Here is a 72,089-nt window from a genome sequence, read left to right as displayed (position 1 = left end):
TGAATTTTGCTTTTTAATCACCGCTATGTTTATGTGTTTTGTGGTTTTCAACAGTGTCACATAAGCTTAGCATTCTCATGTCTCTATATCACTCATTGACCGAGTTTATTGTAACTGATGATGCAGCCTTTATCATTTATCTTTATTTACCATGAATGCATGAACATTATCTACGTATGTCTTACTTTCCTAAAACTATGTTTCTATTTTTGTTATCTTTAAAATGTTTTATGATACAAAATAATGTTTTTTTTTTCTTAATCTTTCTCCTACTGAAACTCTTCCTCAATCACAACTAAGCACAGAAGGTCCCAGAATTATTCGAATGGTGCACCTCATGATTTCTAGGCTTAAGGACAACATAAAACTACTGGCAGACATTATCAAATAGAGCTTCAAATATTGAACTAGAATGCCGCAGACACAGATCAGCAGTTAAAGTCCTTGCCGTATAAACAAGGGGACTTGAGTTTCAAAGCTCTGAAACCCACAAAAGAGCTGAACATGGTTGTGTTGCACATAAATAATAATTTCTATTCAAACAAAAGTAATCTTTAACGCACAGTTATGCAGAAACATAATTGGCATAAAGAAAAAACAAAAATAGTCTTTTGGCCAAATTTGACTCCAATCTGAGGCATCCTTTTCCTCTGTACATCAGGGCTCGCTGCCCTATCTTGTGGTCATAGGACACAAAGATTCATCCCATGTGCAGTTTGGTGCCTGAGGCTGTCCCTCCTTTCTTAAATCTGGGGTTAGAGTCTGAATCAGTGGACTCCATCTCCCATACAGGAGTGGGAGAGCCTGGTGCCTCCCACTTCTTGATAACTTCTATAAACTCAAAGAGCATCTCCTGTTAATAATTAACAGTAATAACTGGTTTTTTACAGCCACAAGCCTCTGTAACATCACCGCACAGAAGCAGAGACACCATGCCAGGAGCTCACTAGCCAGAGGCTTATCAGGAAATGTTCTCTATGTTCAGTGAAGGAACTTTGTCTCTAAAATTAAGGCAGAAGGCACCTAACTGATTAAGACATCGCCTTACATTGACCGTTGGCCTACATGCATGGATACAAGCTTATAGTCTTGAAATATATGCATACCCAGGAACAATTATACACATATACCTAGCACACACATAAGTAACATGCCCACCAACACAGATAAACATTTCCTCAGTGGGAAGTTTGGTTCCAGCTGCAAACAGCAGCTTTGCACGAATCCCTGCCTTAATGTGGTGAACAGTGTTTACTCTGCATGTAAAAATGCTGTTAGAAACAGACAGTCTCTTGTTGCACTGTGATCATTACACTGCCTCACACTGCATATCAAAAATTAGTGATCAGCCTCTAATATCCATTTCTGCTCAGTGTAACTTTTACAGTTTGGTAAATTTGATAACTTTAAGTTAAATATTCTAAGTCTGGATTCTTCTAGATTATGTTGGTAAGCAGCAATGTTTAGAAGTTTTAATAAATTGAATGTATTTTTACATTAAGTCCACATTTGAATCAAAGTCATCTACATCTTTGCATATTCTAGGGGAAAGGTTGCAAGAAATGCTGACGATATGATAATGCATAGATGTTTTAGTCCATTTTATAAAATAGCACAGTGTTTGTCCACAACATATCCTCCTGAATAATTCAAATCCACTTCAGCAAAATTATACTTCATGTCATGATAACTCCTTATAATAGGTGTAGTATAGTTACATTTACAGAATAGTAACAAATGCCTGAGTGTGTTTATTACACATGAAGTTTATATACTTTTGAACTGTTTTAGTTAAATCTAAAAAGCACATATTTTGAGCCATAAAATAGATCATATTTAATTGTGAAGCCTATTTTCAAACAATCTTACTGCTGTAAAGTTTACTGGTGGCACATTTACAGAAGAGTTTGTGGCACAAGATAACCAGAAAGTGTGAGTGTATATATATGGGTGTGTGTGTGTGTTGTAATATTTTTGTCCACATATAGTGAAATATTAGTTTATTTTGGAAATGTAATAATTTCATATACTGACTCTAAAATTTTTTAACTTACAACATTCAATATTCAGAAACACTGAACACTAAACACTAAATCTTACCTCCTCGTTCACTGTTCTAAATTAACTTGATACTTTAATATTCACTTTTTAAAGTGGATTTTTTGATCTCAGACATTCTGAAGAGTGTAAGATGGAACCTCATAGTTTTTCTGATTTGTATTCCACTGATGACTAAGGACTTTGGACATTTCTTTAAGTGCTTCTCCACCATTGGAGATTCCTCTGTTGAGAATTCTCTGTTTAGCTCTGTATCCTATTTTTCAATTGGTTATTTGGTTTGTTACTGTTTAATTGCTTGAGTTCTTTATATCTTTTAGATATCATCCCTCTGATGGATGTAGGGTTGGTGAAGAACTTTTCCTAGACTATAGGCTGCTATTTTGTTCTTTTGAGTGTCCATTGCTTTACAGAAGCCTTTCAATTTCAAGAGATCCCATTTATTAATTATTGATCTTGGTATCTGAGCTGTTTCTGCTCTGTTCACGAAGTTGTCTCCAATACCAATTAATTCAAGGCTCTTTCCCACTTTTTCTTCATTAGATTTAGTGTATCCTGTTTTATGTGAGGTCTTTGGTCCACTTAGATTTCAGTTTCGTGCAGGACAATGAATATGAATCTATTTGCATTCTTCTACATTCTGACATCCTGTTTAGACCAGCACCATTTGTTGAATATGCTTTCTTTTTGATGTTGTTGTTGTTGTTGTTGTTGTTGTTGTTGTTATTATTATTATTATTATTATTATTATTATTATTATTATTATTATATGATTTTGGCTTCTTTTAAAAAATCAAGTGTTGTTAGGTATGTGGGTTTATTTCTGGGTCTTCGATTCGATTCAACTGATCTATCAGTATGTTTGAAGCCAGTACCATGCAGTTTTTATTACTATTGCTCTATCATACAGCTTGAAATCAGGGATTGTGATATGTCCAGAGGTTCTTTTATTGTACCTTATTGTTTTGATTAATCTCTGTGTTTTTATTTTTCTATATGAAGTTCTCTAGGCCCCCATATACATATATAGAAGATTGAAAGCCTAGTCTTCATGTGGGTCCCCTAGAAAGGGGTGCAGGGCCTATGTCTCACATTGACTTTGTTGCCTGCTTTCTGATCAGACACCCTGGTAGAGCTGCCTTGCCTGGCCACAGTGGAAGAGGATGGTGTCAGTCCTGATGAGAACTGATATGTTGGGGTGGGTTAGTGGGTGCGGGACTCCAATTTTCTGAGTATTAAAGGATGGGGGAATAGGGAAAAGAAGGAAGAAGGGTAGGACCTTGATGAGGGAAGTGGATATGATTGGGACATAAAGTGAATAAACAAAATAAATAAAAAATTAAATTTAAAAAGGAGCTTTGGAATTGATCTTTCAATGTCTATGAAGAATTGTGTTGGAATTTTGAGGGGGACCAGCATTGAATCTCTATATTGCTTCTGGTAAAGTTGGCATTTTTACTGTTAATCCTACCATTCTATGAGCATAGGAGATCGTTCTATGGTCTGATATTTTCTTCAACTTCTGAGGATGTGGAGCAGAGGGAACACTCCGCCATTGCTGGTGGGAGCAAAAACTTGTACAACCACTTTGGAAATCAATGAGGCAGTAACTCAGAAAAATGGGAGTAGTTCTACCTCAAGACCAAGCCATACCACTCCTGGGCATATACCCAAAAGATACTCCGTTATACTACAAAGATACTTACTCAACTATTTTGATAGCAGCTCTATTTCTAATAGCAAGAAACTAGAAACAACCTAGATGTCCCTCAAACAAAGAAGGGATAAAGAAATTATGGTACATTTACACAGTGGACTATTACTTAGCTATTAAAAACAAATATATCATGCAGTTTTCAGGAAAATGCATGGAATTAGAAAAGAGCATCTTGAGTGTGGTAATAAAGACCCATAAAAATACACTTGGTATGCAGTCACTTATAAGTTGTTTTTGGCCATAAAGTACAGGATAACCATGCTCCAATGTACACACCCAAAGTAATTAAGTAACAGAAGGGCCAAAGGGAAGGTGCTTGAATCTCATTAAGAAGAAAAAAATAAAACTGATACCTGAAGCAGATGGAGGAAGTGAACTAAACAGGGGAAGGGTTGCAAATGGGAGTAGGGGTGGTAATCAGGTGTGTGTGGTATACTGGGAGGGAGAATGGAAATCAGTTTTGGGGCATCTCTGGGATAGGGAGGTTCTTGGAAGTCTCTATTTGAGACTACTAGCAGTGTGGGAAATGGAGCCTGAAGTTGTCGCCTCATCTAGGCAGGTGACACTTCCTGGGGAGGGAGGATGATACAAATTCACCCACAAAACAAACGTTTGTCCTGAAAGTTGTCAGGGTTACAAGAAATATAGGGATAAAATGGAGCAAAAGTTCAAGGAATGGCAAACCAATGACTGGTCCAACTTGAGATTCACCTCATAGCAAAAAGCCAACTCCTGATATTTGTAATGGTCCTCTGTTAGGCTTTGCAGACAGGAGCCTAGCATAATTGTCTTCTGAGAAGCTTCATTCAGCTACTGATAGAAACAGATGCAGATACCAACAGCCAACCAATAGGCCTAGCTTCCATAGGTTCTTGTGTGTGTGTGTGTGTGTGTGTGTGTGTGTGTGTGTGTGTGTTGTTGTTGTTGTTGTTGTTGTTGTTGTTGTTGTTTTTGTTTTGTTTTCTAGACAAGGGGTTTCTTTGTGCAGCATTGGCTATCCTAGACTCACTTTTGAAGACCAGGCTGGCCTCGAACTAATAAAGATCTGCCTGCCTCTGCCTCCTGAGGGCAGGGATTAAAGGCTTTAGCTACCACACACAGCTAGTTCGGGTAGTTTTGTGGAAGAGTGGGAGGAAGGATTGAGGGAGCTCGAGAGGTGAAGGATACCACAAAAAGACATATAGAGTCAAGTAACCTGGGCCCTTGAGGGCTAAGACACCGAACTACCAAGCAAAGAGCATGGATGGCTGGACCTAGGCCCCTTACATATGTAACAGGTATATAGTTTGGTCATGATGTGACCTCTAAAAATGGGAGAAGGGCATGTTCCTAACTCTGTTGCCTTGGATCTCTTTCCTCTGGTTGGGCTGCCTTATCCGGACTCAGTGGGGAGGATTCATTTAGTCCTGTATGACTTGAGGTGCCAAGATAGGTTGGTACCCATGTGGGGCCTCTTCTTCTCCAAGGAGAAGGGATCTAGGGAATGGAAGGAGGGAAATGTAAGGGTTGGGCTGGTAGAGGAGGAAAGAGGGGGCTGCCATCAGGCTATAAAGTGATTTAATAAATTAATAACGAGGAAAAATAAAGGGTGTATTGTGAGTGCCTAAAAAGTGGTGACAACTTTTCAATTTTACTTGCAGATTTTTTAACAAAATTCTAAAAGTGATAGACAAGTAAACAGCTCTGATATTTTTGTGTATTTGTTTAGGCATAACAAATATAAACAAATACAGAAAAATTTACTTTTTATGTGGAAATATTATAGTGATAGTGTCAATGAAATAACCTTTTTTATTAATAATTTTGAATTTTGCCTGGTATCTTTCTATATTGCTTACTTTTTTATTTTCTTTTTTTGAGACAGAGTCATATTATGTCTGCCATTGTGACTAGAAACTTTCTTTAGACCCAGAGGGCTTTGGAATGACAGAGATCCTCCTGCTTCTACCTCGCTTTTGCTAAGATTAGTGGAATAACTGACCACACCAAACATTTACTTAAGTACAAATTTCAAGGGTTGCATAATTATACAGCATAAGGTTTTATTTCCAAATACTTAAAAAGCTATTCAGTAAGATAAACATATTTTGCTACTACGTGTTTCCTTTTTAAATATTCTGTTAGTATATACTATTCAATAACCAATTAATTCATAAAAATTGGATTTTTAAAACATCATAGCTACCTTTTCAATGAGTCTTTCCTCATTGAAAAGTTTATGAACATAATAATAAATTTGTATGAGAATAATGTAATATGAGGCCCACTGTCAGTTGTCTCACCTGTGGATATTATTACATCATATATTTCATCATGAAAGTTGAGACTGTAATGAAATTAGAAAAACATAGGTACAATCAGATATCCCCTCTGAAGTTTCTTTCTTTTAAGAACAGGTATATTTTGTGTATTACACAAATAAGAACAGGGAATTATTTTCAAATTTTGTGAAATACGTTTAATATATACAATAAGTGTATACACATATACATTTGTGGTATGTATTTACATGTTCTTTCTGCAAAACTATGCCTGAAGAATATTAACAATGTCGACCCTCCTAAATAATTCATCCATCTCAAGTCCAGAGTATGTGAAACGTCATTGTATCCTTGCTGATTAGTGCTTAGATCAAATTGTAGATATGTATTACATGGATGAACAGATGTGAATATATGTACTTATGAACAAAAATTGGAATATGCAGATGCTAAAATTGTTGATAGTTACAAAGGTTACAATAGACTGAAAGCTATTTCTCTAGACATTTGTGTCTGTAATGATTATTGAGAACATGAGGTCATTGTATTACTGTAGAGTTACATTTGGAAAAACCGCTGGTTAGGTGCAGTTAGACAAAGCTGGATGCCTTCCCACACTCTTCTTCCAGTTATTATAAATGTAGCAAAATTTCCACAATCTCATACTAGGATGTTACTAATTTGGCCCACATCAGAGCTATTCATAATGAAGTGGGAAACAAAAGGATTAAAGGCCACACTCACAGGCACCAGTTCTTCAACACAATTATTCTCAACTTCAAACTGAAAACACATCACTTGAGATTTCAAAACAGTATTTATTTATTTATTTCTCCCCAAGAATCACCGCTGCTTTGCCAATTAATGGGGCAAATAGGCTCTTATGTGATAGTGCATGGGCTCAGAATCAAGGCAGTTATTGACCACCGTGCCCTGAGAATGAAAATGACTTCTGGGTATTAGAGAACATTAGAGGTGGGATGCATCCTGTAACACTCGCTCCTGAACTTTTGACTCGGGAAGCTGGAAGGCCTCAACCCTGCTTAATGGGTTTGAAGTTTTAGTCCAGCAGAGAAGAGGCAGCATCCCGTGGTCAGTTGAATGCACTCACGCTGTTTACTTTGTGTTAGAAGTCTTTTCATTTCTCTTGTGTATTCTCTCTCCACATGAAGGGAAACAATCAAAACTGAAGAAATCAGTTTCCACTTGAGAACATTAGCACATAAAATGGACATTTATACAGTTTTGCTCATTTTTATGTAACTCGAAAGATAGGGGAAAAGGATGTGGTTTAAATAAAATTTTTGTCAGAACTCAAGGCTTTTTAGCTACACAAATGAGTGGCATTCTTATTCTATAAAGATATTATATGATATAAAAATATTTTGTAATGTCATCAGTTGAAAGTTTATGTAAGATAACCAGACATCCATGTTTATTTTATGGATCTTTTGAATTCTGACATATCACCTGTTTGTGAGAAACTAGAATACAATAGAGAATAGAAGTCCTCTATGCTTTTGTTGCTTCTTTTGTCTAATTATCTTATTTATACTTTGCTTTAGCAAACAGAAAATTATGTACACTGTTTTTATACTCTCTCCATCTAACTGGGGCTTGGCTAATAAAATAAATATGACAGTTGATTAGTTGCACATTCTAATCCTGTTTCTAGACTTTAATTTATTAGGGCCAGTTTAAAAACAAGAAGTAAGCTCTTTAAAAGAAATATGTGAGGAATCCCTTCTCCTGCGTGGGATACTCCTTGTCAGGTAGTTTTCTAGATATGTGAGTTTAGCCTCACCACATCTCAAATGCCCCCAAGTCTCCGAAAGTACAGATATTGATTTCTTAATGTGTGTTCATTGACTACGTGCCTAGTTGTCAGAAGACACTTTAGTTTCTATTAGTGGCTCAGGTATCAAGTCTAATATCACATTAGTTCATGCTTATTTTACCAAGTAATTATTATTAACTTAGTATTTAATATATTCAAAAGACAGTATTTTGAGCTATTAAACCATATATGATATAATTAATGCTGTTTTGGACCATGGAATTTATTTAAATTGCTATATTAGGAAAAACAAGGATAAGTGGATGAATAAGTCAAAGCAATAGGTAAGATAATAAACAAAAACAAACAAACAAATAGTGATGGTAGTAACAAGAAATTCCATTATAACAGCTAACTACCTATTCTCTTTTCCTTTTCAGACACATCCTTGATGTGTCAAACCTCCATTTCAGTTGTCTTAGCCAACTCAGACATAGGAAGGGCACATAATGCTGCATGGTTGGTCAAAGTATCAATGAGTTGACTTAGTATATTTTAAAACAAGTTATATACCATTTGAGTCTTTCTGCTTCTGGGTTAACTCACTCATTATGATCATTTCTAGCTCAATCCATTTATCCACAAATTTCGGGAATACCTTGTTTTTAATAGCCGAATAGTATATGTGTATATGTGTATATGTACCACAGTTTCTTTATCCATTCTTCTATTGAGGGACACTAAGGCTGTTTCCATGTCCTGGCTATTATGAATAAGGCTGCTATGAACATGGTTGAGCATATTTTCTTGTTGTGTGCTGGAGCATCTTCTGGGTATATTCCAAGGAGTGGAATAGCTGGGTCTTGAGGAAGCCCTATTTCCATTTTTCTGAGATAGCACCAGATAGATTTCCCAAGTGGTTGTACTAGTTTGCATTCCCACCAGAAGCAGAAAGACTCAAATGGTATATACTCACTTATATCTGCATATTAGCCCAAGGGGCATGTCCCACAAAAGCCTTCACTTACCAGGAAACTGAGACAGAGGGGAGGACATTCTAGTGGGACTCTAGATGAGAGAATCATGGGAGAATGGCAAAGTAGAAGGATCCAGAGGGTCCTAGAAGCCTACAAGTAGAACATTATGATAGGCAGATTTGGGCACAGGGGTCCCGCTCAAACTAAGGCACCAGCCAAGGACAATACAGGCGGTAAACCTTAAACCCCTACCCAGATCTAGCCAATGGACAGAGCACTCTCCACAGTAGAGTGGAGAGTGGGATATTACTTTCTCACATACTCTGGTGCCTCACCTTTGACCATGTCCCCTGGAGGGGGAGAGCTGGTGGCACTCAGAGGAAGGACAGCAGGTTACCAAGAAGAGACTTGATGCCCTATGAGCATATACAGGGGGAGGAAGTCCCCCTCAGGAACAGTCATAGGGGAGGGGAATAAGGGGAAAATGGGAGGGAGGGAAGAATGGGAGGATACAAGGGATGGGATAACCATTGAGATGTAACAAGAATAAATTAATAAAGGAGAAAAAAAGAAAAATAAATAAATAAAACAAGTTATGTTTTTCCTCACTCATATTATATTTAGTCTCCTCTAAGTTTCTTAGAGGTCTCATCTATTATGCTGTTTTTCTTATGTTTTAACTTCAGGATCTATAACTTCAAACTATAAACCAGAGACACACATGGCTACTTAATGATACATTGGTTACTCCTTTTTTGGTCTCTTTATCTTAATAGGAAGCCTTGTATAGATGTTGCTTGGCGATCTAAACATCCAAGAATGGACTGGGTACAAATTACCCATTGTAAACATTTCTATTTTATTTTAATTTCACTTAATTTTATTATTTTATTTTTGGTTTTCTGAGACAGGGTTTCTCTGTATAGCCTTGACACTCCTGGACTTGCTTTGTAGACTAGGCTGGCCTCAAACTCACAGACTTGTCTGCCTCTGCCTCCCTGAGTGTGCAGCACTGTGCCTGGCTAACATTTCTATTTTTAAAATAGAAGATTCTGGAACTCAGATCTTCACTATCCTCCACTGGCACTGGTAAGTATGACTGCATACTATACATATACTAAATAAAATAATAAAAATACAATTTTAAAAGACCAAGAATAAAGAATACATGTGTAGGAAGTATATGTTTAGATCTAACTACTCAGAGTAACTGCATGATTTGTTGAAAACAAATAAAAATTAAACTTTATTTTTATATAAAATCATTATTAAAGAAAAATTATAGTCTAATTGATCTGAATATTACATTTATATTACAGTTAAAACAAGACATTTCCAACAAGCTGTAACAAGTCTACTGTACACCTATAAATGAGTATATCACTACTTACACACTGTGCCTTACTGCAACCTTCCTGTGTTCCTCCAACTAAGCTCCTATATGCAGTATGATACCTAATTCATCAATTAAAATATGTGGTAAAATAAATATTTGACCACTTCCCCTGGATGGGGAGGCCTGGTGGCACTTAGAGGAAGGATAGCAGGCTACCAAGAAGAGACTTGATGCCCTATGAGCATATACAGGAGGAGGAGGTCCCCCTCAGTCACAGTCATAGGGGAGGGGAGTAAGGGAAAATGGGAGGGAGGGAGGGAAGAATGGGAGGATAAAAGGGATGGGATAAAAATTGAGATGTAATATGAATAAATCAGTAAAATATATTTTTAAAAAACTAAAAAAAAATTTGAAACAATATTTTGTCTCAGTTTATCTTAAAATGTAAATGGAATTATATCATTTTGAATTCTTCTAGAAACTAGTACCTAGAGTGAATTAGAAATGTTATGTCTTATTAGGGATACCCTTTAATTATAAAACGAACAAAACTCAAAACAGGGAGAATTTGTGCACCAGATTCATGTCTGAATGCCAAGGAAGAAGAGGACAGCCTCAAATTGCTGAAGATGTTTGGTCTGTCCAATGAGGAACTCCAAATGCACATCACCCATTGGCAGAGTACTGCACTGGAGAGTAAGGTGTCTGTTCTGTATCCAAGGCACTGCCAGTCACTTGTCTGGATCAACCCAGGAACCACATAACTTCAGCATCAGCATGGATCTCATGAAGACTCTTGAACTGTAGCGGCTGAGGCTGGCAGCTACTTCTGCTCTGCAAACACTGTTCTCTGCAGTAGAGGACTGAGTAGTGTTGCCTTAGGTTCCTGTCACAGTACATTTCAAGAAACTCTTCAAAAATTATGGACTGACGATGTAATATTAACTATTCAATACATTTTTACAATGTTCTTTTACCTCTTGTAGGACAGAATTGAAGCTTTAGAACGTAGCCAATACGCTTAACATGCTCATTGAGGTGAATATACTAAATTAGCTTTACAGCAACTCTCCTGTAACAGTTTAAACATAATTACAACTCCTAACAAATTAATTGAAGTTTCTCTCCTTTCTTAATAAGAACCAGACTTTGTATTTATTTAATCTCTCTCTCTCTCTCTCTCTCTCTCTCTCTCTTGTGATTGTGTGTGTGTGTGTGTGTGTGTGTGTGCATGTGTGTGTGTGTGTGTGTGTGTGTGTGTGTGTGTGTGTGTGCTTACATGGCACAGAGTACATCTGGAACACAAAGGACAACTTGCAGCAGTTGGTTCTATTCATGGTGTGAATTCTAGAAACATAACTCATCAGACCTAACAGGAAGTGCATTTATCGGCGGAGATATTTTTGGTGAGCCCAGGGTCGCATTTTTATATGTAGAATTTAACCATGAAAGTGTTTGGAAGTCAAGAAAATATTTTCTAGTGTCTCTCTATAGGAGATAAAGAAAACACCCAGGCTGGAGGTGTATTTAGAACAACTACATACAAATTGTTAAATAATATTAAAGACATTTAAATGGTGTCTGATTAAGGTGGAAAATTCTTTTGCATTTGCTTATTTACATGGAAAAGTTTATTCTCTTTTTAATTGTGTATGTGTATATAGTGTGTGTATGTGTGTAAAACCTGGTGGAAATTTAAGAAACTCAGCTGCAGGCAGGGGCAGGAAGCTATACAAACCTTCTATTTTGGGAGGAGGATTATTCATGTATTTATCTCTCTATATACTTATTTTGCATGGCTGAAATTTAATTTTTGAGATTATATTTTTGTCCCCACTGTCTTTTAAAAATTTTTCCTCATAGATCTACATATCATTGGCATCATTACAAATAAATATAAAACTTATATTCATATTATCAAAATTATTGCTTCTCATTCAATTAACATAATGCTGCAGTTTTTTACATATCCATGATAGATACTTGATATAAAGAATGTTCAAAATATATACATGAGTATAGCTATGCAACATTAATAAATTAAAAGAAATTGAAAATACTGATGGACATTGCACTTAAAACATTGTTTATAATCCCATGAAGAAAAATATAATAGAAGAGAAAAGTAAAGAAGAAATTAATAATTATAATTAATCATTTTGTAATTCACTAAGAAAACTAATGAAAAATAATTCAATTTTGCAGACCATTAAAAATAAAACTTATATTTTTGATAACATTAAAATTACATATACTATAAACATGGTTTTTAAAAGTTAAAATTAAGTACCACAGAGGCTATCATGACTCTCTAATCAGAATTCCTAAGAGCTGGCACTCTCATCTTGCAGCTTCAGGGGACATAGCATACAGTGGCTGTTTGATGTGCATTTTCAAAGACTGAGATTTTCCTCAATGTCAATTGGGTCAGTTCAGAAGTGACAGGTTAACTCTAAGTCTCTATTTTTTTTTTCTTCTGAATCTTAGCTTCTCTTAAGTCATGACCACAACACAGAGACTAGTACGGCAAGATTAGCATAACAACCTCCCTACCATCTGTCTGGAAACTCCCTGAGTCTTTGTCTTTCCCGTTGCCCAAACATGGGATGACAGCCATCTCCAAGTTCTACTTCACAAAGTTGGATTTCTTTAACTGGAAGTCTTTTTACAAGTGTCACCAATGAGGCAACGCACTCACCAGTCTCCTTGCAGGAGGCCATCAGGTAAGAAATGGAGGCAATGAAATATCACAGTGTGGCAACTCTCACAAGCAGAGAAGGCTTGGGATGGCGCTACGCATTGTCAGAACAAAAGGAATATTTGTACTCTCTGGGATTTCTGACCAGTCTTTTGGTTTTATGTCATGGCATCATCATCTTTAAAGTTCATGTCCAGCAAGTATATAACCTAGTTTCAAAAGACCATCAAAATAATCTCATATATTTTTAAACAGGTTCTCATTGTATACCTCTAGCTCGGCTCAAAACCTTTATATAGACCAGGCTAGTCTTGAACTCCCAATATTTCAAATAACTATAGTTTTCATTAGGGTCACATGCATGGCTATTTTGATGTGCATTAGGATGGCCAATGATTGATGAATATGCCTTAAAATTAGATTTTAAAAGATCATATCTATTATATAAAAATGCAAATTTAGGGGCTTGAGAAATGAGAGGCATTTTATGTAGGGCAGCTCACAACAGCATTTCGCTCCAGCCCTAGGAAACTTGACACTTTCTGCATACATAGAAACCCATTGATAAAAGTAAAATAAATTGTTCAAAAGGAAAGCCAAAGAGATGCAATAATAACTGTGCCAATAGCAGATGAGCATTCTTCTACTCTAGAAAAAGTTCATTGCTGTGTACCGAAGTCTGCTCCAGGACAGTCATGATAGAATCCTTCAGCAGCTATGGAAAGGAGGAAAACAGAATATATGATGGACAACATTGGTACATTTTAGCTGCAGGCTTTAGGTCATATGCAGCACTTGGCTATAGTTTATGTCCTAAACTGTTATGACCTTCCCAGAGACAAGGTCAAGAGGATGCTATTCACATATGGAATCTGGAAGATGAATGTGTGTGGAGAAGAGTTAAGGCACAGTGACGGGCATGGAGTTCTACCCAGTTCCCCTCTGCTGGTTTGATGTGGGCAGCCATCAGTTGTGAGGTATAAGCTCAAATGACCAAGTAATCCATAGCTGAGTTCTTCCTAAAATGTGTTCTGGTTAGCTAATTGTTGCAGTCAAAGTCTAACTCCTTTAGGTATATTGTGTTACAAAACTGTACAATGATATTTAAGCCATTTCTGGATTCAGAATTTTATGTACAAAGGAATTAGAAACACAAACTAAATATTGAGCCTATGAAAACATTTCAAAACCACCACCACCACTATTACCCACCCCCTCACACACACACTCACACACACACACACACACACACACACACACACACACACACACACACACCAAACAGTGCTAAGAAATGATTTTTTTCAGGAATTGAATATTTTATATACTAAATTAAATAGACACACCTGCAATTCAGCATGAAAACACCACCAAATACCAAGACAAACATCAATGTGGTAAATGGAAAAATACTATTTACTAAATCTAAATAGGCATTCCTAGAGTGTAAACTCTACTGGATTTATTTTTTGTTATTTTCTTTAAAAAACGTGTGAATTAATGATTATCCCTGTTTTAAACTTTGCCTCAAATTCAATTTGTTTCATAAACTTTTAAGTTAACTTATCAATGAATGTATGGGACAAGCAAATGAAATTCTACAGTTCCTTCATCCACTCCTTATTCTTTAGCCTACGCTGTCAGGGCTCTAAATCCCTGCTGAGCTACAGAGAAGAAACTCCACAGCTGTCAGCAAGGGCATAATTCAGACACCTGAGCTGTTCCTGTCTCATGTGTAAGCATATATTTCCGCATAAGTAACGCCTGCAGAAAAGCATATGTAATAATGACTTGCTCCCGTAGAAGAAGATGGATTTATTGCACCATGAAATGATCACGTCAGATAATTATTCATAGTGCTTTTACTTGCAAATGAAAACATTATTGAGACTACATTTGGCTCTGTGTCACCTAAATGCTTTCCACTGACAACCCCTGTGGATAGCCTTTTCCTTCTTGTGTTCAGAGGTCATGCTGGATAAAAGACCAAATGTAAATTTGGCACGGGACCTCCATTCCACAGCCACACAGGCATTGCTTAAAGCTGCATTCCCTTGGTCCCATGTATGAACCAAGTACCTCCCTCACTTGTTCTCCTTGCACTAAATTACCTCAGGTACTTAGAAATTAGATCCTTTCTTAAATGGAATCCCTAGGTGCTATAAGTTTTGAGCTATTAAGAATTGAATACTAAAGAGAAACAAATAAGAAAAGCTAAAGATAACAGGAGCAATTTGTTAAGTAGCTAGCTAGATTCTGTATCTTTTTAGAAAGAATGTATGTGTACTATCAAACAATGCTTAACGAAAAATAATAATTGGTATAATAAAATTTAATCATTTATAAATGGTATAAATGCACTTTACTATCTTAAATAACAGAATTGATAGTACTTATTTGAAATGAAAAAGCCAAACAAATTATGGTCATCTTTCTCCATATCTTAGAGCAATCTATGTAATATGTGGTTTTAGTAAACTTTTAATTTATCTTGAACATATTTTCTTCTCTTTTAAATCAAGAGAATACTACTTAAAGTGGTTTAGAAATATAAATAAATTTAAGAAAAGCTTAATTTATTGTCCCCTGGAGGGGGAGACCTGGTGGCACTCAGAGGAAGGACAGCAGGTTACCAAGAAGAGACTTGATACCCTATGAGCATATACAGGGGGAGGAAATCCCCCTCAGGAACAGTTATAGGGGAGGGGAATAAGGGGAAAATAGGAGGGAGGGAGGAATGGGAGGATACAAGGGATGGGATAACCATTGAGATGTAATAAGAATAAATTAATAAAGGAAAAAATAATATAAAAAATAAAAAATAAAAATAAATAAAAAAAGAATGTAAGCATAAGATTATGTCATGTAACATAATAGCAACATTAATGCTATTTACTTTATACATTTTTGTTGGAATTCATAGCCCACTGTTCTAAGGTGCATTATCTAAACATTGTAGTTCTCCCTAATTATTTGTTCAGAATTCCTTCCTTTAACTTGTGATATATAAGTTTTAGGTTAAAATGAGTATTAATAGATAGTATATACTCTCCTTAGGGAAATCTTTAAAAATTGCCAGTAGTATTGAAGCTCATTTCTGGTACAAATTTGAAGTGGCCTTATCTTCTTTTTTCTAGCATCTATAGGATGTGACAAAGTGTGATTTGAATTCCCAACAGTTCCTCAAGACCCAGCTATTCCACTCCTTGGAATATACTCAGAAGATGCTCCAGCACACAACAAGAAAATTTGCTCAACCGTGTTCATAGCAGCCTTATTCATAATAGCCAGAACATGGAAACAGCCTAAGTGTCCCTCAATAGAAGAATGAATAAAGAAACTGTGGTACATATACACTATGGAATACTATTCAGCTATTAAAAACAAGGAATTCCCGAAATGTGTGGATAAATGGATTGAGCTAGAAATGATCATAATGAGTGAGTTAAGCCAGAAGCAGAAAGACTCAAATGGTATATACTCACTTATATCTGCATATTAGCCCAAGGGGCATGTCCCACGAAAGCCTTCACTTACCAGGAAACTGAGACAGAGGGGAGGACATTCTAGTGGGACTCTAGATGAGAGATGCATGGGAGAATGGCAAAGTAGAAGGATCCAGAGGGTCCTAGAAACCTACAAGTAGAACATTATGATAGGCAGATTTGGGCCCAGGGGTCCCACTCAAACTTAGGCACCAGCCAAGGACAATACAGATGGTAAACCTTAAACCCCTACCCAGATCTAGCCAATGGACAGAACACTTTCCACAGTAGAGTGGAGAGTGGGATATTACTTTCTCACATACTCTGGTGCCTCACCTTTGACCATGTCCCCTGGAGGGGGAGACCTGGTGGCACTCAGAGGAAGGACAGCAGGTTACCAAGAAGAGACTTGATACTCTATGAACATATACAGGGGGAGGTAATCCCCCTCAGGAACAGTCATAGGGGAGGGGAATAAGGGGAAAATGGGAGGGAGGGAAGAATGGGAGGATACAAGGGATGGGATAACCATTGAGATGTAACAAGAATAAATTAATAAAGGAGAAAAAAAATAAAGTTTAGTTTTTCACTATTGACCTATAGACCTTTGGTTTCCATTACGTGTAGTTTCATGAGGTTGTATAAAAGGGTTAGCATAATTTGATATTACTAATACAGCAAGAAAATAGTTGGGAATGCCTTTTTTTGTTGGTAAGTATCAACTACAAACAATATAGAGATTATTTTAGTATTAGACACTTATCTTTATAGATCAAATTTAAAAATAAACAAAACAACAACAACAAAACATATTCTGTGGTCAAGCATAAAGGTGACCTAGATGCCCTTATAAACTGCAGGATAGAATTGTAACTGATAACACTATACCCATTTCCAGGATTAAGACCTATATGACTCTGACTCATCATAAAAAAACATTTTAGAAAGAACAGACCATGATCAGCCAAGAAGTAGCCGACCACAATTTTCCTGGGTATTTACTTCAGTCAGGGAAGAAAACTGGACTAAGATGATCAGTTCTCTGCTTCTTCTGTGATTTAAACCATCTGACCTTCCTAAGGCTGGAGAATTGGATTCTCTCATTGATTTCTCACTTATCTGGCAAGAGAGGAAAATATACACTCAAGATTTTTTCCTCCTAAATCATTACATGTGAGAGTTCAATTTTTTTAAAGGAGTGTTAAGTAATATGGTAGAAGTAAGCTCTTCTCTAAATCCTATGACCTTTCATTCCTGGGTTTTTGTCTGGGACTACAGTAGCAGGCATGCATTTTCCTGATTGAGACAAGCTGATGTGCAGTTAGACAGCTGTCAGTTCCTTCAAGGGTCAAAGTCCACTGTTGCACCATTGAGAATACCTTGCTGGTAATTGTGGTGCTCAGGATTTACAGCTGGAGAGTATTGATAATGTTTCTCTCTTGGTTGAATGTATAGTATCTTCTGCTACATTGAGTAGTAGTTCTTCATGGAACAGGTTTCCAGGCAACTACCAGCTTCATTTCCCCAAAAATCTGTGGCCAAATTGAGTCCTGCCTTCAAGTTCAGCAGGGAAGTGAAAACACTCTATATTATTGAGGGGTCTCTCAGAACCCCCTTGACCAATAACTCAAAGGAATAAAATCACACAGTATTATTCCTCTAAGAGACGACTTTTTGAAGTAACAATATAACTTTTCAACCTTTATTTTGTGTGTCTTTGTGTTTGTGATGTGTCTGTATGAATGGTATGTGTGTGTGTGTGTGTGTGTGTGTGTGTGTATGCGCAACTCATGTGTTGCTCTTGACTGTCTTCCTTCTGTAACACTTGCTATCTCTTTCAGGGTTTCATCAGCCCATATCCAAGGATAAAAGACCTATAAGCTTCCTGGCTTTCTCCTGTCTCCATATTCCATTTCAGCATAGGACCATAAGGATTACAAACGAGCATCATCAATCCTAGATTAGGTTGGTCCTGTGAGTCAGAATTTAGGCCTTCATCCCAGCTACATGTCTGCTCATATTGCTATCTCCTCAGACCCACTTTGATCCTTTTCACTTTGAACATTTGGCTGCTGAAATAACGTACCCGAAAGAGGCCTCTGCTAAGAATTAGTTGTACTTTCTTCACCTTTTTAGATATTTAAATTTATTTATTCTTGAAAAATAGCAAGACAAATCATAAACACCCTGAATGGTATTGTATATAACGTAAAGTATTTTAAAAAATACTTGTAGGTTTTTTTCTTACAAATGATAGAAAAACTTAAAGTCATTACTGTACATTCCTCATTAGTTCAAGTTGTTGAAAAACAAATATACAAGTGTTATCCCTATTGTTTTCACATTGCCTATATTTTACACTTTTTTTTAAGATTTTATTTTGTTTTGTGAAATGTACGTTTATATTATTACACATAAGCACATAAGTAGAAAAACTACATACAGCAAGAAAAATCATGAAACAATCAGGGATCATATGAGTGTTACATTCAAGGTCTTTTGGCTAATTGCATTTGGCATCCTTGTAGAAAACATCTTTACTATCTTGGTGCTTCTAAATTCTGAATGAGAATCAATATCTATCATATTTCATCTTTGCCAACTCAAAAGCTCTATCTAGACTTAAGACATCTTAACCCATAAACAGTTAAGGTTAATCATAAAACTAAACTATCTGGTCTTCAACCTCATCAAAGACTTGAGAAGGACTGAAATATAATTACTTGAGTGAACGGGAAGTGCAGGTTAGTAGCTTCCAAAATGAAAAAGAAAGGGGGGGGGAGGGATGACAGAGACAGTTCACTGCCTGAACAGTCACCCAAAATTCTCTAAACCGTTGGAGCATCATCCTCAGTCTTCTGGCCTAATATAGCAGACAGACATATGAGTGAGGCAGGAAGTATTGAGGACTCGGTTATCATGTCTTGGCAGAGTTTGGATGTCAACTCTGCCTGTATCCAAGCTTGCCCATTTTTAGGCAAAATTCTGTCTGTGGCAGAAACAAACATGTTTTGCACAATGGTTGGTTTGCCACTTTTGAATCCATCTCCATAAGGAAGATTTTTGATGTTTATCATCTTCTTGAGGTAGACTAGGTGTTGGCAGGAGTTAATCTGTCTTGGTGACAAAGAATCTTTAAGATATTAAAAGCTTCTTGAATGCCATACTTATAGAATCATATTTATCAGTTAAATCGAGGATGTATGTTCTTGTGATTAAAAGTAGGCTGGTATTTGACATTACCATAATTTGATCAATTTACAACTGGCTTGTATTACTTAATTATCCTAATCAGCCTGCAATTCCACTTTCCAGGTATTAGATGTAAGCTTTTAATTATAACTGAGTTCTTTGGTAAGTGCCTCATATTAGGGAGAGAGAGAGTGTGTGTGTTTGTGTGTGTGTATGTGTGTGTGTATGTGTGTGTTTGTATATATATATATATATATATATATATATATATATATATATAATGTATGTGGAGAATAGACTTAAATTTGAATTCCATATCAATGTATCAAAGTTAATCTTATTTTGAATGAATATTCAAAATTCTATACCAATTAATTAAAAATAACTTTTTTGATAGTAATAAAGAAGGTTAAGCAGTAGATTTAATAATCTACCTTTTATCTTATCATCCCTATATATTTCTATACCTCCTTCTTTCTTTTCAACCCCTATTTCCATATCTATGAAAGAAAAATAGAGAAAGAAAGACATCCTTGAGTATAACTTAGTTTTCTCTCTGAATAAGACCAATGATAACTTATTAGCAAGTCCCAATGAAAACAAGCATTTGTACCCCAAGAAAGCAAATATAAACCTACCCAATACCTCCTTAGCATAAACGGGGCATCGTTCTCTTAAGGTTTCCTCTGGATCAATTGGGGCAAATAGTACCTTCGTAGGGGCCAGAATAAATTTGGGGAACATGGTTAATCAAGCCAGGAATAGCATCTGTGGTCCAGTTTCCAAATGTTGAGAAATTCCAGGCTTAATAGAAGTCATGTGTGAGACAGTCTAAAATACTTGACTAATTTAGATGGAAGCTTTCTTTGAAGCTGTCCTGGGAGCTGTCATGTTCTGACAAATAACAGCAACTGAAGCACTTGGGGCTGGAACATGAAGGATGCAGGATGTCAGTGTCCTGCTTGCTGAGAGGAATGAATCCTGTCATGTCTGATCCAGCTTCAGTGTCTGGTTCTTTTGTTCTGAAAACATATAAATTCTTGCAAGCATTATACAGTTCTAAAATTATACATATATGATGTGTACAAGATGCACAGAGCAATTAAGGCTTGTTCTCTGCTCTTAGCATGAGCAGAAGACATCTACCAATAGTTATTAATGCCATAGGAAGAATTGCATCTAATAATAAGTCACAGGGATTCAATAAGGAACTCTGTCTAGGCATGTACATTCATGTCTCAGCCAGTCTCAGAATCCTTCCCATGTAGTGGGTTTATCACTACAAGTTACCTGCTTGTTTTGCAGTTTGTATTTTTTACATCCTAATTGAAGTCCTCTCCTTCATCACCTCCCTATCCCACCCTCCCTCCCCCATCCTCTCTCCCTCTCTGCCTTAGTCCTCAGATAAGGGAGCCCTATTCCCCTAACATCTTACCTCTGCCTATAAGGTCCCATCTGTAATACCTGTGTCTTCTTCCTCTGTGGCCTGGCAGAGGCACCCTGCCAGAAGGAAAGTGATCAACATTGGAAGGCCAGAGTCTATATCAGAAATCCTCTTTTCTCCCCTTACTGTGTGATCCACAACGTGACTGTGCTGTCTGTCCACTACATCTGAGCAGGGGATCTAGGTCCACATCATACATGGTTTTGGTTGATGCATTCGCCTCTGTATTGTAACACGGTTATCCTGTAGTATCCTATATTCAGTGGCTAATATCTGCTTATATAAGCCATACACCATGCATGTCTTTCTGAGCCTGAGTTACCTCACTTAGGACAATTGTCTCTAGTTCTATCCATTTCCCTGAAAGTTTCAAGATTTCCTTGCTTTTGGTAGCTGAATAGTATTCCAATGTGGAAATGTACCAGAGTTTCTTTATCTATTCTATGCCCCAAATACAGGAGCACCCACATTCATGAAAGAAACATTACTAAAGCATAAATCACACATCGAATCCCACACATTAATAGTGGGAGACTTCAACACCCCACTCTCTCCAGGAGATAGATGGCCATGGCAGAAATTAAATGGGGAGACAATGAAATTAATAGATGTCATGAATCAAATGAGCCTAACTGATATATATCTATAGAACTTTTCACCCAATCAGGAAAGAATTTACCTTCTTCTTAGCACCTCACGGAAAATTGTCCATAATAGACCATATACTTTGTCCCAAAGCAAACCTCAACAGATATAAAAGACCCAAATAATCCCTTTTTGGAAGCACTACACACATTTCATAGCATGGTGGCCTGGGCACCACCCAGCTGGAAGGGCATGCTTCTCCTGCGTGGAAGTTGAGCACCATCAGCTTCCGGGCAGAAAAGGGTGAGGTGTAGGGTCAGAGGTGCCACCTCTCTCTGGAGTACCTGGTGTTTGGAGAGGATGGAACATGCAACCGAGATTCATGCCAGAAGATCTCCAGTTCCGCTAGAAAAGGCCACGGGGCAGCAGGAAACTCAGGGCTCCAAAACTTGAGCCAGGCAGCAACAAGGGCCCAGCCTGCCTTCTGACTCCAGTGAATTGGTGGCAGCTTCAGGAACAGCAAGCTACTTCCCTACTGCAGATGGGCACAGGGGTGGGCAGAGCAGCACTAGAAGGATGGTGGCAGCTATCTTCATTGACACGCTGCTGCACAGCCAAAGTTCTTGGTGGCTCTATAAGCAACAAAAGTGGTTCTGGTTGGCAGTCAAGCCTGGAGGTCCAGCAGCGAATGATTAGGGAGTAGGGGAGCCCTTCCTTAAATGTGGAGTCTCAGATAATCTTTGTTGAATTAGATAGTGCTCTCTTGTTTATTTCATGTGAAACAGAGTTTTAAACCTTGGGCAGTGGGAGGAGTTTTAAGGTTGAATGTGAGTCATTGGCTGGCACTAGGGTGTCAGTGATGCTGTATTTGCATGAGAAAAAGATAACAGTAACCAAACTCATGTGACTGACCACCTATTACCATGGTTGTGTCACTTGTCCCTGAGGCTGGCAGAGAAAACAAGGAGAGAGCTATGTTCCATGCCTTCATTTTTAAGGATGAGATTTAAATCTCAAGTTTGAGATTTCCAAGGTTTGAACATGCTTCAGTCTTGCTAGTGCCTTTCCAATACCCCTGCAGGCACAGTCCACAAACCCCGCAGCATGGCCAGACATATGTTCGTATGGTACTATATTCCAAGGAAAAAGAGAGCGTACAGGTACTGTTAAATAAGTCCCCATTTCAGTGTGCTGATCACTAGACAGGTAGAAGCCTATGATAATAACAAAACTGTAGCAAAGATCATTAGCCAGACCAAACTCCTGGTCCCTTGAGTTTGGAATGCTGAAGCCCGTTATATGAAAACCTTTCTCAGCCAGGCATTTTGGCACAAACATCTCATCCCAGCACCTGAGGGGAGGAAGCAGGAGGGTGTTCTCTGAGTTGGAAGCCCGTCTAACCTATGGAATGAATGCAAGGAAAGCCAGAACTACCAGGAACCTGGTAAGACCCTGTCACAGAATCAAAACAAAACAAAATAAAAACATACAATGAAAGCCTTCTCAAAAATGTATTACTTGAAAAATAATACTCCAATGCTACTGTGAGAAAAATGACTCTGAAATGGTGACTAAAAGTTATTGCATGTTGGCTATAAATGAATGTGTTTTATTAACAATTACTAACATGTCAAAATATTATATTTTAATGTAATTTCTGTGCTTGTTTTCTCTCTTATTTTATAATGTATTATAATTTATTCAGATTACGTCCTGATTGTTATCCTTTCACTTCTATCTTCCTGTTCCCACCTTCTCTCCCTCCCCCACCCTATTTCCTTCCCCTCGACCTCTGACAGAAGGGGACATCCTCCATCACCTCAGCCTATCAGGTCTGCTAGCATTGATAGCCTGCTTCCCCTTCCTCTGTACACCACCAGCCCTCCCCACGAAAGGGAAGTGATCGAATCGAGGGTATCAGAGTTCCTGTCCCAACTCTCCCCGCAACAGTGGAGAATGAGCTGTCCATTGGCTAGATCTGAGCAGGAGGTCTAGGTTTACTGCTTGTATTATCCTTCGTTGGTGTAAGATCCTCCAGCCTTGGCTGTCTTGTGGGGCTCCTGAACCCTCTGGGTCCTTCCATACCCTTTTTCTCCATACCAGGCTCACCCAGAATACAACAGCGAGCCTCAGCATCTGTGCCAATGCCCTTCTCTGTGGATTCTCTCAGAGGACATCTATATTAGGCTAATATCCACTTGTAAGTGAGTATACACTATGCGTGCCTTTCTGGGTCTGGGTTACCTCACTCAGCATAATCATTTCTAGTTCTATCCATTTGCCCGCAAGTTTCAAGATATTTAACATACTTTTTAAAAGTTTAAGTGTGTATGTGCTCTATTAAGGTAGCTAAATGATTTTTGTTCAGTATGTCTAATATAGTTCTATTAGTCAGTGTTCTTTCTTTCTTTCTTTACTTACTTACTTACTTACTTACTTACTTACTTACTTACTCATTTAGTGTTTGAGTGCTTTGTATGCATGCGGAGACTGGAAAAGGTATTGGATCCCTTGGAACTAGAGTCCTAGATGGTTGGCAAACTGCCATGTTGTTGCTGGGAGCCAAATACAGGGCCTCTGCAAGAGCATCAAGGGCTCTAACCACTGAGTTATTAGTCTAGTATATTTTTCATTATTCTTTTTTTTTCTTTTTGGAACATTTTTTTTATTTTATTAATTTATTCTTGTTACATCTCAATGGTTATCCCATCCCTTGTATCCTCCCATTCTTCCCTCCCTCCCATTTTCCCCTTATTCCCCTCCCCTATGGCTGTTCCCGAGGGGGATTACCACCCCCTGTATCAAGGGTATCAAGTCTCTTCTTGGTAACCTGCTGTCCTTCCTCTGAGTGCCACCAGATCTCCCCCTCCAGGGGACATGGTCAAATGTGAGGCACCAGAGTACCTAATATATTATTTGCATAATAAAATGAACAATAAAGTTATTATCTAAAGACTATTGATAATACACTCAGAAAAAGTTATATAATCTGTAGGCCAGAGGTATAATTCATTTAGTGCAATACCTGCCCATCATATATGGAGGATATAGGCTCAATTGTTCATAGACAAAATAAATAAGTAAATAGATATATTAATTAATCTATTTGTATATATAAATGAGACAATTTTCAAGTTGCAGTAAGTTCTTACATTTAATAATTAAGGCCAGCACTGCATCTCTAATTTCCCAGGCTTGAGCATTAAGTCACCATTTGTTACATCTGTTTGCATTAGTCATTTTGACTTCTAATGTGTGGTGAAGTCAAGAGTAACTACAGATAAAGCAGAACTTATATGGAAAAGTGTGAATAAACATTATATTACTTATCTGGACAGCAATTATATTGACATTTGTCATCTTCTTTTAACGGTTCAAATCACACTTTAATAACCTTTTTGGGAGATTCAGTTGGTGACAATTTAGTAAAAATTAAATATTTACCCAGCTTTCAATTTTTATGCATGTAATAAGATATATGTCCATAAATGAATTATTGCTGAAATATACAACTTTAAATAAAGCATTAAGATAACTGTGTATATTTAAGTTTAATAAAGCAGCTGATAATTTTTGGGAAAAAAATTCTGTTCTATACAGTATAATCATTCACATATCTAAAGTTACCTATCTTAAAACTCTCTCAAAGTTATATTAATTCCCACATATTGTTGGCTGAAAATTAACAAAATTATATTAACAACTTCATCCACTACTATTTACTAAGCAATTTGATTTTGAGATAGAAAGGGAGTTAGCCAAAATCTGTCTTACAGTTTCCTTGATAATTAGAGAGGTCAGTAAAAAATGGCAACTCGGTAATGCACAGTGACAAATGTGTCCCAAAGACACTGCTGAGATTAATATGACTCTGTCCAGTGGACATTAACGTGTGGAATGCATGTTCCAGGAGTATCTAATGAAGAAAAATGTGTGCCTCTCCCCACCTCCTCTCACTGAGTGGAATGTAGACAATGAAATCTGAAACAAGAGCAGTGGCCATGGATCCTGAATTAACTAACATATGGGGGACGAAGTGGAAGTAGAGTAGAAAAGCTCATCTCTTTCATCCAGCAACTGAAAATGATAATTTTATTAATGACTTAAGGCTCTCGCTAATAGGAAATATAAATCATCATCACAGAAGTGCACGAAGCCGAGATTTTTTAACTGGTAGCAACATTTTAATAACAACTTACCTGTTTATATATGACTTGGTTGTTAAAACATTAAATAAGACTGACATGAACATTTGTTGAAAATATTGGAATTTATAAGACCTGCTTTTGTTAAAATTCTTTAACTACTGCATGGGTCCACAAGATAACCCAAATCAGAATAAAGCCTGTTTAATTATATAATATGCATGTTAAGCATTCAAGGTGTTTCTGTCTAAGCACTGGTAATGTCTAACTCACTCCATCTCACTCCAAGACAGAACTCACAAAGATTCTCGTATGTCAGCTTGCCAATATATATTCTGTAATCCTATTATGTTCACTCTTTGTATATTTTCAAGTGTTCTTTCTGATTGTTGGAAGTAGACTTTGTAAGGGAGCAGGCTGTTGCCTTGTGTACTCCAAAACTTTGTGTCCTTGGGGTGGCTTCCCCCTAATTCTGTAACACAGGGAAAGGAAAGCAAATGAGCAACTCATGACTACGAGGAGAAAGAGAAGTAGACTCTCCCAGGCATGCGTTTCTTATGTCCAAACAAGAGTGATCAGCCCCAAAGTCATATATATAGAAACAAAACCCAACTCTGTGGGTTGAATTTATATATCATATAATTAAAACAAAGAGATTATCAACTTGATATTGGCAGTGTACGGGAGGAGTTGGAGAAGGAGCCTATGCGAAGGGCTGAAGAGAGGAAATGGAACAGGAAAGATGATATAACCCTATTTCAAGTTAAATTTTTTCTTTTACATCTAAGGGAAATAAAAGCATTGTATCTTTGAGAACTGCTAAAAAAAAAAATAAAGTATTTCTCACAGTTTGCTGTTCTTTTACCATATTAAAAACATTGTCTGCAGCAGCAACAGAAAGCTGGAATCTCATGCACAAACATTGCTCTGCTTGGCTTTCCTCTGTGACTGGGAAGGCCAGTATAATGTGGGGCTTCTTCAGTCACCTCTGTTTTTACAATGAGAAACTATTTTCTTAATGATACCTTTTGTTTCTGAGTGTTATCAAAGCTCTTTTTAATGAGTGATTTAATGGCAGAGTCTCTCTCTGTTACTCATTAGTTATTATTTTATTTTTAGTCATTATGAGCTTAGTAAACACAATTCAAAATAAAGCATGACTGTCAGAGATGATTCTCCGGACTATGTAAAATGACTGTGTAAGATGTCTGAGAGCCCTGAGTCATTGTCCCAAATCAGCAGTTATCAGCTCTCAGATTAGCTAGTCTCACGTGAACTACATTGTTCAATTGCCAAGTAAAGACTTTCCACATTCATGTTGGTAAATAGAACTATGTAATACCAACCAGGTCACAATATGGTCAAGACCATGTCATAGTGGAAACTTCTCACCCCTTGCTCTATTTGTTGCCCTTCTTGGACCAGCAACTCATGGCAGTACACTGAAGATGGCCTGACACACTTAGTCTCTACCTTCCTCAGATGGCTATTTGGTTATATCCTTATTGCTTCTCCACAATCACTCTCTTGTGTTTTCTTCAGGCAACTGACCTGGCCAGGGAATCTGGAATTTGAGAAGTTCAACTTAAAGCATATCCTCAGAAATGCTTACATAGCAGGCATAGTCAGCCTTTTTACTAAAGCTCAGCATTGAACATAAAATACTCTATTTTATGTCTATTTGTAGCTGTTAATAGTCATGTCTAGGTTTAAACTTTGTGTATAATAAAACTGAAAATTCAGTTTTCCTGTCGCTGTCACTTTAACCACATTTCCCATGTTCTTAATGACTATGATGTATTACACAGCAAACAAGATTCTCATGGAAGTCTTGGAAATAATTGACTTGGGTTATCATAATGGAACATGGAAGAACTTAATCTGTTTTCTAACAGATGCATTTTCTAATTCTCTGACTCAGTTTCTGTTTCATAGTGTATATATCAAATATACCTTTCGTAACTTATATGCGAAAGATAAAATTCATATGATGGACCCTGGCAAATCATTGTTATTGTTGAACATTGACTGAAAGAATTACAAAGACTGCAACCTGTTTGTGTAAGTGGAAAGCTGTAAGTTGAGTGACAAACTTTAAGAAGTACTTTGACAAATTTCCAGCATCTCTAACTTAGCTCTCATCTGAGATCATCCTGGGTAAGGTTGTTTTATTTAACATATGGTTTAAATGTGAGAATTTTAGGAAGATGAGATTTTGAGTTTTAGTTCTTTCATTTGACCCAAACCAATGCACATAAGTGGATAAAATTCATAAATAATAAATTTAAGATTAAATATTTAATTAGAAAAATATTGAATTTCCTGCTTTCACATCTCTAGAAAGATGGAGAGTGAGGAAGAAATATATTATGGTAGCTCCAAGGGAAACAAAGCAGAAAAGTTTAAGAATTATGTAAAAGTTTCTTTTTTTAATGAAAATCATCAATGTTACTTAAAGTTACATCTTTTGTAACAGTTCTTTGAAATGTATCCTTATTTAATATAGAAATTAACATTTCATACTGAAAATCTGTAGAGGCAAGAAAAGAGGTTTTACTTTTGTAGCATGACAAATCTAATATAATATAAACATATGAAAATCAAGATATGTTGTTTACCATCATTGAAAAGAGATAGAGAAATCTGTACACATGACAGATACAAGTATATGTATTGAGAATGTGAAAAGTGGATAAGGACTTTCTCACGTCCTTTGGGGCATCATCTTTAGAGAACAGACAACACACATAAAGCAAATTCCTGATGCAGAATGCAGCATGAACATGGTATGAAAAAGTAACATGAGATGAACAATCAGATATAGATTAGATAAATGAAAGGAATACATATAAGTTAGACTTGATTTCACTGTAAGAATCAATCCTCATGTTTCCTTTTTTGTTACTCTTAACCTAATCTTTAAGGAACAATGCACTTTTCAGCAGAATCAAAGCTGGACAGTGAAAACACTGAAAAATTGTTCAGGAAGAAGACAAACTATATAGTGTAGGAGCATTAAATGTTGCACTAGTGTATGTCAGAATTATCTTGCAATTTCATTATCATTATATCTTACATTACATTATCATTGTAATGATATCAAACCTCATGCAAATATGTGTAATGCCAATGGTAATGGTTCTTAAGAAACATGTTTCAAGTCATTGGAAGCTTACAAATATGAATATGACTTGATTGCACTAGATTTTTAAAAACATTACATTTAGCACAAAGTGATGTTATAGAAAATGGAAACAGAAAGACTTTTTTTCGTGGTTGTGCTAATCCAGAAAGTGATGGCCTAGAAATGGAGAGGGAAAATGTTATTAACATAATTTTACAATTAACTAAATATCAAAAATGGAAAATCTTCATTTACCGGTTTTAAGAAAGAGCCTTATTATGTAGCTTTGGCTGCTCAGGAAGTTGCCATAGAGACAAGTCTGGGTTTGAACTCACTGTGAGCACCTGCCTCTACATCCTAAGTTCTGAGCCTAAAGGCATATACTAATATATTGAAGGAGAAATATAATATTAATAGAATTTAGACCCAAAAAGCAGTGAGTTGAGAGTAAATAGCCCCTAGAGGAGAACATAAATTAATATAGTTTCTAGCTGCCTTACAAATATTCACCCTTACTCCAGAGGTAATTGCAGCTCTCACTTCTCATCAAAGAAACTTCATTTTAAAAACTGACAGAAGCTATTAGAAAGATCACAGCCCTTCAAAATGCAGAGTATAAGGGACTTGTATTTCCCTCTACTGAATGGACAATGATAACATAAGCCCCACACTTGAGACTTAGGAGAAACATTAAAAGAGGCTAAACACGGGGATTATTGCTGAGTGATTAGTGTTTGACAGGAAAAGGATATCGTATCCATGAATGTACTATAATGTGCTTACCTGCAGAAGACTTTCAAGGACCATACGCTGACAATCCTGGAAGACAATTTCACAAGGCTCAACACGTGAATGATGAGCAACAGGCAATCAGTGGCTCCTGAGGGACAGAAAACCAGTTTCATTCTTTAGTGTGCTTTTGATTTTTCTTCTGGGGGAAAGATGTAATTCTAAGCAGTCTGTCCTATAGATATGTAAATAAAGACAGCAGTAACTGGATTAGCAGGATTTGATTTGTGTGTGAATATGTCTATATATATAAAAATTAATAAAGAAGATGAAGTCATAAATTAAGGAATGTATTTGGGTGGTGTTATGAAGGTACTTGGATTAGATGGGTGGCAGAAATGGTTATCTATCAATTTCCAAATAATATACTCTGAATTCTCTGTACTAAAGATGCTCAAATATATTACAATTTAAACAGTTAAGCAGTAATCAATTAGAAAAATATTCATGGGCTGGAAAGATGGCTCAGCTATTAAAAGCTAGGCTCAAAACCAAAAATAGAAAAATATTTCATGAACATTACTTCGAAACCTATTGATGGGTTAGAAGGAAGGTTAAATTTGTAAAATATTTAACTTACTTGATCACCATAAAAACATGTCAAAATTCCAGCATGGTGGCCATGCTCATAATTCTGGCATGGGGCAAGTGGAGACAGCAGGATATCTGGTCCTTACTTGTCAGTTATTCTGGTCTACTTGTGAGTGAAAAACCCTGTCAAATGAGGTGGGTTGCACTTCTAATGATGACACCAGATATTGTATTCTGGTCTCCATACACATGGATACACACACACACACACACACACACACACACACACACACACACACACACACACACCACTGAGTATACATGCACAAATCTTATATGTTAAATATATCTTGGGGTAAGAAAATGACTCAGTGAGTAAAATGTGTGCTTCTCCAACCTTACTACCTGAGTTCAGATCCCCAGAACATAGTAGCATGTATACATGGAATGCCAGCTCACAAAAGCAAGGATATGAGTTGTGCTGACAAGTTACCAGAAGCTCATACAAGGCAGTGAACACCAAGGGAAAGATATAGCACATGGTGAAAGTTGAGTGCTAACTTCCACATGTGCACTATCTCTCTCTCTTTTTCTCTCTCTGTCTCTCTCTGTCTCTGTCTCTGTCTCTGTCTCTGTCTCTGTCTCTCTGTCTCTCTGTCTCTCTCTCTCTCTCTCTCTCTCTCTCTCTCTCTCTCTCTCTCTCTCTCTCGCTCCCCCTTTCTCTCTTTCTCTCTCATTCTCTTTCCCTCTCTTCTCTCACTGTCTCTCTGTCTATGTTTTCCTGTCTGTTTGTCTCTCTCTCTATCTCTGTCTCTCTCTTACTTTCTCACACACATGCATGCACACATGCACACACACACACACACACACACACACACACACACCACCATCACCACCATCACCACCACCACTACCACCACCTACACACACTGAGAAATCCTTGAAATTCATGCTGTAAAGGGGGCGTTCTATGAACTTATTCAAAGCATAGTTTGAGTGAAAATTTATGTGAAAGAAACTATGCCTGATAGATATGGAAGTAAGCAATATTTGTTACATCATTTTGAGGTAATTTTAGAAACAGAAATTTTGTTTTTTGTGATAATACTTATTGATTAAAATAGAAAATAGTTAGGGGATTCAAGATGCCGGTGCTGAACTCAGGGTTAAAAACAACTTGTTTGATCAGTAGGATGACAGTGATTGTACAGCAACCTAAGGACCTATCTGAGAACCACAAAAGACCAGGACTGGTGACCCACAGGGGAGAGGGTTCCAAACTGTGTGGACCATGATGGGGTCTAGCTATGGGCCACCCGACTAACTGACAGAAAAGTCCCAGGTCTCTGCAGGCATGCGCACATGGGCTTCAAAGTCTAGAGCTACACATCAGGAGAGGAGGCACCTTTTGAACTACCAGGATGAAGAGGAAGCTGTATCCTACATGCACGCACACACACACACACACACACACACACACACACACACACACACACACACACACACACACAAAAACCACCAGAATGTGTGGCTTCCAGTACAGAACAGACAACACAGTCTGGAACACAAGTGGATCTGACATAATGTCACCGAGCAAATCCACAGAAAGTTCCGGGTTCCAAGCAGGCACACGCTCCAACCAGAGACATCACGATGGGAAGATATCAGCTTAAGCACAAGCAACAATTCCCAGGACCATTTGATACCAGCAGAAACTAGCAGTCCTACTACTGCAATAATCCCTGGAGACATTATCACATCCAATGCACAGGAGAAGGATTTCAAATCTGAGGTTATGAAAATGATAGAGGCCTTAAAGGAGGAAAATAAATCCCTCAAACTAGAACAGGAATGCACAAAGAAAGAGATGAAATATTTGAACAAACAGAAGAAGGAAATAAATAATAGGACTCAAGATGTAAAAATGGAGATAAAAAGCAATGAGAGAGAGAGAGAAAAAAAACAATACTTGAAATGGAAAACCTTGTGAAGAAGAAAGGAGCTACAGACACAAGCATCATCCACAGAACACAAGAGAAGGAAGACAGAATCTCAGAGATAAAAGATATGAATGAAAAAATCGATGCAACAGTCAAAGATCTTCTGACACCGAATATCCAAGAAATCTGAGACAATATGAAAAGACCAAACCTAGGAATAATAGCGATAAAAGAAAAAGAAGACTCCCAGCTGCAAAGCACAGAGAATATTTTCAACAAAATCTAAGAAGAAAACTTCCATATCCTAGAGAAAGAAATGCTCATTAAATATACAAGAAGCCTACAGAACTCCAAATAGATTGGACCAGAAAAGAAAATCCTCCTGCCACATAATAATAAAAACTCTAAAGTACAGAACAAAGAAAGAATATTAAAAGCTGCAAGAGAAAAAGGCCAAACCACATATAAAGAAAAACCTATTGGAATTATACTTGAATTCTCAACAGAGACTATGAAAGCCAGAAAGACTTGCACAGATATCATGTAGACAATAAGAGACTACAGATGCCAACCCAGACTCCTACACCCATAAAACTTTCAGTCGCTACAGATGGAGAAAACAAGATATCCCATGACAAAACTAACTGCAAGCAGTACCTAACCACAAAACCAGCTCTATAGAAGATACTAGAGGGAAAACCCCAACCCAAGGTGGGTAACTTTACCCAGGAAAACAAAGGAAATAAATAACCCAACATCCACAAAAACAAAAGAAAGGAAGCTCACACACACTCTACCACTACAATCACCCCCCCCAAAGGAACCAATAATCTCTGGTCATTAATATTTCTCAACATTAACTGCATCAATTTCCCAATAAAGAGACACAGCCTAACAGAATGGATACAAAAACAGGAGCCATCATTCTGCTGAATACAAGAAACACACCTCAGCAATAAAGATAAACATTTCCTTAGAGTAAAGGGCTGGAAAAAGGACCTCCATACAAATGGACCTAAGAAACAAGCTGGAGCAGCTATGCTAGTATTTAATAAAATTTAGTTTCAACCAAAAATATCAGAAGAGATGGGGAAGGACACTTCATACTCATCAAAGGAAAAATACACCAACAGCATATCTCAATTCTGAACATCTGTTCCCCAAATTCAGGAACACCCACATTCGTAAAAGAAATATTACTAAAGCTTAAATCACACATCAAATCCCTCACACGAGTAGTGGGAGACTTCAACACCCCACATCTCACCAGTAAATAGATCATTGAGGCGGAAAGTAAGTGGAGAAATAAGGAAACTAATCGATGTAATGAATCAAGTGGACTAACTGATATCTACAGAACATTTCACCCAAAGACAAAATAATTCACCTTCTTAGCACCTCATGGAACCTTTCCAAAATCGACCATATACTTGGTCACAAGGGAAAACTCAACATATACTAAAAGATGAAAAAATGGACAATAATTAATAGAAACCTTTGGTACATTAAGTATTCAAATGACAAGATGACACTCTGTTCCTAATTTTTTAACATAGTGTATTTTAGAATGAATCGATAATGTAACTTTTTGGAATAGGTTTCAATTTAAAATTAAGAGCATCACATCCTGTTAGTCTATATTAGATTGATATCTATGGGAGACCTGTCATTTTATGACGAGAAATGGAGGAGTACCGGATAAGGGGGTACTGTGAGGAAAGAAGAAAAATGAAATTGCATTCAGGATATAATATATGAGAGAAATTGAAATAAGAAAGCATCATTTATTTAGTTGTGATTTTTTTCTTTTTTTCTTTTTTCTTTTTATTTATTTTATTTTTTTAATTAATTTATTCTTGTTACATCTCAATATTTATCCCATCCTTTGTATCCTTCCATTCTTCCCTCCCTCCCATGTTCCCCTTATTCCCCTCCCCTATGACTGTTCCTGAGGGGGATTACCTCCCCCTGTATATGCTCATAGGGTATCAAGTCTCTTCTTCCTCTGAGTGCCACCAGGTCTCCCCCTCCAGGGGACATGGTCAAATGTGAGGCACCGGAGTTCATGTGAAAGTCATATCCCACTCTCCACTCTACTGTGGAGAATGTTCTGTCCATTGGCTAGATCTGGGTAGGGGTTTAAAGTTTACCGCCTGTAGTGTAGTTGTGATTTTTATTTAAGAAATGCTAATTGGAAACATTTAGTAATTTGATATCATAGTGCCACTTTATTAACTACAGTTTAATGTCCATGATGTCTAAATATATTCATAATCTCACAGACATGAAAGATAAAAAAAATTTGGTGGTTGTGTGTGATTTTTTATTTGTGTTTATAAATTTGATAAAAATTATATATACATATATAATAGAGAAAGTCTGCTTATTAATTTTATACATGTGTTTGTACATGTATTAAGTATGCATATATGTCTTGTGTTGTTTATACATGTGTGCATGTGCATGGGAAGGCTAGAAGACACCTTTCACATCATTGCTAGAAATCCATTGTACTTCCATGAAACAGAGATATTCAATTGTCTGGATATCTACAAAGCTACCCTGGATGGCAGTAAACTCTAGGGACTCTCATGACTACCAGTGGGTTTTCAGATACTGACATTTTGTATGTGTTCTGGTGACCAAACTTAGGTTCTGTGCTTGTAAGGCAACTGGTTTACTGAAGAAATCATGCCCTCAGGCTCAAAGGTTACTTATATAACTTCCAACTTTCAAAGGAAGAGTAATACACTGGTTAAAAAAATAGTGGAGATGTAAACCTTTGTTTCTAGTGTATTGTCTGCCCCCTTGTAGTATTGCCATTTGCATGCATCCTTGGTGTCTTGTAATTCTTACATTCTTTGGTGACTTCATTCATAAATTTGTGGGTTTGTCTGAATTGATCATAATGTGCGTTATGACTGAAGTCTGTTTAAAAATCTCAATGAAACTCTTTCTTAAAACAAAAATAAAATAAAACAAATGCTTCACAGCAAACAAATACAATGAAGCAAACAAAAATGATAAACATAAAAACATGCCTGGAGTTTAATTAATAGCAACATCAAAATCAATACATTTAAAATTGTGTGAATCAAATTAGTTAGTAAACACCTCCATTGTAAACTCGCTTTTCAGAGTGAAGATGACACACTTCTCTTAACATAATATCAGCACATAATATCAGTAAGAACGCATTTCTACTAAGAAGGAGTTTATTTCATAGAGAAGTAAATGATCCTGAAAATAGCATTACACCAATGGCTTTTAATTGAAATGTAGGATAGTGCTGTGTATTTAGCCAGATGTTCTTATTGGAGTGGAAAGCCTTATGAAAATCATAAAGGTGTATTCAGGTACTTACAAGCGCACATTTTAGGAGGTACAGCAAGATAGTTAAACAATGGATTCTATACATTGAAGAGAAAATTATTTATTTATTTACTTTAGTACATAACTCTTCTTTTTTAAATATGGGGAAAATGTTCATGACCATATGCTTTATGTGAAAAATATTGTAACTGAATTTGTAGGGTACCACTAGGAGTTACCAATATCTCAAAGTGGCCCCTTGCATCAAGAATAACACACAGAACCATGGACCAAAGAGTACAGTAATATAAATGGAAAAATTATTAAGAACCCCTTCAAGAACTCTATATATTGACTTCTTTCCTTTCCATATGTATGGTAGTATCTCTGTATTTGGTATTTGTCTAGGAAATTGATTTATTATTTTCTGACATCTCTAAGTTTATATATTCACTTCACATACCAATATCTCCTTCTTCCTCTTCCGTTTCTCCTCAGAAATGGGGAGTCATCCACCAACCAACCCAGCCCAGCACATCAAGTACATCAAGATTGAGCACATCCTTTCTCACTGAGGCCAGGCAATGCAACAGTACCAGCAAAAGGTGATCAAGAGTAGAAAACACCAGTCCATGTCACAGACAACACCCTCTCACCTTACTAGAGGACACACATGAAGATCACACTTCCCATCAGTTAGATATGTGTAGGGACCATAGGTCCAGTCCATACATGCTCTTTGCTTGGCTCATCTGTCTCTGTAAGCCACCATGGGCCTAGGTTATTTGACTCTGTTTGTCTTTTTGTGCCATTATCGTCTCCTGTAGATTGTTCTGTCCTTCCACCCATTCTTCTATTAGACACCCCAAGCTATTCTTAACGCTTGGCTGTGAGTCTCAGTATCTGATTTGATCAGCTGCTTGGTAGGGCCTCTCAGAGGATGGTTATGCTAGGCTCCTATCTATAAACATAGCAGAGCATTGTTAATGATATCAGGTGTTGGCTCTTTCCTGTGGGGTGGGTCTGATATCTCCTCCTTACATATTCAATTTTTAACAAGTAAGAATCAGAATAGTTCAACACCTCCAGATGTTGTGGCCTTATGTGTCACAATACAGTGGGGAGAAATGACGTGTTGGAGAGTATGGAATCTGTGGTGAAACCCAGCGGCAGGCCTCTTGCTTTACTACATCCCTTGTGGCCATGGCACTGCAGTATCTAACATCACAGAGACATGAATAGATGCACAAAAACATAGTATAACTTCAGTAAAATAATATTATTTGTATCCAAGACCAGGAAAAAAATCACAATATGAATAAAACTCTCAAGGAATATATACACCCATTCTTGTCAAACATACTTGTGGATTCAACACCAGCCATGGTAGAAACTGAAGATGGAGCCTTACATGTTTTCTTACACTTGCACACTGTGCTTGTGTCAGAGACAGTCAAGGAGGGAGGTTAAGTAAGCTTCTCTGGCTACAAAGAACTCCAACCTCTCCCTAGTTTTAGTGGATAACAGGATACACCAAGGCACACATTCTTGAAAATATTAGAGTCTTTCTTCACTCCTCCCATTTGGCACGGCATCAGAAGACAACTACAAGACTGTAAGGTCTTTCAGTACTTCCCACAGGCACGCTTTACATTACATAATCTCAAGTGTGGAGGAATTTTAGTCCAGCTACATGACTGGTCTGGCAAGGGATCACATCCAAAGAACTAGATCTTGGTGATGCCACTGAAATACACACACTCTCTTAGTATACATCTTTAATTCCAAACAATTATAATTAATTGAGGGTCAGACAAAGTGACTAATCAGAGAAAAATTTGACAGAATTATTCAGAGATAATATATGCCCAAATCTCATGAGGACAGACAAGAAAGAGAAGATACTTAAGAATAGTACAGAGAGAGAGAGAGAGAGAGAGAGAGAGAGAGAGAGAGAGAGAGAGAGAGAGAGAGAGAAGACAATAGAGTTTGGAAGTACAGTACAATATGGAGCAGTTTGTTGTAGCTCAGCTGAGTCCAGCTGAGGTCTGCAGTTCAGTTTGTGGAGTTCAGCCTGAGTTTTTGAAAATAGATCAATTCAGTGAGAAGTGGAGAGAAGCCACTTTGAAACAGTCAGCTTGGAGAGGAGTTTTGAGCCAGGACACCTAAGTTGAGCCACCAGCCAGAATTCAGGAAGAATTAGAAAGAATGAGCTTATTCAGCTGTGAGTCTCAGACGCTGCAAACATTATAGGCCTAGGTTGCCATATGGAGGCTGGAAGCTGGATCCTTCAAGATCCAGGGTTGTAGAAGATTAGATGGTATGGAGGCTAGGAGATTGTAGGCCTAGGCCTAGAGATATTTAGATAGAAATGCTCTGGGCTCAGCCTAAGCCATGTATTCTTAAAGCTTAGGTAAGACTTTCAGCTCATCCCCTCAGCTGAGGAAAAAGAAGCCACATTTACACTCAAGACTAAAACACATGAAATTCACAGACAGTAAGCAAGAAGCTGTGGGGACCAAACAGATGCCATTTTACACTAAGCCTCTAACTTGTCCTCATGGTGAATTTACCCCTCCCCCAAGTTCTTGGAAAACCCACAAAAGTACATTTGGTAACATCTCCCAGAATTGCACCCAGGGTCAATCAATGAGGTACAAGTTAGGCAATCCACAATGTCAAAACAGTTTTTTTAAAAATCTCCCCTTGCACTTTGGCCCACACCCCCTTATTCAATCTGTAACGTCAAGACTTGGAAAGTCCCTTTGCAATTTTTGCCTTTATAAACCTTAAACCCTAAGGAGTTGGGGCTGATACTTTCCTCCAGTTACCAGGGAACTTTTGGTCCAAGATCCGGAGATTGTTCCATAAAAGACACTATGTGAATTGCATCCCTTTGGTGTCTGGTAGTCTTGGGGTGGGGGGGGGGTGTCTCAAAACTTGGGCATAACAAAGCAACCCTCATTTCTTTTCTTCTGAGGAAAGAATGTGAAGGAATATGTCGAGTAAATACTCTGTGAATAGTCATTGGTATGCAGTATGAAGAACAAGTAAGTAAGGGGTGAAGGGACGCTGGCCAAATCAGGCTTGGCAAGCCTGGCTCTGGCAGGTCTTGCCCTTCTGCCCATGCCCAATACCTTGCAAAAAGACAGTGAGGTTGCATTCCTGAGGCTAGCCACCAGGGTCTGTTCCGTTATTTGGCCCTTCTTCCTACTGAGAAGTACCAAGGTTCAGCTATCAACGCATTGAAATTCAGCAATAAAAAGCCTCCTTCGGTTCCTCTAATTTACATGCCCAACTAAAATATGCCAATACATCCTAGCCTATTCTAACACAGACCCTCCCTTTTTCTCTTACAAACAGTAGGTCATTTGCTGCCGTTTTTCTGCCTGGATGAGAAAGCAGCTGCTAAACTTTTCCTCCCAGCTTAATAAAAAATCTCTCGGTGAAAACAGGTGTTTGGGTGTGGTTTTTTGCCTAGCAGTGTCTAGGAGGGAACACCAACCCCTACTGCACTGCAACCCCTGCTATGGGGCAGCGGGTGAGGGAGGGCAGGTCTGGGGAGAGCAAATGAATATGGAGGGAGGAAGGGAATATACCAAACCTATTACTTTTATCAGAGTAATTCCTTTTGTTATCTCTGTTTTCTTAGCAGCTCAAAGATAAAAAGTCCAGTGGGAAAAAATATTATTATCAAACATCATAAACTAGTCATCATCTAAAGAGTGAAAACTATAACATAATAGGCGGTTTGTTTCAGTAATCATAATTTCATGATTTTACCCGTTAGCTCTGCAATGGGTAACATGAGATCCATCCTCTTTCATAATGGACTTTTTCAGTGACTAACAATGTGTGTTGTGTATGTGGGGATGCAGACAGACAGACAGACAGACAGACAGACAGACAGAATCAGAATGAAAGGAATGAATGAAAGAGAAAATAAATGGAAAGAAGCAAAGGTAAAAATTAAATATTTCCATCTCAGTGTGTGTACAATTCACCACAATTCTTTTTAAAGTTTTAAAAAATATTATCTATAATGCCCTTTTAAACAGCAAGCATATTATTCATGGACTCATTATTTAGCCCCATTGTTCATATTTTTAAATTTAAAGAATACAGAGGCAATGTCCTTCCATAATTTAATTACTGAGGTTTCTGAAAGTAGGAAAATAAAAAAACCTAACAATAAACTGAGGGATGGTTAAAACGGTGTCTCGATGGTTGACTGCTTGTCTCTCTTCTATATAGTTCCAGTTTGGTATCTACTCCCCACCATCAGGCAGTTCCAACAGACTGTAACTCCAGCTCAAGGGGTATCAGACGTCCTCTTCCAGCTACTGCAGGGGCATGCATAAATGAGTTTTACACTAAAATATGTGCATAAATATATACTTCTGCACATATGAAGCACTAGATGATATATGATGATTTGATTGTACAAGAGAGAAAACATATATCCAGTTTTAAACTCTCACAAATCTGAAGTAATATTTTGTTTCCCTGAATGAAGAAAGAAAAAAGAAAGAAAGAAAGAAAGAAAGAAAGAAAGAAAGAAAGAAAGAAAGAAAAAGAAAAAAAGAAGGCAACCTAAATTTAATAATGAATTAATTCTTAATGGGATGCAAGGTACATGTTTCCTTGATTTTAGCTTTTGTTAAATTGTTTTCAGTTCTTCTGATTTCTATTTTCAGTTCTGTTACTTTGTTTTCTTGTACTTTAAACTTGTGTCAATCAGGGACTGAGGAAACACCAGATGACAAGTATTTTTCTTTGGTTCCCCACCAAATTATTCTACCTAGCCCAAGCACAAAAGCAGCATGAAAATTAGTGTGTCTTCTGAGGCTGGCTTTATTTCATTGTAAGTCTTTAATCAAAATCCAACAAAGGATTTTTACTAGAAATCTATACAGTTTTAATTATTTTAAAATAAATGAAAGTAATAGAATATAAGTGCTTTTTAGTCTTTACGCATTAAGGAAGAGATCATTTAACTAGTCCCTGTGTTCAAATATCTGAAATTGTTTATTTCTAGAAGATGAAGTAATACCTTTCTTCCTCTTATTGTTATAGAAATTTAAACCAGCTTACCTTGTGGAAGCTGTTTGTCAGATGAGATGTGACAGCCATGTGGCATGCGGCTTAGACCTAGTTGCACAGTAAGTTGAAAAGTTTTGAACTCCCTTTTCTCAGCTTTCTTGGCATTAGATAAGTGGTGTTAAACTCAGACGGGTGCGTCTTCTTCTGTTTACAGTCTCCTTACCTGTCACTGGATCTCTGCTCCTTCTGTACATCAGGTGATGAGGAAAGTCTGCAAGTTTTCAATTTGTGCTGTCGGCAGCTGTGTTCTGGGAAGAGCAAAGTGACAGCAGTGGAAACAGACTGCATGTTATCTGCTGTTTTCACATGCTTCTGTATGAAAATGCTAATCTGTTGTCAATACGGGATGTCATCATTCTTTGCACAATTGTGTCATATCAAAATAAGTGTGAGTAAAATAATTACCTTTAGAGAATATTTGAATCTTTCCCAAGCGATAACATTAAAATAAACACATGTTGTATATAAGAAGACATATCCGATTATTTTTCAATATATTTTATTAATTTATTCATATTACATCTAAATTGTTGTCCCATCCCTTGTCTTCTCCCATTCATCCCTCCCTCCCATTTCCCCCTTATTCCCCTCCCCTATGACTGTGTATGAAGGGGACCTCTTCCCACTGTATATGCTCATAGGGTATCCGATTATTAATGGTACTTTTTTGAGAAAAAAATTTTCATGAAAGCATTTCATTTCTATTGAGCTTTTTCAGACATGGACACACATCTTTTGCAGTTGTTCATTTTATATCACTCACAAGTTCTGTATCTGTGATCTAGTGCAGCCATGCACCTTTGTAGTTCTGTTTGGCTTTAATCTGTTAGATGTTTCATGAGTAAGACCTAGAGGGCCTCAATTTTGAAGGTGGATCCAGTAAGAGATGTTGTCTGGTGGTTAATTTAGAAATAGGGCCTAATATTTATTAGTAGACCTATAATTATTATTATGGTGGTATTTTCTAGCCTGATATCAATCAATAAAATACAGACACCTGCTATATTTTTAAATAGCCCTGCTTCTCCTGTGGCAGGACAGATGATAGCCCCCTAAACTACTTCCCAGTTGGGGGCAGGTATTCCATAAGCTGCTCCAATGCCATACAGTCTGCTTCTAATAATATCTATTTAGCTAACTGTCATCAATAACCCCAAATACTTCTTAATTATCATCATCTGGGCCAAATCTCCATCCATACAGGCCATGTGCTTCTACATCCACCTAACTCATGTCACCAGCCTTCTTCCTCCTTTGTTCCTCCACTCTTACTTCCAGATGTGTTGGCTTTTTATTGGTCAAATAGAAAAAACGTTCTAGGCAAGGTTACAAACATTTTGGTGTACTTGAGTGTGCTCATTATGGCAGCAACCTGATCAACCTCTAACAGAAATGTAATTTTTATATTTTGTTTCACTGGACATTCAAATAGGACTCCCAGCCATATACATATGGATGCACACATACACACACCTATATGCACACATTCATACAAGAGAAGTATACATATTCATATTTATACACATACATGTATAAAGCATGTTTCCACTGGAGAATTTACTTTATAGCAATGAATTCTCTTTGGGATTAATTTCTTACACTCCTTCAAACATTACATTAACTGAAATTCTCAAGTGGGTGCTTTCTCATAGCTTTTGTACTATTACAGGATTCATTACTGTGTATCACAAAAATTACTTACTATTTAATTATAATGAAATATTCTATTAAGAGTAAGATCTTATGGCTGTTATCACAATCTTATACACATAGTGTTACTCTCTTGTGTTAGTATTCTTGTTACAAAATTAAATCTGCATTTTTGTTATAGACTGCATCAAGAACTCTAGCCTCTATGGTCTATTTTTTTTTAATTTATAATGACCCACTGAATATAGAGATCTTTATTTCCACCCTAGGCTCTCAGAACATATATCTTGTAAATATAGTTTCTAAAGGGATTTTCCTTCACCTGTTCTCTTATCATGTTTTCTCTATCCCCTTATACCACCTCAATTCTGAAGCTTATTGACATATAATATTCCAATAATGGTTGAGGTAGACTGAGTTTTAGAATTGTACCTTGAAGAACATGATACCTTTTTTTCTAAGAAAATACCAGTAATTGGATATGGGTATGGATCCTGCTACTCTCAGATAGACACCTTGGCCCTTTATGGCTCCTTGTTTTTGTTTGTTTGTATTTTCATTCCAAAACATTGGTACCCATTTTCATGGCTTGTTTCTTTGTGTGTAGAGCCTGAGTTATTAAAATCAATCAATCAATCAATCAATCAATCAACAACTATTTACAATAGTTGGACTGTCTCTATAAGACATATCTTAAGTGCTGATGTAATTGCTAAAGCTGACCTACCAAATATCAGTAATAACAAGGAAAGTAAGCCATGATACCCTTCTTTTAGCTCAGTATGATGGACAAAGCATTAATGATTGGTCAAAAACTGAAGTCCTCTTTCTTCAGGTCTTAGTCAAGGTCAACCTCAACTTTCTTTCTTTTTTTTTCCTCCTTTATTAATTTATTCTTGTTACATCTCAATGGTTATCCCATCCCTTGTATCCTCCCATTCTTCCCTCCCTCCCAATTTCCCCTTATTCCCCTCCCCTATGATTGTTCCTGAGGGGGATTACCTCCCCCTCTATATGATCATAGGGTATCAAGTCTCTTCTTCATAACCTGCTGTCCTTCCTCTGAGTGCCACCAGGTCTCCCCCTCCAGGGGACATGGTCAAAGGTGAGGCACCAGAGTATGTGAGAAAGTCATATCCCACTCTCCACTCTACTGTGGAGAGTGTTCTGTCCATTGGCTAGATCTGGGTAGGGGCTTAAGGTTTACCGCCTGTATTGTCCTTGGCTGGTGCCTTAGTTTGAGCGGGACCCCTGGGCCCAAATCTGCCTATCATAATGTTCTATTTGTAGGCTTCTAGGACCCTCTGGGTCCTTCTACTTTGCCTTTCTCCCATGATTCTCTCATCTAGAGTCCCACTAGAATGTCCTCTCCTCTGTCGCAGTTTCCTGGTAAGTGAAGGCTTTTGTGGGACATGCCCCTTGGGCTAATATGCAGATATAAGTGAGTATATACCATTTGAGTCTTTCTGCTTCTGGCTTAACTCACTCATTATGATCATTTCTAGCTCAATCCATTTATCCACACATTTCGGGAATTCCTTGTTTTTAATAGCTGAATAGTATTCCATAGTGTATATGTACCACAATTTCTTTATCCATTCTTTTATTGAGGGACACTTAGGCTGTTTCCATGTTCTGGCTATTATGAATAAGGCTGCTATGAACATGGTTGAGCAAATTTTCTTGCTGTGTGCTGGAGCATCTTCTGGGTATATTCCAAGGAGTGGAATAGCTGGGTATTGAGGAAGCCCTATTCCCATTTTTCTGAGATAGCACCAGATAGATTTCCAAAGTGGTTGTACTAGTTTGCATTCCCACCAGCAATGAAGGAGTGTTCCTCTCTCCCCACATCCTCGCCAGCATGTGTTGTCGCTTGAATTTTTTATCTTAGCCATCCTGATGGGTGTAAGATGGAATCTCAGCGTTGTTTTGATTTGCCAAGAAGAAACTGGTCACAGCACTTCTTGGCACCTGCTCCTTATTTAAGGGGCAGAATTACAACCAGACGAGCTCAAAATTCACACACTTCCTCTCTTTCTCAGTCTTCAGTTACACAGTGGGAGCTGTAATGTTGGCAGAATGTGGAAGAAATGTTGATGGCATCCATTTCCTTCATCTTTTATCAGTTGTAGTGGGTTCTGAACCCAAAGAAACAAGCCACAAAGACCAGAGGTGATTGTTCCAGTTCAGAAAATTATTCTTAGAACAGAGGTGACTGAATTCAGGCACATTGTGCTGGTCCTCTTTTCTTTTTTTTTTTTTTTTTCTTCTTTTCTTTCTTTTTTTCTTTTTGACCTTTTTTTTGTCTTTTTTGTTTGTTTGTTTATTTGTATACAGAATGTAAACTGAAGTGATTAGAGTGAAGTCTGAAGTACTCTCAGTTGTACCAAACTTTGTTTGAAACACACATAGAAAAGTTCCATACCAAAGCAAGTAGGGTTCCTAAAATACTTGTAATGCCAGCCCTGTGGAGAAGTTAATGGAGAAGGATTACTATACATCTGAGGTCACTTTAGTCATTACAGTGAGGTCATGCCAGTCTGAGTCGAGGTGGAATAATTGGTCTCAAATAAGTAGACAAAGAAAATAATGGCAGTGTTGGCAGTATCCACTTAATAGATATTTACTCTATAGCCCTATGAAGGAAGTAAACTAAAGTGTGAGCCACTTAAAATGTACTGGAAAATAACCTTTCTGAGATCAGAACAAGTCTTAAATACTTTTCTCAAATACTGTCACCTCAGTACATATTAGTAATCCACAATTCATATTTACATGTTACTTTTCATAAGAATTTTAACCAATTACATTTACATAAAATTATTCTTTAAAAATTATTTTTAAAGTATTGTATTTTCTCTATACAAAATAATATGTATTTTGTATGTGTAAAAACAAACAAACAATAACAATAACAACAACAACAAACAAGAAAACAACCTGTGTTGTAGTCTGAAGCCATGTTGATACCCATAGGCAGTGTTGTCCCAAGGGCCATATTTATGTGAGTGGCTATGATGCCATTTGAGCCTAGGATGATTTCCTTGGCCAATAATTCTGCCAATGGTGTGATGTTGTCCCTGGCCCATGCACTGGAACAGGGCTGTGTTGATGTCAGTGATCGATCTGTACTGCCACATAAGACAATGATGATGTCACTCGTGCACATGCTGATGCAGAAGACCATGTGGATGTCCATGGTCCTGTTCTTGATCCCAGTTCCTGATGGCTGTAAAGACAAGGAAGCTGTTTTTGCCATGATATAGTGACTGCAGATGTAGAGTTGAGAAAGAGATACAAAGAAGGTTTCTGTGACAACCCTACGCAACCCACCAATAATGTAACAGCCTAGACAGAATGCCATAGAAGAGAACTATTAAAAATTGTGATAAGGATGCTGAAGAGTAGCTGCCCACCACTGATGACTTCTTCCCATGTGTGTCATTGGGGAAGGACTCAGTCTTCTTTAAGGGGCTGTCAGAGGGGGTTTGATCATGCTCCAGTGAGTATGTGGGCAACAAAAAGTATATGTGATTTTTCTTCTTCTTTTTCATTTCTTCTTTTTCTTCTTCTTCTTCTTCTTCTTCTTCTTCTTCTTCTTCTTCTTCTTCTTCTTTTCTCCTCCTCCTCTTCCTTCTTCTTCTTCTCCTCTTTCTCCTCCTCTCCTTATTCTCCTCCTTTCCTTCTCCTCCTCTTCCCCCTTCCATCTCCCCTTCCTTATCCTCCTACACTCCTTCTTTTTCCTCTTTTTCTTCTTTTTTGGGGAGGGAGAGGCCTCAAGGTTCAGGGCAGACCTGGAAATACTAGGAAATGAGAAAGCTCAGGTTTCATATTGTGAAATTCTCAAATAATCAATGACAACATGGAAAAAAACCCAATATATACCAACAAAATTCATTCCAAACTTTGCTCTCTATTGTTCACTGATATGCCAATAAAGATGCTTGACAGCCAATGGCTGAGCAGGGAAGAGAATAGGACTGGACTTCCTGACAGCCAGAGAAGGAGAAAAGAGAAAGAAAGTGGAAGATTCAGCCAGGAGGAAAAGTCAAAGAGACATCAAGAGAGAGCAAAGCAAGCTGGAGCAGAAAAAGCCATAAAAGCAAGTATCTCGAGGGTTTGCACCAGGAGGAAGCTGGATTAACTTCAAGTGTTAAAATAGATTAATACTTCTCAGGTCTTGAGCCATGAGGCTTATTACATAAATACAATAATCCAGTTTAATTATTTGGGTGTTAGCCAGGTTAAGAGAGAAACATCAACACAGTTTTAAAAGAACAACTAACAATTCACCATAACATAAAATGGTAGTATCTTGAAAACAAAAAGTTAGTGACACATTTACATCATTGCTTGAAAACAATGGTTATAAAACAAAGACATTCTATTGAGTGTTGGTAGATGCATTACATGGTAATAATATTCTATTATTCAGAGTTACAGTGATGAAAGTCCTTTAATGGTCAGAGTATGGACATCCTTCCCACATAGACTATTAAACACAAATTGTCTTCTGGTCCTTCATTCTTGGAAGAATTGCTACTTCCCTATTCATGCGGACAAACCCAGGATGAAAGGGAAAAAAGACCCTGGACAATAAAGGAAATATTGCTTTATAATAGTCTGTACATGATGGCTTTAATAGCACTACTCTGTAGACGGAGGTAAGGAGATCTCTGTGAGTTCAAATCCACTATGGTCTACATTGTAGGTCAGCCAGGGCTACATAATGAGAAACTCTTGTCAATAAAATTAATTATTAAAAAGTGACTTGTTCAAAGAGTTGCAATTATAGACTTGTAAGACATACAGTGTTGGGAACAAGTAACATAGAAAGCATTGGCGGCAGGGCGGGAGGAGGTGGCATAGAAATCATTTAGGTACAGTTGCAGGTTGTTCTGGATAATGACCTCTTTGACACCTGGTTTCTCTGATTCTCAGAAAGAAAACTTCTCTTAAGCTTAGGGTTCCCAACAAAATGAGGACAATCTCAGGAGCCATTGCAACTTCTCAAATTGGTTTTTGTTTTTTTGAATTCAGAGACATAGTAGCTGGTTTTGCTAGAACCATAAACTGAAAGTTGGAGTGAAGGTTCTACAAATCTACCCTACTGTATATAGCCAGTTCTCTACCTCCCATCATACAGGGCTTATACTATTAAAGATGAATAGGAAAAAAGGGCAATCTACTTATACAATTGAAACATAGCCTAACTTAACATAACCTTATTCTCATTTCCAGTGCTGCAGAAGCTCACAAACTAAATTATTTTAAGTAGTATTGATCAATTATTGCCATGTCCAGTTCAGCTGCAACTTTACCTGACTAGGAGTGGGAGGGATGAAGGAAGGATAGACATCCATGCACACATATAGAAAATCTGGCATCAAGGAGCTTAGCTCCCTATGGTAGAGTAATATCGTTTATCCAAGAAACCATGTGGTTTTTTACATACATAAAATCAGAAACAAATTAACTTCAAAACAAAAGCCATTTTAAGTGATTCATTGATTAATTAATTGCTGATTAGTTGAAATAATCTGTGGATCCATAAAAAAGATTGCATTCTGATTCAATAGACTCCAATTTTCCCACATGAGAGTTTTTGAAATACATATAGAGAAAATATCACATTCTTATGGAGAACTTATATTAAAAGTGACTTTTGTGTACAAGGGAGTAACTTAGAGATGTAATACACTCCTTTTGTATGGTAGCATAATATAAGAAATAAGTAATATATCATTTCTATGTGCCCTCTATATTGTTTTTTTAACATATATTGCTTTTACTCCATACACACAAAATATAAACTGATGTTATGTTTCTTTAATTAAGTAAAATTAACTGCATTATGTTTCAAAACATTCTGAGCAATTGGATGATATAAGTGATGCTTAAACAGTTCACTGGAGTCCTACTCTCATGGATTTCTGGGCACTCCACTGCTTCTTATATAATATTCAGCAAACACTTACTCAGTGATGAGTTTATGTTAACATCATCTAAAACACAACTCCAATCAGGGATGCTTGAAGTGTTCTAGTCATCACCTTCTCCATTTAGTTCTTGTATAGACATAGACTCTAGAAAATTATCTGTATTATTTTTTAAAAACCAACATGGAAATTAACACTTTATATTAGACTTTTAGTTTTGTGTAGATTTTTAATTTTAATACAAACTATGCTTTCCTTCATTCTACTGTATTTATTATTAATTAAATTTTATCTTCTTATGAAATTGTAAATTAAGAAACACTTTGAGTTTCCAGATAATCATTGGCTAACATAGGAGGAACACTTTGAAGATATACATGGACTTTTAATCAAATATCCTCATGTCCTTAATAGAATTTTAGTATGTAGAAGAAGGCATCTTGTGAGATTAGCAGCAACATATCTTCATTAAAGATGAAGAAGATGCAGGGTATCCATATGTGACCTAACAGGCTGTGGTCAGATGGTGAGAAAGGAGGCCCGAACCTGTCAGAGGTCTAGTGGTGGGGAACAGGGCAGAGAGGGAGAGAGGGTGGGAAGAAGAAGATAAGAGTGAGGGGATTACAATCTAGAGGTAGTGTTAATAAATTATAATAAAATAAAAAATTTAAAAAGAATGCTGAGAAAAGTACAGCAGCTTCAAATTTGCACATATATATGAAATTAGAAGAAGATCATTAATGCTTAATTTGCTTTTTGATGAATATATGAAAATTATAATTAAGAGGGAAAACAGAGTCTTTCTTTCACCCAAGAGAGCTAAATAGAAAGTGATTTTCATATCAGTTGTGCTGTAATTAGTGTCTGTGCCATTACAACTAGAATTTTATAAAACATTACTTTTAGTTTGAGGACTTCCATTAGGAGTGACTATGATTAAATACTTTTTATAAAACTGCCCGATGCATCTTTCAAAATGATATCACGGTTACTTTTAAATCTTTGAAATGTTGGCAGTTCATTGTGACTCACAAGCTACCAGTCATTTTTTGACCCAAACAAATTTAATTGGGTTTTGTTTGTTTATTTTATTTAGGTTTTGTTTGTTTTTATTTCATACACATTTACAGTCACCTTTCTCATTTCTCCTCAGGCTAAAGTTTTCTTTCAACCTTAATTCTCATTTTGAAATCCTAAATGCTCCAAATCCTAGAACTTTGTAATTAATAACACATGACACTAAAGGAACATCCACACATAACCTATATGGTAGGTCAAGGTCACAACAGTGGTGTTGTGAAAAATCTGTAGAGTGACCTTCACATTGTTTGAGTAAAGATATGTGGATTCTCATAATATATTTAGCTGTGGGTTTTATATTCATGGCAATGTACTAGGTGTGTACATATTCTCAAAAGTGAAGTTAAAACACTTGTAGTCCCAAAGTTTTCAGATAAAAATTAGTGAACTGAGAGTTTAATATAGTACTGGTGTTTTTATCCCTATCATGGTGTAGACAAAGTCATCATGACTAATAAGGAAGAAGAGCGGGGCTGGGGAAATGTCTGAATGGTTTGCAGTGGGTAATGCTCCTGCAGAGAACCAGAGTTCAGTCCCCAGCAACCAGGTCAGCTAGCTCACAATGGCCAAATTCAGTGTAATCCACTTCCTCTGTACTCTGTACACTTGCACTCACATATATATATACCCCCCACATAAACATAAATAATTTAAAAATATTTTAAAGGGTTAATAATAATGATAAACCATTATGTTTCTTACTGTATGCCATTTATGTTTGACAAGTTATTATGATGTCTCATATTTATCGCATACTGCATAGTAGCTATCATTTTTAATTATACTTTTCATATGTAAATAAGCAGTTACCCACCTTTGTAAATAAAATATTTTGATTTTCATTAAGTAATTGAGTTCATTTATATTGTCTATCCCAGATACTGGACATATTAGCATAAAATTAGCAATTGTTTCACAACCATTGTGATATTACCATGATGCAGTTTGTGTACTGAATAAAAATGGATACAATTTATATTTTCTACAATAGTCTACTAGATATTTCAAGATTAAATATATTTAGCTCAACATTGTTTTGCTTTTTGTTTTTTTGCCAATTGAAGATGTCATTTTATCAAATGTTAAGTTTCCATATGAACTATTAGCATATCTTAGGTTGGTTGTTGCCTAACCAACTCATAATTCTGTAACTTACCATATAAACTGTATAGGTTTTATAAAAAAAATTTAACAACTGCCATGCTGTGAATCACACAGGATTCATATTGAAAAACAAAATGACTATGAGTGTTCTTGCCAAGTTTTGACAAATAACTGTGAAATATGCATGAAAATCTGTCAGTCTTCTTTTTCATTTTTCAGATGATGACAAGTCTTGAAGTGGAAGATTAGGCAGTGATCAGAGGCATGTGGATGCAAGGCATATGAGGTCAAAGGTTAATTATAAGCGGAAAACCCTGACATAAGTGTTGTCATGGAGAATCCAGTTTACCTGTGCCTGCTCTCACATTGATGTCACCATCAGAAGGTTGTGGCAGTCAGGTGCCACTTTGGCTCATGGATGCTACCCTACTCCTTAGATGTGAATAGCATCCAAGAGCCAAAGTATCGCCTGAATACTGCAGCTTTCCGATGGTGACATCAATGTCAGCTCTGCTTCATTTCCACCATCCAAAGCTCACTAAGCATGTCTTCTGGTTTTCATTAGGCAGGAAAGTATGGGAAGGGAAATTTTATGAAGTATAATTTAAACAGCCAAAAATGTCATCACCAAATAAACTCTCATAAAACCTGAGCCAAAACACAGCTCAAGAAGATAACAAATACGGAGACCAAGTCATTTTCAGGCATAAGGATTGAACTCTATCAGCATGTTAAACTAAGAAATTCAGTCTTAGAAAATTATCAAATGCTTTCTCCATTCCATGAAAGAGCGTAGAAGTTATTTGGGGAAAAAAAGAATATGGGCAGAGAAGGGAGAAAGCCTAGTGTTGAGTAAATGTGACCAGTGGATATACATATGAAGAGATCATAATAAATTTTGTACAATCCATTTTCTCAAAGTAAATTAACATAATATTGATGATTACAAGCACACATTAGCCATAATTACTGCACAACACTTGTACACTAAAGAAAAGAAGAAAAGGGGATTAGGTAGAGTCAAGAAGTGGGTAAGCTGTAGTAGGAGAGAGATGAAGGAAGGTAACTGGAGAGAAATTATCACAATATATTGCATATAAGTTAGAAACTATCAAATATAAAATGCTAATTTTAGGTAAATAGATAATAGGCAAGTAGATGACAGGTAGATGATAGATAGATAGATAGATAGATAGATAGATAGATAAATAGATAGATAATAGAAAGGCAGATTGATAATAGAAAGACAGACAACCAGATGTAGTTGAAGTAGAAATGAAGAGAGTAGGAATATCCTGCTTAGAACAGACATGAAACAGATATCACACATGCAAATCACACACATTTATTTTCATGATATCAGATAATTTATTTTCTTTCCACCTTTGGTTGTTTGTGGCTTTTCTACCTGAGTTATGTTACACTACTTATAACTTAAAAGTTGAGATCTAAAGTGACTGATATTATTTTTCTCTTCTTGTTGTGGCAGGGGAAATTAAAGGTGAAATCCTCATCCATAAATTTATTTATAAATATGTATTCATACCAAAATGATTATGGATTGCTTATGGCTACTTCAGATTTTTGTTTATAAACTACGTTTTTGATATCAGGTGATTTTTTTTCATAATACTTCTACTCTTACTACTCTCTTATGGGAGTACGCAATAAAGCACAGACATGATCTACATGCCCTCCTGATGCTTGGCGATAGTTCCAGGTATACATCAGATATCAAGATCCATTGCCAGTGGTTGACTCAAGGAAATGAATAATCTAAGATGTCCACATTTCACTTTCAATGTATATGGAATTAAAAATACTATTAGTGTCTACACTGAGAAATCCTCATTAGAGAATATGAATTACTTGGTATCATGAGAACACAATGCTTTAGCGTTTGGAAACCAACATTTTTCTTCATCTTGATTACTCAGAGTAATAGCAAATAAAGCCAGTCCGATCTCTACCACTCAGTTCCCACATCGGTGAACACTAGCCATAAGAGACAGCGGAGTGTATCTTGTTCAGATTTAGAATATATGTCAAGTCGTGGTCAACACAAACTCAATTTCCCAAACTATTGGCCCAAGTTGTCACATTAACCAATTTTTCTAAGGTCCATTTCAAAATATTCTTTTAAAGAAATTGCTTCAGGATGGTGGAGAAAATAGAAAAAGCAATGGATTCTACAAGTATGAGACCATTTCTACAGCCCATTTCCTGTAAAATGAGTTCCATGGTCAAAGGCAATGTAGCCTCGAGCAGCCTGAGAGAAGATAAGTGACTGTCTAGGCCCACAGATAGTTATTTTGAAAGAAATATTGACAGAAAGAAGACAGATCCCTTTCAGGAATAGGTGTCTATTTCAGTGACAGTGAATCTTCTTGTTGAGTTAGAAGAAAGTTTCCATGATGAAGCTGCTTGCATCCATTAGCCTGCCACAATGTATCTGGCTGATAGCCCCAGGGATCTCTGGCTTAGTGTTGGTCCTGCCAGTTATCAGACAGGACATCCCACAGTGGCAACAGCTACATTTATCTTTGGTAGTGGAGACTCATGTTTCTTACCTCATGTTCAATTTATATCCCTGACACTACAGGTACTTTGTTTCTGGGAGTCTTAGACATTGATAAAAATGGCTGGGTAGGTGAATTACTGAAGCGCTTGCAAGGCAAGCGCTTGTAACTTTTAAATTTTCCTTTGATGAGCAAAAGCATGTGATACAAGTCTCTTCACATTCTGTGCTCACCTGCGTTAAACTTACCATCAAGATATTTCTTCTGAAATCTATACTATATTTGCTGAGTGTCTTCTATGAATATATCTTGTAAGTAAACTGTGCACCACAGCTCATATAGCAATGTTTTTGCTAGCTCTAGTCACTGAACTTTTCTTTCAAATGAAGGATCAGTTCTAACACTTGGAAATTTTCCCACCAAAAGAAGTTGTATTTCCTGTCATTCTTAACAACCAGTTTGGCGTGGGGCTCTAGTGGTACATATTTTCACAGTGCTCACAAAACCAAATGCAAAAACCATGTGGCAACCAAAGTCATAGTCTTATTCAACTTGCTGGACATAAATATCTGTTACTCCAGATGAGAAAATGAAAAGTGAAGTATAGGGAAAAAAAAGAAAAGGAAAATTCCATGGATATTTAGGACTCTTGTTCGACAATGTAGTTCTGTCTTTGGAATTATCATAAATCTACACTCCAGGTTACACTTTTTTTTATCACAAGTGCTGATGTATGCACATTTTTGTGTGATGAAACAGTCCCATTTTTATTTCTTTTAAAATATTTCATTATAATTTATTCACATTACATCCTGATTGTTATTCCCTCACTCTTATCTTTTAGTTCAGACCTCCCTTCCTCTTATAACCTACTCCCCTCCTCTAAACCTCTGACAGAGGAGGAATCTTCCTCACCCACTGGCCACAGCCTCTCAGGTCTCATCAGGATAGCCTGTATCCCCTTCATCTCTGTGCCTGAAAAGCCATTCTGCCAAGGGAGTGATCAAATTGTGGGTACCAGAGTTTATGTCAGAAGCAGTTCCTTGTCGGGTCCCAGCCCACGGGAAAAATCGAATCAGGGTTCACCTGAAAGAGGGAGAAGGGATTGAAAGTAGGATACAGAGACGCAAGAAATTACGAATCAAGTCAGGAAATCTATGATCAAGATTCACTTTATTGTCGACTAGCAGGAGCATATATAGGGCAAGGTCAATAGGTTCTATTCTTATCTCACTCACCCTAGCCTCCGGGCAAGAATACAATAGCCTAAATCGCTCCCTGTAGAACTTCCTAGTTCTCTGAGTAGTTCCTTGTAAGAACTTCCTAGATCTTCTGAGTGGTTCCAAGTGGAGACTTCTCTACTTCTTTAAAAGGTAAATATTCCAAGGATAGCCTAGAACAAAAGACCTCGTGGTGAGGTAAAGGTCAGCAACTCAAAGGTCACAGCATACAGCCTAAGCACAGGATTTCTGACATGGCAGAATTTGGCGTGTCCCCATAGTTCCTTAGTACATCAGTTTGTGCAGCATCCTCTGTGTCCAGATCCGCTGGCATTCTAGTGGAGCTCTTGAGCCTTCCATGTCCTTCCATGCCCTGACTCTTCTATACAACTCTCAGCACTGCACCCAGATTCCAGCTTCTAGTCCCAGTATCTGTCCCAATACATCACTGGGTGGAGTCTCTCAGAGGACATTTATATTAGGCTAATATCAACTTATAAGTGAGTATATACCATGCATGTCTTTCTGGGTCTGAGTTACCTCACTCAGGATGATCTTTTCTAGTTCCATCTGTTTGCATGCAAATTTCAAGATTTCCTTGTTTTTAATAGCTGAGTAGTATTCCATTGTGTAAATGTACCAGAGTTCCTTTATTCATTCTTCAGTTGATGGTCATCAACATTGTTTAAGATTCTGGCTACTACAAGTAAAGCTGCTATGAATGTAGTTGAGCAAATACCCAGGAGTGGTATAGCTTGGTCTTGAGGTAGCACTATTCCCAATTTTCTGAGAAAGCACCAGATTGATTTCCATAGTGGTTGTACAAGTTTTCAATTCCACCAGCAATAGAGGAGTGAGTGCCCATTTTTGTAGCCTATATAGGCAATGCATAACTTTCTTTATGGGTAGTTTCATTCTATGCTGTCTTGGTCATTGGTCATAAGAGTCTAGAAAAGTCTCCCACTTTAATTAACATTTGACAGATATCTGGTGATAGACAATTTTTATACCATATCCTAAGGATTTGTGCAGTGATGAATTAAGGGTGAAATAATAATCTCTGTCCTTGAAGGGATTGTAAATATGAGAAAATCCATTTGGTCATATGGTCCCATTGAATCAAATTTCATGGTGACATACCATATAAAGAAATTTCTTTATAATATTCAAAAATATGACAATATTAGATTAAAAGAGTATGCTTAAATAAAATATGTGATACTTCCAAATTTAAAGCATGCTTAACATGCCTCATACTAATTTCTAAGATAGAGAAGAGCCACATTAAGGAGTGAATGCTCTTGATGTTGCAACTCTCTGTTCTTTTATGGGATGTGCTTTACCTATGTTTTATGTCTTACAGATTGACCTAGAGTGGTTTCTGAAGCTTCTTCATCAGGTCAAAAATATGGCATAGGAAAGGTGTGCTTCTTTGGGTAAAAGAAAACCACTCATGTACATTGATTTCAAGTCAATGTTGAATGCCCATGGGCATGAGAGTTTTTATTGTCATCTGTTTCTAATAGTCACAAATAGTTGATAAATTTTGGATAATATGTTTTCTCTATCATAGCTATGTACTATGTGTCAAAAGCTTTGTTAAATTGATCTGTAGTGCCAAATTTTTCTGGAAAATTAGATACAACTGGCCTTGATTTTAAATTGTAAACAATCCTTTGTAAATTTAAAAAATGTGTCTGCTTATACAAAGGCCATTCAGATGACTCAAGCAGGTGGACATAGGAGTAAGTATACATATATCTTTTCAGGGATTCATAATTGTACAGATATCTCCAGTAACTCTAATATACACAATGTCTTCTAATATTTGCCTCTTGCTTTCCTAAGAAGCCCGGGGACTGCCTGTCCCTCTTGTAAACACAGTCAGCTTTTAAGCAGATGCTTTAAACAGCCCTGTCTGGATATGCTTGTCTTAACCTATCCAATTATTCATTCAAAAATTAGGAAAAAAACTAGGAGATGTTCTTAGGGAACCACTGGACTGAATCTGTCATCCACTAAATGAAAATTCTATTGATTTCTTAGATTCTCCTCTGCTTTGTATTCTATTAAAACATCTTGATATTTCTAGAATAAACATTATTCTTGAATCAATAATGAGTTTTTCCACTGATTTTCATTATCTTTCCTTAACCCACTACCATCCTTTTTTAATGACTCTAATTTTCTTCTGTGTAACTGGAACTGTTTGAACTGTTATGGGCTCTGAGCACACCAAAACTCAGTCTTCTTCTCACTTAAGAAACTTGGGATCTGTCAACTGTCTTGTGCCAGAGGACTGTCTGAGGGATCCTGACTTACTGAACATGACTGAAAACATGCTTGTGTTCCCTGGTTTCTGAATGTTTCACATCACATGTTGTGTGACACTTTCATAACAACTATCTGTTTCTGTTCTAGGAATAATACGTCAAGGAGATCTCCCTTCCTGTCAATCAAGTATTGTAGTGGGATCTCTGCAGGGCAGATTATTCTGATTATCATTTTGACAGTGAAGTCCATTACAATGATGATCTTTGCTTTGTTTTAGAATTCACTGGACTTAATATGCTAAATTAAGAAGACCAGTTCAATGTCAGGATTTATTTTCAACATGTCTATCCTTTGAATAAGAGAAATTTTGAAGCACTTGGGATATATAATAATGTCTTTTTTGTTCTTATCGCAAAATCAAAATCGTGTCTCCTCCCTCATAGGAAGAGATAGAACATGTGCATGAACCTACTGTCAAATGGCAGTGGTCTCCCTACACTATTTGATATCTTCATTTATAATAATCTACTGGAGGGCACAACAATGTAACTTAAATTAACCTTCAGTTGCATTCAGATTTTATCTCTAGTGAATTTTATGTCCAGGCTGTTAGTGTACAGGACAAATAACACTTTGGTTAAAGATTCTAGAATCAGACAGCCTATGTATATTAACTGTTTCTGTTTCTGATTCATATTTCCTCACATGGTCCCCAGGTGTCTGTAGGTAAAATCTGACCATCATATAAGATGCTATAAATTTTATGGCCTCTTATGTGTTTGATCTCAAAGCAATAACATTAATGTTATTGATGTCTAGCTTAGACATCAACTGGGGAAAACTGAGGTTGGACTTTAATCCTATGGCTGGCTGGCTGTTGACTCTGTAGATATTCTCTGAGGACAATCTTCCAGGCCGGAACTGATTGTTACAAGCAATAGCTTCCACTGATGATGGCAAGATGAGGCTTCCACTGATGATGACAAGATGGGACTTCCACTGATGGTGGCAAACATCTAAAAAGGAAAGGGAAAGGAGAGAAAAGAAACACACATGCACACATACACACACACACACAAACACATACACAAAGAGACTCTCTCTCTCTCTCTCTCTCTCTCTCTCTCTCTCATACATGATGAGGAAGTAAGACAGACTCCAGCAGCTAGATTTCACTAAGCTGTTGCTGTTTCTTCTTCTTCTTCTTCTTCTTCTTCTTCTTCTTCTTCTTCTTCTTCTTCTTCTTCTTCTTCTTTGTCTTCTTCTTCTATTCCCTCTTCTTCCTCTTCCTTCTGTTCCTCCTCCTCCTCTTCTTCTTGTTTCATTGTTTGTTTTTTTCTTTCAAAGTTTATGTACCCCATACAAAATCACAATGTGTTTATATTCTATTTCTCTATAAATAAATGACTATAATGGATATACATAAGAAAATCATGTTCCCCAATACCTTCACATGATGAAATGTGTTATGTATTATGGATGAGGAAAAAACATGAATGACATGTTATTTCTAAGAACCCACATACATTTGTATTTAAGCAAATTGTTACATATGAGCATAGTATAAGCATGCAAGGTAAGTTCTCAGCCAGCTTTTCTTCCCTGGCAGGCTGCAATTTGTGGTTACAAAGAAGGAAACAATTATCTTAAGAAGTAATCTTATAAAGATCTTAAAAGAATCACAAATCTAAACTTCTACACAAAAACAATCAGCCATTTCTACTTTAAGTCCTAAGAGTGCGCATCTACTCATTAATATGTTTTATTAAATCATATCAGGAAGCTCAGGGCAGAAAAATAGAATGAGGAAATCAATCGTCACCTCAGTCACCAGCCCAGTTTGAAAGAGACATCAGCCAATGCTGCTATGGGCCATTGTTCTAGCTTTGCCAACCTCAAAAAAAAATCCCTCAATTTCTAATAAGAGTGTACATTCTGTTAACTTCATTTATACCCTAAGATTTCCTGCATCAGGGCCAATAGCACAAACATCTTTATCTCTCTTTGCTAAGGATCTATCTTTCCCTAAGACTTTCTGTGTCAGAGCCACTAGCAAAAACAACTTTACCAAAGCTTGTTGAACAATCTATTTTACAGATTCTTTCTAAGGGTAACGATTATTATTAGCAATCTACATATGTAGATTATCTTCAAAGGTGGTGGTTAAATCATTAATCTGCTCCAGCAGCAATGCCTGAAGAGATCAAGCATTATTATTGAGTATGCCAATGGTACTGCTCAGTGAGGGGCTGGAAGCCCCATCACAATACTCACACAATTCACATATTAAGGGGATTATAAGGACCACAAAGGTAACAAGCAGAGCTATGTTCCATAACAGCATGAAGTCCTCAGGACACGTAGTTCTCGGGGTTATGCATGGCCGAAACACACCCAGTGTGGGTTTGCTGACCGGTGGGCTGTATTTGATGAGTTTCAGAGCTGTTTTGCTGTTCCTCTTGCATGGACTCCGGTATTATGTGGTTCTGTGGATGGAATCTACTCATTTATGACACTATACACTTTTCAAGCAAAGAGGAAATCTTAGGTATGTTGGAAGGAACGTTCTTTCTACAGGTAATGCAGGCTGGGCAAAATCTAGGGGTCTAATCTAAGTATATTATGTTAGAGGCCATACGCCTAACTTTCTTCTAATTAATTCTGGTTATATATTTTGTTCTTGAAAATCCTAATACTATAGTCCAGTTTGTAACTAATGCTATTATGTTCAATACTATAGTCCAGTTTGTAACTAATGCTATTATGTTCAGCCTTTATTTTTGTCCCTGCTTTAGTTAAAATTTTGTTCAGGAGCTACCTGAAATAAGAACTGGTTCTAGGCAGCCACCGGTGGTTTTATATCTTTATACGGTCTTTCAGGTGGGGTCAAAAGACCTAACCACAGATTTTCCATGTTTTTGGTACACTTAGAGACAGCTGTTCTGTATAGTTATGCCTCACTTTATTAAACTTATCTGAGAAAAATATCCACTATTTAAAAACCATATACCTATAGTATTTCTGTATTTCTAGAGACAAAAAAAAATATTTTCATGTAGGTTTTGTTCATTTAGGAATAGAGTCCTTATTGTCTTCATATCAAACCAAAGTAGATAAGCAACTCCCTTCAAAAAAAGAAAAACGTTAAGAAATCCATACAGTGTAGTTCTGTTCTCCGTAATTAATTATTTGTACAATAGTTTTGTCCCTTAGTGTTCAAATCAAAATTAGAATTGCTAAAAGAACAGCAAGGATGGACTGACGTTCTGTTTTTTTGTTTATTTGATGTTGCAAACTGAATATTCTTCACAGAAGTCAGGCAAGGAAAACCTATACTTCCTGTATTCTGTGATTTCTGTTGGTGTTAATTTTAATGGAGATTAATGCTTCTATTTTTATCTTCCTTAGACATCCACTATGTCATTACTTTATATTATTTCTGTAAATTATTCATTTATTATTTAATGTGGAATGAATTCATATTAAAAATGTTTTATCCTTATTTTCATGTTTCCTTTAGTGCTTAATTTTATTCTTTATCAGCTTCAATTGTTCTATCTTTTGCCATTTCTGTGTCTATAAACATCTTCATGGCTTTATTTTTTATTTTTTATTTTTGTTTTTTTATTTTTTATTTTTTTTTTGAGACAAGGTTTCTCTGTGTAGCCTTGGCTGTCCTAGACTCGCTTTGTAGACCAGGCTGGCCTCGAACTCACAGCGATCCGCCTGCCTCTGCCTCCCGAGTGTTGGGATTAAAGGCGTGCGCCACCACGCCCAGCCTATCTTCATGGCTTTATGTTCATGACCCTCCATGATAATAACATATTTGGATCCTTGCTCAAGGGTTTAACACTATGAAGCAGGAAGAACAGGAAGACAGTGAATGTTTTGTCATTCTTCAAGCTTTTATGTGTGTCGTGGAGGAAGCAGTATTTGGGTATAGTTCTATAGGTTGATGAGGATATTTGTCTTCAGACTAACACATCCCCTAGCTAACCAGCACATTGTCATTTAATGGGAAGTTTGATATGAACTCTAATTTTATAATTTGGGAATCCCACTCATCATCTCCAGCCACAGAAAGGAAGCCACCCACTACCTGCTTTTATTTTAGGCAAGTTTCTATGAGTGATGTACTAAACATATCTATGTCAAATAAATGTGTCATCAAGCAGAGCAAACGCTTGGGGAAATATGATGTAGAGTTCATACTGTCATAGATGTAAGGCTGAAATGAAAGGCAGAAAATGTATGCGGACATTAGAAGGAAAATGAGCCTTTCATCTCTCAAGATGAGAAGTAAGAATTCCAAGAATATTAATAGCATAGAGATAATATTCCTTTTCTACATGCTTGTTAGCATAGAGTTAATATTCCTTTTCTACATCCTTATTAGCATACAGATAATATTCTTTTTCTACATCAAAATTTTATCTCAACATAGCAATCAATGAATGAGGCTTAACATCTAAATGCGTTAACCTCAAGTAGGACACTATTCATTTCCTCAGATGTTTTCTCTTAGTCTCAGCCAAGACTGTTGGCTTTGTACAGTAGAAATAGCATTCATCAAACATGCTTGTGATCTAGACTTATGTTGTATTGATTGTAATCTTGCCAGGTGGTCTTTAGGAGACACCCCATGTTATTCGCATCCTTAACCATCCCCTAATGATAGTACATTCAAAATCCTATATATGCCTATTGTAAAAGAAAATTAGCAGGGTTTTTTCTCTGAAACAATCACATACTATGGTGGGGTGTTATTCTTTAGCTGACCACCTTTCTTTCTCTTAAGACTACTGCTTAAAATATATTTCTCAGACCTCAATTATTTATAGTAAATAGTGTTGGATTTTTTTTTTCTGAATACAAATCTTAGTTTAGACTGATCCAACATCCTTAAAATATTAGAACCTGCAAGGTTGTTATGAGCAAGGTTGTTATGGAGATCTGTGCCTCTGCTCCCTGATTGCTGAAAGATGGAATTTTCAAAAAAATTATATGTTAAAATACTTCTTATACAGATTGTAAAAAAAAATTTTTTTTACAGTAAAATAAGTTCTGATAAAGTCAATGCAGTAAAAATACTACATATTGTCTTATTAACTGACATAAATTTTAACTTGTTGATATAGTTAATGGTAAAGAAGTGGAGTTTAGAAGACAGAAGTGGCATAATATTTTAAGTAACATAAAATATATGTTAAATATGAAAATTTACAGTACTTGTTCCTTATTAAATATCAGAACTTAAAGTTGACATAACAAAATATATTACTGATGCTTTTAAGGTATTCATCACTATTAGTAGTAGTCAGATTTTATAGTTAGTAAACTTAAGGAATTGTCTTCATAGGACGTGTGGAGATGGTGAGATATCCCAAAAGGTGTAATAGTGAACCTTATATCCTGAGGATAGCCAAAAGCCTTTTAATTAAATTTAAGACCTGTTCAAGACAAGGGGATATACTGTTGATTCTGGGAACCTAGCCACTATGCATGGCTGTTGAGGCCATGGACCTTAGATGAGATCATACTGCTGCCACTTTCCCAAACAAGTATGAAATCTGTCTTCTAAATATATATCTTGTACCCATAGATAAGAGTATCTGTCACCTCTTATTAAGGAAACTTGTTTATGTGCCAGAGACTATTACAGAACTCCATAACTGGGTCAAAATGCAGAGAATAATGCACCATTGGGAGGACAGACTCAATACATCTCCCAAAAGTCCTACACATGAGAGGCTTAGGAAACATAAAAGACCCAGTAGACAAATTGTAGAAGCCAAGGGAGCAAGAACTCCACTGAAAGATAACATGAAAGATAACATGACTCCTGAAATATCAGCAATATGGCTGCCTATACAAAACCTGAGCCATGACACCATCAGTTGACATTTCAACCGTGGGGAATGCTTATGAAACTTGACTATACATGAAGAGCAGCAGATAATTAATGACTGAAAAGAAAGGAGGAATCATCCTTCTGATATAATGAGACATCTAATAGATTATCCAAGTCTAAGTGTTCATCCCAAAACACACACACGCACACACACACACACACACACACACACACACACCACTTAAGAACACTTAAGGGTATATGTGCATGTATAAAATTGATATTATGCATGCACATGCTTGCATGCATTCTCTCTCTCTCTCTCTCTCTCTCTCTCTCTCTCTCTCTCTCTCTCTCTCTCTCTCACACACACACACACACACACACACACACACAGAGTTAAGCACTAAGAGAACATAGATTTGAGGAGAAGGGGAAGGGGCATGATAGGAGATGGAGGTAGGAGAGGGGAAATGATACACATTTGTTACTCATAAAATTCTCAAAAACAAAAAGGTGTTTTAAAAAATCTCCATATCTGACCTCAAGATGTACTATAGAGCAACAGTAATTAAAACAGGATGGTACTGGCACAGCAACAGGAATCGAACTGAAGGCCCAGAAATGAATCCACACACATATGGTCACTTGAATTTTGACAAAGAAACCAAATCTATTCAATGGAAAAAGGATAGCATCTTCAACAAATGGTGCTGGTCTAACAATGTCTACAAGTAGAAAAATGCAAGTAGACCCGTATTTATTACCATGCACAAAACTCAAGTCCAAGTGGATTAAAAATCTCAACATAAAGCCAGAGACACTAAATCTGTTAGAAGAACAATTGGGGAAGAGCCTGGAACTCATTGGAACAGGAGACAACTTCCTGAACAGAACTCCAACAGCCCAGGCTTTAAGGTCAACAATTAATAACTGGGACCTCATGAGGCTGAAAAGCTTCTGTAAGGCAGGAGACACTGTCAAGAGAACAAAGTGACAGCCTACAGACTGGGAAAAGATCTTCACCAACCTTACATCTGACAAAGGTCTAATATCCAAAATATACAAAGAGCTCAAGAAATTAAACACCATCAAACCAAATAAGATAATTGAGAAATGGGGCTCAGAATTAAACAGAGAATTCTCAACAGAGGAATACTGAACGGCTGAAAAACACTTAAGAATGTTCAACGTCCTTAGTCGTCAGGGAAATGCAAACCAAAATGACTCTGAGATTCCATCTTACACCCATCAGAATGGCTAAGATCAAAAACTCATGACATTTGTGGGACATGCCCCTTGGGCTAATGTGCAGATATAAGTGAGTATATACCATTTGAGTCTTTCTGCTTCTGGCTTAACTCACTCATTATGATCATTTCTAGCTCAATCCATTTGTCCACAAATTTCGGGAATTCCTTGTTTTTAATAGCTGAGTAGTATTCCATAGAAAGCCTTCACTTACCAGGAAACTGAGACAGAGGGGAGGACATTCTAGTGGGACTCTATATGAGAGAAGCATGGGAGAATGGTAAAATAGAAGGATCCAGAGGGTCCTAGAAACCTACAAGTAGAACATTATGATAGGCAGATTTGGGCCCAGGGGTCCCGCTCAAACTAAGGCACCAGCCAAGGACAATACAGGCGGTAAACCTTAAACCCCTACCCAGATCTAGACAATGGACAGAACACTCTCCACAGTAGAGTGGAGAATGGGATATTACTTTCTTACATACTCTGGTGCCTCACCTTTGACCATGTCCCCTGGAGGGGGAGACCTGGTAGCACTCAGAGGAAGGACAGCAGGTTACCAAGAAGAGACTTGATACCCTATGAACATTTACAGGGGGAGGTAATCCCCCTCAGGAACGGTCATAGGGGAGGGGAATAAGGGGGAAATGGGAGGGAGGGAAGAATGGGAGGATACAAGGGATGGGATAACCATTGAGATGTAACAAGAATAAATTAATGAAGTAAAAAAAATAAAAATAAAAATAAAAATAAAAATAAAATCATGACATATTCCTGAAAAAAAAAAAAAACTCATGACAGCACATGCTGGCTAGGATGTGTGAAAGAGGAACACTTCATTGCTGGTGGGAGTGCAAACTTTTACAACCACTTTGAAAATCAATTTGGAGCTTTCTCAGAATACTGGGTATAGAGCTACCTCAAGACCCAGCTATTCCACTCCTTGGAATATACCAAGAAGGTGTCCACACAACAAGGAGATATGCTCAGCTGTGTTCAGAACAGCCTTATTCATAATAGTCAGAACTAAATGTCCCTCAGTCAAAGAATAGATAAAGAAATGATGGTACATTTACACTATGAAATACTACTCAGCTATTATAAACAAGTAAGTCTTGAAATTTGTGGACAAATGGAACAAAATAGAAATGATAATACTGAGTGAATTAACCCAGATGCAGAAAGACTCACATGGTATATACTCACATTTAATTGGACACTAGCACATAATAGATGTCCCATGAAAGTCTTCACTTACCAGAAGATTGGGATAGATGTGGGGACATCCTAATGCGACTTTAGGTGAGAGAAGTATGGGAGAATGGGGAAATAGAAGGACCCAGAAGGTCCTAGAAACCTACAAGAAGAACATCATGATGGGTGGATCTGGACTCAGGGGGTTCTGCTCAAACTATTGCACCAACCAAGGATAATATGTGCATTAAGCATTAAACCGATATTCAGATCTAGCCAAGGGACAGGACATTCTCCACAGTTGTGTGGAAAGCTGGGACTGACTCTGACATGAATTCCTATGGCCCATATTTGACCACTTCCCCATGGTGGGGAAAGGATAAGCAGTCTACCAGGATAAGACTTAAAAGGCTGTGACCATACGGTGGGGGACGATGTGCCCTTCTGTCACAAACCTATGGGAGGGGAATAGGGTAATAAAAGGGAAGGGAAAGAGGAACGGGAGGATCCAAGTGTGGGGATAACAATTGAGAGGTAATCTGAGTAAATCAATTAAATAAAAAAATAACTTGAGCAATATTAGCCAGTGGCATATGCCTTTAATTTCAGAACTCAAGAGGCAGAGGCAGGTGAATCTTTGTTAGTTAGAGTCTTGCCTGGTCTACAAAGCAAGTCCAGGACAGCCACAGCTCTGTTACACACAGAAACTCTGTTACATAGAGAAACTTCGTCTTAAAACAAAACCAATGACAAAAACAATAAATTGAACATCAAGCACAATTAGAGAAATGGAAGTCATTTAATTACCGAGTACATGGAGTTTTAGTTGCATTCTCTAAAGGAAAATGGTGCTTAATACAACACTCATATTTGCTACTCGGTGATGTTGCATGCATAATGAATAGTTTGGATACTTGGAAGGCTAGTTCACATAAGAAGAAGTTGACAGGGGCTATGTTATTTGGCTATCTCACTATTCTTTTATAATCTCCTTGAAATCCTTAAGAAGAAATAAAATATTAAATTAAACCAAGGAGAAAAAAAGTTGAATTGTTGTGTTCAGTTACAAACCAGCAGACCATTATTATCTTCTATGTTTGCAACCTTTCTTAGAATCCTACCGTTATCAGCATGAGTATATTTGTGAGTGAGCTTCACTAACTTCTGAGGATGAGAGGAGCATCTCTAGGCTGTTCTCTGTTGCACCACCAAAGACGCCCTTGAAACAGCCGCTCTGAACAAGTGTGGGAAAAGCCAGAGCAGCACTATAGCTACATAGCTTCGATGAAAGAGGGCTTTAAGGACAAGCACTCAGATACTGAAGTGCAGTGGGAGGCCCTGTAGCATGGCTCCCTACTGATGAGAAGGGAGCCTCTCTCCACCCATGCTGTTGTGATGTCTGAGGTGCAGCAACTCAACTTGAACAAAAATCTCATGCTGAGAGTGAGGAGATCTTCCCTGCTAAAAGAGGTTCAGTGAGCATAATCAGAGCGCTTGTTAAATCCCCTGCCAGACTCGCTCCTTCCTGCCCACTCACCACTCCTTCTGTCCAGTGCATCCTTATACTTAACTTGTCTATATGTTTATATGTAATGAGAACACTAAGCCAACATTATAATTTGCTGAGAAATTCCATTGTAATTAGGAATTTATACATAATAAGCACTGCATGAATGATATTGCTAAAGGAAGTAACTGCTGTCCTTATTTTACATTTCTGCATGTCCTAATGTACCCTGAACTATTTGAAGATCTCTCTGCTTATTTTGGTGTTTTTATCTTTAGCAAATATTAATGCATTTCAGTGGGTATCTCGCTCTAGACTCAGGTTGTCCTGGAACTAAGTATGAAGCTCATGCTTCCCTCGTGCTCTCAGCCACCCTCCTGATGCTTCTTCTCCATCGCTGAGGTGACAGGCCTGTGCCAGCACTTGCTTCTCTCAGTTCATCAAAAGGCAATCATGGAAAAATGTAGGGCTTATAATTATTGTATATAATATATGGTTGCATCTAATTTAAACTAACCAAACAATTAGTATTTATGGAAGAATTTTTATTATTAACAAAATGAACTAGTAAAAATGAATGAATACTATTTCTTACGCAAATAGTTCATGAGAGGGAGAAGTTATTACAAACTATAGCAGAACCAAAATAATTACATTTTTTGTTGTTTATAGTTTTCTGAGAAAATTTTACTACAAGTTTGGATAAAATGTGTGCTACAAATTAAATGATTGCATGGTGAGTAATTAGAAAACTTCATTACATCAGGGGTGTGTGTGTGTGTGTATGTGTGTGTGTGTGTGTGTGTGTGTGTGTGTGTGTGTGTGTGTGTACATCCCAGTGGAGCACAGTTCATGACCATTAGAAGATGTACCTCATTTGTAAAGGTGATGAAGGTTTGAATGAGGGAAAGAGTAACTAGTGTTAGAATGCTGGTCTTGTAAATATAATTCATGAAGAAGTATTATCAGAAGAAGTGGCATGGCAATTTGAGAGTGAAGTTTTCAATAACTTAGATGACAGGACGTTGCCATCATTCATGGTTGATAACAAGCAGTAGACATTGCACCTGTAGGAGAGATGGGCTCTGTGATAAGAGAATACAGGCTGGGACATCAAGCAAAGGCACTATTGCAAAATACATCGGGGTCACACTATATACTGATAATGGCCTGCACTATGTACATAGGGGTCTTGGAGTAAATGCCACACTGATGTCATTAAAAAGAAACAACCAATACACCCTGTGCTTCCCTTAGCACATCACAGCGTTGAGCTTCGGGACCCTGGCAGAGCTGATCATAGACCCCGAATTCTCTCAAATATTTTTAAACAAATCTTGCTCCATTTCTGCAGTGACACCCTCAGGGTACACAGACTTTAGGTCCTCATTAGAGCAATTTCAGTTTCCATCTATGTGCTTACAGGCATATATGCTGTAAAGCAGAGATAGGGATTTAATCACATGCAATGCAGTATCCTTAAAAAGATACCACATATCTTAGCACCTGTCAGCTCATCAGTGTTTCATCTACTACTCCGCAGATTACTACATATATCCTTCTTGACACCTAAGCTGATGGAAAGAATAAAACACACCTTGCAAATTTTGTACAACTCATAGGTAAAACATGCACTGTGGAATCTGATTGGGGTGTTAGGATTTTTGAAAACCTTCATCATTTGAGAAGTTAATTACTTTTACAAACATCTTTTGCTTATGTGGGATATATTTTGAATATAAACATATGTATTATATATTAAATTAAATTTGAAGAATGTGAAAGACTTGGACATGTAAGGATATATTTGTTATCGCATTATTTACACCCTGAAATTCTAACTCAAACTTAAAGACATAAGAGAAAAATTCTGAATATTTCTATCCAATGATTGTCTTTTCATGAGTCTTGAAAGGTTTTTGGTAGCCTTTATAATTTCTTTTACTGTGCTTTAATACTTTTTTTCAGGAAAGTGTTTTTAATAAAGCAAGAAAGCAGTTCTGTGTACATCTGTGTACTATTTTTGAAATAAACCAAATATCCTACAATTTGAACAACAAAATGAGATGTGGGATAAGGGTCTTGTGTTTCTATCTAAAATTGTAGAAGAACTGCAGTTTATCCTCTGAGGGTGGAAAAGCTGTACATTCTCCCACCTTGTGAGAGATCAAAGATGACTGGGAAGGAGGAGATGGGTTCCACACAGAGGAGAGGTAACATTCTTCTCTGATTTGCATGTGCTGCAAAAATAAAATGAGGACAGAGAACCCAGGTGTGCTGCTGGGAGTTCCAGTAAAAGTATGTATTTGGAGCAATGAAATATAGCCAGCAAATAAAGAGCATGGTCAGAGGCAGGGTATAAAAGCCAGGTGAAAAGGACGACAGGCAGTGCCAGCCACACAGTATTTTTATTTCTGCAAAAATGCATGGGGAAAATGCTGGCTGGGCTTCTGTGCTTTTCAGTAGAGTAGGAAAGAAATAGGGTAGTTCTTAAAAGATCAGGCCCCTAAAGGCAGAGAAAATTGGACAACACGGCACACAAAAACTTCAAGATCGTGGCAGGGACCTGGATGAGGCTCATCTGTGCATTTTAGTTGACTTTTAGAAGAGATTGTTTTATCTGACCACTTCTTGAAAAATGGATCGGGAACTCCTATAGATGTTTGAAATATTGCCAATAAATAAACTGAGGGAAATCACCTAATAGATAGATAACATTTTTGAAATTTTTTGACAAGGCTTACTATAAATTTTCTTTCCTTGTTTGAATGTTTTAATCAATAATTATATTTAAAGTAAACCTCAAACATTTAAATATTAGTGAAATTCATATTGTAATATTTTACTGCAACATTAATTAATATTTCAATAAAATCTATTTCCACGATTTTCTTTTAGATTACTTTTTAATTTAATAATAAAATAAAATCCTGTTTATTTCATTAGAGTTTACATAGCAAAGTAAAGAAACAATAGTGAATGTTGATGCAAACAGTTAGGCAGACAGTTTACTGCCTAACCAGTCACCCAATACACTTTATAACACTGGGGCCTCATCTTCAGCTTTTTGGCCTAATACATCAGTCAGGCTTGTTCACAGGGCAGGAACTATTGAGGACTTGCTTCTCCTGACTTGGAAGAGTTGCCCATTTTTAGGCATATTCTGTTTGTGGAAGGAACGAGGACATTATGCCCGGTGGCTAGTTTGCCACCTTTGAAGCCATCTCCATAAAGAGGTTCTTTGATGCTCATCATTATCCTTGAGGTTGGCTGGGTGTTGTCAGGAGTTAACTGGTCTTGTTGTTGAAGAAATTTAGGATTGTCAGAACAACTTTAAATGCCATATTCTGTGTGTCTCTGAAGCTTTTGAAGACCTTATTCAACTAATTTACCATGTATCTCGATAGAGTCATATCTATCTGTTAGACTTAGGATACACATTCTTCTGTTAAAATCTGCCAAGTATTTGACAAGTCCAAGTTTTGTATCAGTTTACTAAATTCTACAGCAATGACTTAGACATAACCTTCATTATAAGTAACAATTAAGGCCTTGAGTTAAGGAGAAGGTTCAATCATCTAGCTTTTGTTCTATCCTCCTAAATCTCTTTTTCTTTCCTTTCAGCTCCCATCTCCTTGCCTACGTATGCAAGATAAAGGCAAAGAGAGACATTCCTGCTTTCCCCCTAATTTGTTCTCTGTATAAGACCAATAATAACTTATGACCATCTACCCATGAGAATAAGCATTTGTAGTATTAGAGGCCACTGCTAGTAAGGCATGAAGGAAGATATGGAAATGCCTCACATCGACCCATACAATGACCAGAAAACTAGCTTTAATTGTTCTGTGCATCCCACATACGTCATACAATTATAATGTGAGACATGTATAATGCTTGTGAGAAATTATGTTCTCAGAACAAAATAACCAGCTGGATCAGACCTGACAGGAACCATTCCTCCCAGCACGATGGACACTGACATCCTGCATCCTCCTAGTTCCAGCCCCGGATGATTCTGTTGCTTTTACCCATCAGATTTGGACAGCTTCCTGGGAACATTGTAGAGAACTTCTGATCCAATTTGGACCACCATTTCAATCTCCTACTAAGCCTGGAATCTCCCAACATTTAGAAACTGAACCAGAAACACAATCACTAGATTGCTTAACCATTCTCTACAATTTTGGGGGGCCCATTCCGAGGTATTATTTGCCCCAATTGAACCTGAAGAAACCTTAAGAGAACGATCCCTCATTCCCTCAAAGGGAGAATTATATAGGTTGCTGTTTGCTTGCTTGATCCATAAATAATTCTTAATACAGTAGGAATGTCATACCTTTTGATTGAGTATTTTTCCTTACACAAACTGATCATTCCATGGAACTCCCTCTCATCCAAATTCCCCAAAAAATGTCTAAACTTCTTTGTGGTTTGTCCAGTTTAATAGACATATTCAGTGTAGTTGGTCATGGGCATTCCCCCCCATAAATCTTTTTTTTTTTTACTGATTTATATTCAGAATTTTATTTTTTCCTTTTTTTATTAATTTATTCTTGTTACATTTCAATGGTTATCCCATCCCTTGTATCCTCCCATTCTTCCCTCCCTCCCATTTTCCCCTTACTCTCCTCCCCTATGACTGTTCCTGAGGGGGATTACCTCCCCCTGTATATGCTCATAGGGTATCAAGTCTCTTCTTGGTAGTCTGCTGTCCTTCCTCTGAGTGCCACCAGGTCTCCCCCTCCAGGGGACATGGTCAAAGGTGAGGCACCAGAGTATGTGAGAAAGTCATATCCCACTCTCCACTCTACTGTGGAGAATGCTCTGACCATTGGCTAGATCTGGGTAGGGGTTTAAAGTTTTATGGCACGTATTGTCCTTGGCTGGTGCCTTAGTTTGAGTGGGACCCCTAAATCTTAAGTCTTACCTTATTTAATAATTATAAATATTATTAAGGAAAAAGACAGTACATTTGTTCATAATCTGTTAGACAAAATATGGAGGAACTGATTTCTTTATATAGGGATAGACCTGCCTTTTAGAATCAGACCTGTGTTATACAGAGATGGGAACCCTCAGTACAAAGATACAGAAAGCTTTATAGGTCACAAGATGAACAGGTGTCAGAAACCTGAAGAGGACACATATCTTCTGTTTTTCAGGCCAGGGTGTCAAGGAAGGACATAATTAGGATGAGAAGAGAGAAGAAATAGAGAACAAATTATTTGGGTTTTAAAGTCGTCCTAAGCCACGTCCTTCTAGCAATGTTGAACTTGATTAATGGGTAATGTACATTACCAAATCTAAGTGGCCAAAATACTCAGTGGTAAATATTGAGATTGTGGAATAACAGGGGGATTTTCCAAGTCAATATCACATTATAAAAAATTGAAATGACAATTAAGTCACAATAAACAGATTTTTCAGGTTTTTACAGGTTTACACATCTATATGAATATATATAGAACAATTGTCATAGAATAAAAGGCCATCAAATTGGAGAGTGAGTGAAGGGTGGTATGGGTGATGTCAGAGGCAAGAAAGGGAGGAGGGGAAGTGATATAATTACATTTTAAATTGAAAAAATAATTTAAAAATCATTTAAATAACCTTACAATATGTATATTCTATAAGAAGTAAAAGAAAAATTAAAAAGAAAATATCCAGTGGAAATGTTCCTGAAAAGAGAGAAGAAATATCTCTAGTCTGTATATATTCTACTGCAGTGCAATAAGATAGCAAAATTGACTTTTTCACTCTCATTAATCAATCATCTTTCAAGCTTTCTGGATCAACCAATCACATTTATATTGAGGCGTTGTTTCAGTCTCATAAGATTTTAAATAAGATGTCCATTGAGTTGCTCAGCATGCAATTCAGTGGCAGAGAACTCCAATTAGATCTGACATCACCAAAACCCAACTTTCGATGAAAGTTGAAGTGTGTTCTATTTGGGACTCAGTTTTCAAGTGGTATGTATCTAAAATGCCCTTGCTTGTTGGAGGGCATTTTTAGTAGAAACT

At 37.1% G+C, this 72,089-nt stretch overlaps 1 long non-coding RNA gene across 1 annotated transcript; it reads left to right on the top strand.

The window, feature by feature from the left end:
• Positions 1-40,445: 40,445 nt before the first annotated feature.
• Positions 40,446-46,218, top strand: LOC311589603. The gene is made up of 3 exons (XR_014776578.1): positions 40,446-40,533; positions 40,629-40,862; positions 46,065-46,218. It is a non-coding gene; the product is annotated as an uncharacterized lncRNA (long non-coding RNA).
• The last annotated feature ends 25,871 nt before the right edge of the window (positions 46,219-72,089 follow it).

This window comes from Acomys minous (genome assembly GCF_964271855.1).
Source record: "Acomys minous genome assembly, chromosome: 18".
Classification (NCBI taxonomy): Eukaryota; Metazoa; Chordata; class Mammalia; order Rodentia; family Muridae; genus Acomys; species Acomys minous.
The sequence above is the reverse complement of the archived record's forward strand: the minus strand, read 5'-3'. Positions and strand labels throughout refer to the sequence as shown.